The sequence below is a fragment of the Melanotaenia boesemani genome, chromosome 4 (assembly GCF_017639745.1).
Source record: "Melanotaenia boesemani isolate fMelBoe1 chromosome 4, fMelBoe1.pri, whole genome shotgun sequence".
In the NCBI taxonomy this organism is placed as follows: domain Eukaryota; kingdom Metazoa; phylum Chordata; class Actinopteri; order Atheriniformes; family Melanotaeniidae; genus Melanotaenia; species Melanotaenia boesemani.
This window is the reverse complement of record NC_055685.1, coordinates 16,130,941-16,187,209: the sequence shown is the minus strand read 5'-3', so window position 1 is coordinate 16,187,209 and position 56,269 is coordinate 16,130,941. Positions and strand designations below refer to the sequence as shown.

Genomic DNA, 56,269 nt, shown 5'->3' with positions numbered 1-56,269 from the left:
CCACCGCCAACAACAGGAGGACGAAATCATTTCGCCTTCTATCTACATAATAACTGTGTCCCAATTCAGGGTCTACTCACTTGGAAGTGCAGATTCGTCAGCTACATACATAACAGTCGGGCGCCAAGCACTGTCCCATTTGGCCTCTGAATCCATCCTAAAGACCCACACTCCATTTGGCTTGCAGCGGAGGCTGCTGGTGGTGCATCCTTCACTGCCTCTTTTCTCCCAGAAATTTTTGCACACAAGATGGCAACGAATGAGCAACAAAGCTTTGAAGAGTACGATTTTTGTTTGCCTCACTTTAGTAGAAATGTGACAAAACCAAATGCATTAAAAACCTGTTTGTTAAATGGTGACATTAAAATTCTGTGATATTTGATATTGGTGGATTTTTAAGGGGTTAATGAAGAGTTTCTACCAGCTGGAAATAAACAGATAGCGTCAAATAGCCCTTTTTTTAAAAAAAATATTTAATTAAAAAAGTGAGCTAGAACCAATTTGGTCAGTGTTAATGTTCACTAAAGTTTCCTATGATATGCAAAACTTAATATTAATATTATGTTTAATATTATGGTATAATTATACTAAAATTAATTCAATTTAATATAAAAATATGAATAAATCTGAATTAAATTTAAATTTGTATAAAATTACAACATTCTATAATGGTATATTTTATAATAATTTTATATAAAATTGTTATTATAGCATTATTTATTATTATTATTATTCATTTTTAATTATTTTAATTATTAGTTTAACATTATTTATAACAGCATGATTAACATTGGCTGTCAGTTAGGTAGGCCGTCTCATTTCACGAACAGTAAACGGCTTCGGAGTGCACAGACTATGCACAAAGAACTCTGGAAAGAAAAAAATTAAAACATGATCAAGTTTAAAAATTAAAACTTAAAAGAAACAGTTCAGATTTGGAATTTTAAATAGAAACTATTCAAATGCAGCAGAGAACAGGTAGTTCTAATTCGTATACCAGCCTGTAGTATGTTATTGCATTAGGAATAAAAATTCCACAAAGGCAGGTTGCCTTTTGGGGAGCTCAACGTGCTCTATAACGCTCAGACCAAATCCACAGACTGAGCGTGGCCTATTCAAAGAAATAATATGCATTATGCTTTAAAACACTGAATAAAACAAGCCAAACAAACTAGCTGTAGTTATATCTTCAAGAAACAGGCCAAATTCAGATATTAATTCAGTTTTAAAAACAAACATCTATACTCTAAGCTCCCAACTTTTAATCATGCTACCTACATGAAGAATTTTCTATCTACAGGTTACTTCTGTGGAAGTCTGCCTGTAGATCATCTGGAGCAGACTGTGCCAAGAATTGGTTCTCTTTTAGCAAAGCAACTAACAAGATAATTAAGGGTGCTCTCTACACTCCAATTAGCAGGCAATAGCAAAAGGAGGGGTGGAGGTAGGGGGAGGGGGAGAGAATCACAACACATCCAAGGCAACCAAGTAAAAGTGGGTGATACACGTCAAATCACAGCAAAAGGCTAATGCAGGCAAGGTGAGGGCGTCATAGATTATAGGCAGTAAGGGGAAATGAGGCTTTTTTTTTTTTAAGAAATGCTGCCAAGGCTGCTTCTAAAAGGTGGTACATCACTGCCAAAGCCATAAGCTCATAGTATTTATTTTCCCAAGCTCTCCCTCTGTTTCCCTACACTGTCTTTCTGTCTGTTTCTTCCTCTTCATGCTTTAAAGGCCTTAGAGGAGTGTTGTTTACTACAACAGTGTGTGAACCCTTTTGAAACACCCTCAGCAAAAAACTCTTAGTAGACTCCTTCTTATTTCTGGACATTTTTTAAAATTCCTCCAAAATCCTGCAAGTATTTGAAGCCTCCCAAGAAATGTAGGAAATACATAATATCTTGACTTAACAAACTGAGACACTAGTCAAATCCTTCAGTTGGATTTCCATCAACATTTGCAGGGAACAACAGACTCAGTGTAAGAATGATTTCTCCATTTTCACTGTCTTGTCTAACAGATTTGAGAAAACTGCTCAGATCAAGTCGAGACAGCTGAAGTAATGGATTCACACCATCAGACGTTAGAGACTCACGTCTTACGACTTCACTTCTTGTGATTCTGTTGCTATTGACCAAATCCAAGCTAGATTTAAAATAGCGGGTTATAGTTATTAATTACTTCTCTGAGTTTACTTGAAAGCATCTGGAGACAAGGGACAAGTAGCTGCGCAGGGACCGGCACTGGAGCACAGATAGGAACAAAGACCTGCCACAAAGGTTCCTGCCTCCCACTGCGAGAGACCCACACACTGCAGTGTCTGTGCAGACAGAGGTTAGGACCACCTTGGCAGATTTCCCCTGGGGGCTATTATCGCCCGGAAGATAAAATGATTTTCAGACAGAGGAGCTGCCACGTACAGACGCACAGGGTCGGATTACCAGTACACTGATTAAAATAAAGCTTCAAGGGTGCTCTTTCATTATTTTGTTTTGGATGTTTTTATATATATATATATATGTGTGTGTGTGTGTCAATCATGACTCAACAAATGTTCTGAATGATCATTAATTTAGGGAAATGCTTTAATAGTACTATTCATAATCATATATTTATCAAAGAGTGTTGTGTACTATGCTTTTTTGGTCAAAAAAGTGTATTTAAAATTTGTTTAAAAATGTGACACTCTAACGCTCTATAGGCTAGCATGTTTTTTATGTAGCCTACATACAATGCTGTTGGCAGTGTTTTAGTATTGTGTAACCACTTGTTGGTAAGACACAGGTAAGTTTGTCTTGTTCAGGAAGAGATAGAAAATTAAATGTCCTGCCAAAAGGTGTAATTACATTAGTTTGTATAGGAAGACATTGGCAGACAATGGTGGTAATTAGGGGTGGGGAAAAAAGAGACTTTTAGGTGGAGGATTTAGAATGAATACACAAATGTTACAGAAACTATTTTAACTGTTAACTGATAACACAATAATGAGGAACTCGAAACTGCAGCTCCCGGACAGTGAGTGGCGTGCACATAACAGACAAGATGGCTCAGTGTGGAGTCCAGTTAGCAACCTTTACATTAAAAGCTAGCGTATAGAAGTACTTCAGCTAATTTGGGTGTCCTCACTTGCTAGGAAAATCCACTTTGATTGGGGAGGTGTGAATGTGCAACCCTGATGTGGATCAAAGAAGTAAACTCTGATCGGCCTACAAATGTAGCTCTCGATTAGCTTCAAGAGAGCTTACAGGACGTGGACTACAATGCAGGGCATTATGGCTAAACATACACACGTGTAGGATGATAGGCAGCTCTGGCTGGGAGAAATGGCTTGTAGCCAGACGTGGAATAAGAACATGGTAAAGGTTCTGATAAATGATCAACCCAAGACTGTTAAGATCTGCTGCAGCTCCATTTGTTGCTCTTATGGAAACAGAGGTTGCTCTGCATCAACCAATAGATGAGTGAGTTTTCTTCTTCATCATTTGTCACAATAAATATAACAAACCCCATTTTTACTCCAAAAGCAAAAATATGGACCAAGATGGATCAATAATGACTTTATAACTGAACTGCAACTATCTAACCAAATTGTGATGTGCCTAAAAATGCTCTGGATCATGGCAGTATATTGTGAGGTGCCTTAACAGACACTAGAGGCTTTATTACTCCAAACCAATCACCTCATTCTTTGCCACACACTTCTTCTGATGAACCAGACAGTTTTTCTTAACCTTTCAGTAAGCAACTGTTGACTGCTGGTGTCCCTCCACCTCATTCACTTCCAGTTTTCATCAACAAGCAGTCATTGTTCCTTCAGTCCTGCTTTACATCACACTCACCTCAGCGTTGCACTGCGACCTCGATGCCACTCGTGCCGATAGACTTTATCCATAGGATATTCCCCTTTAAATACTCAAATTATCATCAACCTTTCCTTGCTATTTTCACCATGTCAAATAAAATAGCTTATTAGTCTTTAAGCCTTACTCTCATGTTACTGTTTCCTGACAAAAAAAAATCATCTTATAACATGTTCCAGTTGTTTCAAGCACATTGAGTCAACACAAGCTATTGCCCGGCTGAACAAATAGCTATGTTTCTGTTTTTATTTATTCATCATTGTCCTTTTAGATATTTATTGTTGCTTCGGTGGGATTGTACACTGACTGATTGTTGCAAATTACCCCTTGGGGATAATAAAGACTCCTTAAACTTTTACTTGAGCTTGAACTTGTATATAATGACTGACAGCCACTGAAGGAATGATGATTTCACAGAAGTTATTGGGTTCAGTATCAGTCCAGTTGGGCTATTTATTGGTGTGCACAAGTTGCGTGTGAGAAGATTCAAAACTTTCAGTGATTGTGAACAGTCGATTTGTGCATTTAAGGTTATGGTCTCAGTAGCTTTATAAATTTGGTGCTTAAAGAACAAGACATAGAGCAAATATTAAATGATTGTTAAACCTAAAGAAATATTTATTTAGAATTCAAAACAAAGTTTAAATTAAATGAAAGTTACATCTCATTTTACATCATTTTGCATGCAAGTCCTAGTTTCTCCCTCCATCATATCTGTTGCCAACTCTAAATACAGTCATCAAAGTGCAGCCTTTAGCAGCCTATAGGCCTTTGTCACACAACTTACCTGGAAGGCTTCATGACTTAGAAATCTGTCAGTAAATCTGTCAGTTTGTTTACTCGCACATAAGTTTGTTTTAAAGTAAACGCAGTGCAGAGATTGTTTATTCCTTTGTGAGATGCTACCGCTATAAAGAAAATCTCACACAGAATTAAAGTGCCCAACTCATCATTTTGTCAATTTACAGAATATCGTTTTTACACAAAGCACAAAATATGTCCCTGTTTTAGTTTTTTTTTCTTTTTTTTTACTTGAATATGAGCAAAATAAATAGTTCAGACATTACATTTATTTATTTATTTGTTTATTTATTTAACCAGAAAATAGAACCTCTTGAAGCTTTAAAATTTTAAATGCAGCAGCAGCAGTACATAAAACAATGCATGTACACTGAACACATTTCATTAAATACACGAAAATGTCATAAGAAGAAAGTATAAAACATCATATATTAAAACATCAAAAGCTTAAAACCCCAAATTCTTAGGAATATTTGATCACCACAGGAATTATGAGCCATAAGGGAGCCAAAATGTCAGTTGTAGCATTTACAACATTTATCTGTTTCTGAGTCTAAAATTTAATCACATTCCTTTAAGGAAACCATCTTATTATTCAGATTATTTTGGTACAGAAACATACATAAACAGATCAATGATGTGTATTGATGAGGAGTGTTAGTAAAGTTAATTAATGATGCCTTTTCTGTGCAGGTCAATTTTGGTCTGCTAAGACTTATGAAACAGGGTGGGGAGTTGCAATAAGGTTGAAACGAATCAGATACGTGTTGTAGTCAGTTCCAGTTTAAGAACAATGTATTTAAAATCCAGCACAGAAAAAAGCTTAATTAAAGATGGTATAGCATTAATATCAAACAACAGTGATACATTGAGTTTTGGAAATCTCAAGATCAAGAGTCAAAAGTTTAAATAACTTACTCATTTCCTAAATAACCATCTAATCTATCATAAATCCTATTATATATAACCAGTGATGCTGATGTATTTGTTACAAACAGCTTCACAAGCATGAACATGGATGTGCTGGACCCCAACTCAGCTCCTTGGACAGGTTTTTCTTTTTTGGGTAAGAAGACACGGTGTCAGAGTTTATTAAAACACACCATCATCACTTTCCATCCCTAGGCAAAAAGATTTGTTCAACTAGGCTGGGAAGAGTTGAGACATTTGAGACAAAAACCTCACCTTTGCTAGCTTTGATAGCAGCAGAGCTGTGACAGAGGCTCAAGCTTCTCCTCCACTGCCAGGTGGTGGTAATGCTGCTGCTGCTGCTAGGATGTAGCTTCACATCTTTGCTATTTTAGCAAGACTCTATAGGAGGGCAACTGTATTTAACCAAGACAGAGAGTGAAGTTGTGAAGCGTCAGATGACCTGCCCTCCATGATCACCCAAATGCAGCCAAGAGGTGCTCAACTGTCTGGGAAATCCTTCAAGAGTGTTCAAAGACCATTTCAGCTGATTAACTTTTGAACACATGTATAGAATATGCTCCAGTTATGTTGAAATGGAAATAAAAAAAAAGGAGGATAATTATTTAATAACTTTTCACAAATGACTTCACAACTTACTATCAAGACATTTGACAACATCCTACTGTCTTTCCTGTTACAATATGTACTCTTTAACATGCTGGACTGACAGTATTTTAAACACAGGAGTTAAAGCCACACTGCTGGACAATTATGAGGACACCATCACCTCACACATTTTCTTTTTCTTTTCCTTTTTTTTAATGACAGACAAGTCCAGAGTGTAGATGTTTGGTCATATTGTACAGTACCGGGTTTGGTGAAAACCAAACACAGCATATCAGCACAAACACCTCACACTAACTATTAAGCATGATGGCTGAAAGAACATGATTTGACCTAACTTTGCAGGCACAAGGCATGGACACCTTGCAGGCACTGAGTTGACCAGGAGCTTGGTATACCAAAGTATTCTACAAAGTCTAATGTGAGGCCATCTGTCTGACTGCTAAAGCTTAGATGAATTTGAGTCATACTGCAGGACAGTGATCTCAAACACAACAACAAATCTTCAACAAATAAACTATTAAGAAAACTATTTAGTCACAAACTATTCTTACTCAAATTTGACCTAGTTTTGACAGAGTCACAGGCAAATGTTACAATATGATCTGTTCATCTTACGTTGTATTTACTTCATTTTAAAACATGATAAGGTTAGTGTGATTTAACACACACACACACACACATATATATATATATATATATGACAATTAAAAAAATTACACCTTTTTGGTCTAACCTAGTTAAAGGTTACAGCTTTTTTTTAGAGTTTTGGTGATTTTATGACAGTGTCTTTTTATTTTCATACTTTGATGCTTTAAAGTTAATTCGCGTGTTAAAAAGTGTTAAAACATGGATTAAAAACCCAATATCAACACTCCTCTTGACTAGAAAAAAAGAAAGTGTTGGGCTAACGAACAGCTGGAAAGCTGCCTTCCCTAAACTGTACACAGAGACTCAGGATAAATGCTGAGTGGGGGAAAATCGGGGATGCTGATTGGAGTCATGATTTAACCCAAAGCTAATAAGCATCAACATGAGGGAACGTGCTGTGTCTCACAGGGGAACTCGAGGAATAAATGTGCCTCGCGCGTCCCTGTTGTCAGCTGGAGCTGAAGGCATGGGTGGCCAGCAGGCGGGATTTATAACGTGATAAATCCCGGAGGTCTTAGTAATTATGGCTGTCGCTGGACGGAGATAGGAGGGGGGGAGGAACCCGGCAGAGGCATTTTATCTTAATCACAGCTCAGCTCCATTCAAATTAATTTGACAAGTTTTCCCAATCCTTATTAAAAGGCGCGTCTGGTAAATGACAGCCTCCTCCTCCTCTCTAAATGTCTTGTCCTGGAACAAATGTGTTTAAAAAATTTGATATCAACGACTGGGATAGCGAGGCCACCGTGAGGGTACAAGACGTATATTTCCCGTGGATATTTCTCTCCCAGGGCGCCCTGAGCCATCCATCCCTCCCACCTCTCGAGTGTTTCTATAGTAATTTCCAGCCAATGATCAGTAGGTGTCCACATCCCTGCTTCCTCACCTCAGCACCAATCAGCCACACACAGCGACAGGAGACGCGGACTGAGCAGAGACCAGGCAGACACACAATACAGCCCCCGGATCAAGAAGAGAGGAAACACCTAACCACCTCCACGATTTCCCTTCCCTGTTTTTTTTCTTTTCTTTTTTTCTACGACACCTTTTGGCTTATTCACGCACTTTCCAATATTTTTCTCGCCTGACAGGAAACTCGATAACATGATCCTTTTGTTTTTAGCGCTCTGAGCACACACACAAACACACGGTCGCCCTGCTCTCCTCAGGCTGCGAGTCTGTGCGTCTTCTCGCATCTTTGAATTTTATCCCCCCACGTATCGCTTCGCCGTAATGTGCCGTTTCATGGTCACAGGCTGGTAACATCTTGGGAGCTCTTCTCAACAGGAACCTGGTAGGTGATGCTCTCTTTCTCTCTCACGCTCTCTCTCTCTCTCTGTATTCCCTCTCTTCTGTATTTGTGTGCGCGCTTGTGTCCATCCATAATTTGGTGTCCAGTTGCGTTTTTACCCCCTTTTTTTCTGTCCTGATTTGTGCTGCTGCCAGATTAATTTTAATGGGGTTTTGTGTGCACTGTTGCACCGCTCTTCGGATTATCTATGCATGACCTTTGATCTGAATGTCTACCACAGAACAGACTAAGTGTAATTAATGGCATCGCTGTGCAGCAACCACATGGTTCCTAATTGGACGTGTCTCCTTTATTTTCTTTTTACTTATCTTCCTTTCAGTTTCCTCCTGGCACTCTCAACCTTTACTGTCTCACTCCTTTCCAACCTCTGTCTGTCTCCCTCCAGCTCCAAGTATTGAACATTTCTGTCTCTCTAAACTTTGTTTACAGGCTGAAAATCAATGTCCGTGACTTGATTGCCTTTGGGCTGCGTATTTCGCTCCAGGGGTGAATTGATTAAGTAATAATGACCCTGAGGAGGGCTGATCATTAAGCCAAGGAGGTTTTGTTTACGGGTGGCTGCTGGTTGTTTTGGATGTCACATGACATTGAACCTCCAAATCTGGAAGGGGTGGAGGGACTCTTGGTTTCACATTGTTCCAAAGAAGTCATGTTACAATATGTTCCAGTCTATAACTTTGGGTAAATACTGTAGATAAGTGCAGTAATTGTGACAATGTAAGGAATGTAGCCTGTAGCCAGAGTCACTTGAAAGTTTTAGGTTGACGAGACAAAATTTTCCTTACTTGGGCATGTAAAGGGGATTCGCTAAGGATTTTAATAATGCCACCCAGGAGAAGCCTTCCAGTTCTACAAATGCATATTTGTAGTTCACTTTTTAAAACATGGATGTGATTTGAAATGCTTTAGTGTTGCAGCAGTGGATGGACTATGGCAATTAAGAGAGAAAGCCCAGAAAAAAGGTAATGGAAGTAGGGAGAGATGTGTCTAATGGGCTTTTATCTGTGGAAACCAAATCCAGACACACTGGTGGAGAGACAGAGAGAGGAAACGGAGCACCCCTCCACTCCCACCAACACATGCACACTCATGGACACACACAAACACAAGTCCTATCCTGAGGCAGCTGACACTGTGGTTGGTCTGGTCCATGATCTGGTTGTAAATTCACCAGTGGCTATCACTGAGTGCTGTCACAGTAATAGAGGCTATGAATGAATACCAGGAGCTCTTAAGAGACAGAGCAGCGTTGTTTACATGGATGGACCACCTCTACCTATTTTGTTAAGGCAGATAGAATCAATAAATTTGAAATATTTAACAGCTTTCTTCTTCATGTCCAAAATCAGATCATTTTTAAGTGCCTATGTTTAGGAATAAGGAAAATTATTTTGTGTTTGGGACCTCTGGCTTTATTAACAAATTAAGTTAACAAGATTTTCTTGATAATTCATAAGAATACTTGCCAGGAGATCTGAAGTAGACAAAATTTAAAAATGTTTCTATTTTCCAAGCATGCTAATTTATTTTCCATTATGATAAAAACCAAGTTGGTCTGTCACAGCTCATCTTGGCACCAGATATGATGACCAGTTGTGATTGTTTTTGGTATCTTATAAAATGATAAATTGATGGTTATAAAATCATCATGCCTAAACAGTTTGCCAGAGAAATCTTCATATGTTGAGCTGTTACCTTCACAGAAAAGTTAAAGTTGACTAAGGAGAACCGATCTAAATGAAAACATTTTTCTTGTGTTTATTTAACTGTTCTCTTTTTTTCTTGTTTTTCTGTTTGTAGCACTGGGGAAGATAAACCAGGATGGTAACACATTGTTCGTAAGCAGCTTCACTTTGACAAAGGCCGCTGTAACCTCACCCTCTTCTATTTAACACTGACGAGCATTCCTCAGCCATGTCTAACATAAACAATGCGCTTTGCATTGAAAATGGACAGAACGCAGATGTGTCTCTTCTACAAAAGGATAACCTTCAGGATGGTGGATTAAGCCAGCTTTTGGATTATAATGCAGAAATGGAAAGGTACAGGTCTTTTGCAAACTTTTATAAAACCAACGGGGCATTTCCGCAGACTGCTAAAATTGCCCGTATCACAACTCCCATTTTTCCCAGTGCCCGAATTGGTATGTCCCCTTGGAACTGTGATAACGCCATGCTCTGGGGAAGGAAATCAGCAGCAATAAACCCTAATAGGACCAGCATGCATAGAAATGACTCCCAGAGGCCGGGGAAACCTGGCGTGCCGCCAGAGACGCTGCAAATGGCAAATAATAATTTCCTCTCTACCTTATCCCCCGAACACTGCAGACCTTTAGCAGGAGAATGCATGAACAAGCTGAAATGCGGCGCTGCTGAAGCAGAGATAATGAATCTCCCAGAACGCGTTGGAACTTTTTCCGCTATTCCGGCTTTAGGGGGCATCTCATTACCTCCCGGGGTCATCGTCATGACAGCCCTTCACTCCCCCGCAGCCTCAGCAGCCGTTACAGACAGTGCGTTTCAAATTGCCAATCTGGCAGACTGCCCACAGAATAATTCCTCAGCATCCAGTGGAAACCCAGCAAAGAAGAAAAGGAAAAGGTGTGGGGTGTGTGCACCCTGCAGGCGGCTAATCAACTGTGGTGTGTGCAGCAGTTGTCGGAACCGCAAAACAGGCCACCAGATCTGCAAATTTAGGAAATGTGAGGAGCTGAAGAAGAAGCCAGGCTCATCGCTGGAGGTGAGAACAGAGCTTTGCTTCCCCATCTTTTGTTATTATCCCCTTGCACTCCAAAGCATTAACCTTTTCATCCAGTCACGTTCTAAGCCCTTGAAAATTGTTTCCATGCCCACCCATGCCTGAACATCCCCCCGTTTTCTCAAATCTGCCTACCCGCCTAGCCTAATTGGCAGTAATTAGGGGTGTTTGTGCGGAGCGCAAGCTGAGCTTGGCTCAGACACCCCTAATTGCTGCCAGTCAGGCTGGGGCTGGAACGCATCCGAACAACCCCGAGCTTGGCTCCGCTCCAAGCAGGGCTGGGAAATGGTTTTCAGCAGAGAGCCATCTCTCTCTGCACCCGGTCATTTTAACCAATTATGGAAACCGTCTCTGGATGGGGAGAATCAATATCCCACAAAGCCTCAACCTCCGACCACCAAGACACGATGAGAGTGATGGCAGAGCTGCTGACGGCGTTTCTTAAAACACCCCCTAAGTTTTGTGTGTACAGGCCATTTAAGCACACAGACTGATCTCTTCCCACAGATTGTGTATGAAGTGATTATGCATACTGGGGAAATAACCTAATTTCACATTAAATTTGAGTTATTATGGGTCAGTTTGGAGCACGAAGCACATCAAGAGGGATAAAAAGGCAAAAAAAAAAAAAAAAAGTTTGCATCTCATAGGAAAAAAGCAACATCAAACATTGGCTTTGCCTTCAATTATCAAGATGTTTTTTTAAGACACAAACAGTGGGAAGAAATGCTTTAAAAGGTTCATTTTAATTGATTTATTTACCAGTTGACATTTGGCTAACAAGGTCAAAGGCTGAATATAAAGCTAGAAATACGGCTCTCTTTAGTATTAGATTTTGAACTTGCTCACTGTTTAACATGAGCCTGTAAGGATGTGTTTCCAGCAAATGCAACCTGAGGCCCAGATAATTTGCTCATTAATTAAAAGATTACACAGAGAGGAAAACTGGGTTAATTATAAAGTATTACCCCATCCACTTCTGGATAAACTCTGTGTGGATTTATTTGTTAACTCTAAATTAAAGATGTCATTTTGTTTGATTCTTCTTTGCATCTGTGCTCAGATTTGTTTTTCTAAATGTTCTTTATGAAGATATATTTTCAGTACGTATAATGGATATTTTTGTTGTTGTTTTCAGCTTTATGAACTGCCTACTGTTCCAACTTCTTTTCAGAAATTAGATTTTAAAGTGAAGAGTCAAACTTGACCTAGAATGCCCATTTAGTTTAGTTTTGTGTAGTTTAGCATGACATAACATTATTATTTCGTTATGTCATTCTTATCATTTGTGTCCTTCAACAAATATACAGGTTGTGTGGCGGTGTGTTTGTTGGGTTCTCTATTATATCTATGCTTTTTGAACAGTATGTCAGTCATTTATTAATATTCTTGATTTAAATTTTAGTAATGTTTAATGATTTTATTTGGATGCCAAAACATCAAAAGCGATCCTAGAGACATTTGACCCATTATTACTCACTGTAGCACTGAAACATTGGCAAAGGATCAATCATTAGAAACAGAAGAATTGTAGACAAACCCACACAGCTTTGCCTAAATTGTAGAAAGGATAGATATAGATATATCTGTCAGAATGTATTAATTTGTTATAATAAACTGGTTTTGTTGATAATAAATCTGGGCATTTAAATATCTTCTTGGATACTAATAAGATATGTGACCTTTGGACAGTGTGGAAAAACACTATTGCTTTAATTCATCATAGAAGCTTTATTAGTTATGAACTGAAAGAGAATGCTGCAGATGAGTCAATGTCATGTACCAACAGTTGTCCCAAATAGGTGTCCAGGAAGCTGGACTCACATTCATAATTCGTAGATAGACTCACTTTTGGAAAACATCCATTTACAAAGAAGGGTAGAATTACCAAGGGTGTGAATCGCCCCAAACAAATCCACACTTGTTTTTAAAAGCTTCTTTACTGACTTCAGCAATCCATAGTATGGACTTCTCCTGCAATAATTGTTATTTTTGACTCTGCATGTGTAATTATAGGTGCACCTTGTGAGGCGGAAATGCTTGTAAGTTTAAAGGTTTGTTAGAGGTGTGAAGTTTCTGTGCAGACTTTGAGATATTCATGTGTTTATTAGCACAGAGTTAATGTACAAATGTCTCTATCACTGGGCAGATGATGCTTACAGTGTCTTAATTGTCACTGGAATTTGAATGAAAAGTATGAGTAATAAGGTGATGCAGGTAATCTGTAAGTAATACTTAATGAACCATCATCACATTTAGAAGTAAATTTTACAGCATATGTGCAGATCCACATGTGAACAGTATTGCATACGGTCTCCTACCTTTCCCACTCCCACACACAGAGACGTACACAAACACAAAGTCATAAACAGCTGCACCCACCACACATGAGCCGATCATACCTTTCGTCTTGGAGGAAATGATAAGCTGCTGGCAGCCAGTGAGATTTGGCTGTCAGTGTTTTCCACATGGGAATCACCCTGAACTAATTATATCTTAAGCAGCGGTGGAAAATGCAAATCAGAATTTTACTCACACCCCTGAAATCGGAGAGCCAATTTAATCTAATACCCCCTTTAATTTAGTGCGTTAATGCAAGGCCCTTGAGAATTGCCCCGTGTCACTGCTGTGCTGTTGTGCAGCAGATTCAGTTCTGCCGCTGTGCTGCTCTCAGGCTCCAGGATGGATTAGTCTGGCAGAGGAATCTCATCTAACCTAACATTTCCTGAGCAGTTACCTCTGCATAGCTTGAGCTTGAATGGCTCAAAGGTTCTCCATTAACATTCAAATACAGTACCCGTACGAGGGCAAGGTGTGTCTTCTTCTTTGTTTACTTCACTTGCTTACCACAAATGAAGCTTAATTTAGGCAAAAAGACTCATGGGAAGGGATTGTAGGAAAATTAAACAATAGAAATATGGTCAGTCAAAATGCAGTTATTGTTGCCAGCTTGTGTTTTATTAAATACAGAAAGGACAGAAAGTTACTGGCATCCTGAACAGGCTTTAACAATTTTCTAAAGCATTTGTGGAGGTTTGGACTCCATATAAGGAGCTGATATTTACTATTATCACATGTTCATTCATTAGAATAGAACAAACAAAAAATATTATTATATAACTGTAGAAAAATGATAGATTTTGTTGTTCATATTTGTAGTTTTTGTTTTTCCTTTTGGTTTCTTATTCACTCTTCTTCCTTTCTTGGGAGCAGTCATTAATTTCAGTGTTCACTGCTCACCCAGTGGCTCAGTGCATATTATTGTTGGTGCAGTTTGTTAAGAAAACTCAATATAGCTTTTATTTCCCCCCTTATTTTTATGTGCTCAAGCTGTGGACAGTTTAAAAGTGTGAACTCTGTACATCTGAGCACCACTGTCATTGCAGGTAGCGGTGAAAATTATTTATAGTATGGTTCTTAAATATGATTAAAACAAAAGAAACAGGCTAAGATTATTTCATAAAAAAGAGCTAATAGTATTTGACTGTATAATTACAAATGATACTGGAAATGATACTGGACAGAGCAGGCAGTAGAGTTGAGTGTATCATTTGTAATTATCAGATTTTCATTGTACTGCACTGCTGGACATTTCCTGTGATTAATGCAACAAATTTGCAGGTCAAATTTAAGTTTTATTTAAAAAAAAACATGCTTGTGAATGACTCTCAGCAGTGACATCTTTGCATAAAAAATCAAATGCCTACAGACAGATGTCGAAAACAACATCCTCCTCTATAATACAGCTGAATAAGGACATGACATCTCCATGATTTCAAGTGCCTGTTCACTGAGTTATTGAGTATATTGATAGAAACTTGAACATCGCTTCTGATATTGCACTCAGAATACTGCAAAGACAAAAGCAAATTCTTAAAAAAAAAAACATCAAATAAAGCTTCTGTTTGCATATCAGCATAAGACTGTAGATAAAGCAGGAAAAGGGCAAAGGAAAATCCAGTTGAACAGATTCCTCTTTCAATTAACAAATGTCAAAGTCCAGCTTCAAGTCATGAGTAGGAAATTCCCATCCCAGTGTAAGGGGGGGGATTTGTGAGAGAATTTGTGCTTTCTGGTCTTTGTTTAGTGTTGATACGACTACATGAAATGGCTGTGATTAAAAGGTGGCGTGGCTGTCTAGAAACCTTTGCTATAGTGATAAAAGACAAGGCCCCAAATGGTAGAGATGCAGGACCTTGAGGAAAATAGCCTGGATTCAGTCCCCCTAATGAGAGTGGGAGAGCCAAATAAGCAACGGCAGCCAGGTCTAATTTGTTTTAGGTGTGCTCAGAATAGATAAGGACAAATCTGTGGCCTTCACCCCCTCCCCCAAACCTTTGCCTCCCTGGAGATAACACTGAGTGCTCCCAGTCAATCTGCAGGCTAAGGAGAGGGGGTAAGGAATAAATACAGAAAATAGAGAAGAAACGCCTGAGGGACATGTGGCCTTTAGATCTGCAGATCTCCAACTTTCTGGATTTATTCAAGCTTAAAAATTGCAGATTAATTTGGTTGCAGAGGTCTGGGCGAGCGTGAAAAAAAGAAAGGAAAAAATGAAGGCATAAACTGCCACGCAGCTCAACCTAAAGGGCAACGGTAAGCTCCTGTCAAGACAATGGGATTTTGCCATCTGAACCACAATGCAGACCGCTTAATTATACACATCTTCCCTGCAAGCTGCCCTCAGATACTTAAGAGTCTAGGCCCCCTTAGTCACTGTCATGCCCTTTTCCCCCTAGACTGGTCGTGCCATGTAGATTTTCTGTCAGCTTCCATTTGAACTGAATAGCTGTCCTCCTTAGGCTGCTGCTGTGCTCAGGAAGGCACAGCTGCACGCCACTGTTAAAGAATTCATCGTCTTTGCCACCGCTGCCAATTAAGGCCAAAGCGTAATTGGAGGCGTCTGGACGATGCCCTTACATTATGTGGTCTGTCGCCTCCTCTGCCCCTGTTTGATTTAACATCCGTGGTTCAGTGGTAAGAGAGAACGCATTGTCAATGTCTTCATTGTAGCACAAGGAGGGGCAGAGAGAGAGCCAGGGATGGGGGTAGAACGCAGCCCAGTGGAAGGTGGACAGCGTGAAAGAGCAGGTGCGGCAGGACGTTAATGTGTGGCACTTTAAATTTTAAAGAGATGAGAATACATTATTGATGCTGACTCTGGATGAGAAGTTAAAAGGTATCTCGTCATTACTGAGATCCTGCATGAAAAAGTGTGAGAGAAAAGTCTTTGGTAATTGCAAAAGGTTTTGTTCAAGTCTGATGGTGAATTTTTGAGATATTTTCCATTCTGCACTTGTTTAATCTTTAAAAAAATGATTGAGCTAATCTAAAATTAGTAGCAATGTTCTTGACATATTCCCCTCCTCCCAATATCCCTTTTATTAGGAAGTTTTTGCAGAAGTAAGTTGTCCCTTTTCTTTTGGATGGCTAGATGATTGGTACAACTATACTAAAAAGAGTCACTTTTCCTGCCAAGAGGCAGAATTAAGATTAGGTACAAATATATCTAATTAAATACTTTAAGAAAAGCTGTATTTTCCAGTTCTTCGCCTTGACCTTGACCAAATTTAACGAGTTGCAGCATTATTAACATGTTAACATCCATCTGTTGTGTGAGAGATTAGCTATTAGAGGACTTAAATGGGAAACAGAAGCATATAGATAAACACATTTTAGTGTTACTTATTACAAAAAGTGCTGTAGTTCCTTTTTGGAGGCCTTTGGACAATGCCTTTACTTTATGGTCTATCTGAGAAGTTTCCAAAAAGGAATAAGTCATGAATCCAAACCAATATACAACAAGGCTGATACAATAGGATGTAGAATCAAAGGAGAGCACATTGTAAGGGAACAATCTAAACTGTCAGAAAAATAGAAAGAAAGTAAAAAGAAGCTGCAGTATACAGGGATGAGTAATCAACTGATTAAACACAGGTGTGAAGGAATTAGACAAGTGAACACAGGCGTGAGCTGAAAGCAGAAAGTAATCCTAGTAAAACTGGTCAAAACTGGAAGGATTCCCAATACACCAGAAAATAAATAGAAATGCAAAACATCTAATAAAGAAAGCAACCAGAAACCAAAAAAAAAAAAGGCCAGGTAAGAGTAAGGAACAAAGCCAAAACCACGGCCATGTTGGACGACATTAGCCAAAAACCTTCAGGAAACCAACATTAGAAATATGTTTGAATTTAGTTTCTGGTTTAAATGACACAGTTATAAGAATATTCATAGGAGAGAGCATATTGTGTTGGAATTTTTTTTGCACTTAAAGTGATGCTTCTACAGAAGATGCATCTAGTTGCAGATCAGCAGTACTGGGGTTCTGCCTGTGTCTATATAGCACACATTAAAGCATATTGTTGAGATGTACAACACCTGCCTTTTGGCCTAAAACATCATAACTGTTGTTACATGTACTTTAATTTGGAGGAAAGAACCTTGAAAACACATTGTATGTTTTGTGTTTACTCCTTACAGCAGAGCAAGAGTATATGGTCTGTTTGAACAGTATAGAATTAAGCATACTGGTACAGTAAGAATACTGTAAGATGGTCGACTGAGAAACAGCTCATATACAGTTTGTGTATACTTATGTCACAATGTGATGTATAAAAAGTCCATGTGACTTTGGGACAATGAAAGTTGTGGAAGGATATCTAGGAGACAGCAGAATTCTTCCCTCATTTACAGGGATTGGTTACCAGTCATTAGTTTTACAGCTTTACTTGGTAAACTCCTGTGTTAACTGTCAACTACTAAAACAGTGGATCTGGAAATGCTACTTTTATTTATTAGGTCTTCTATCAAAAAGTGGAGCATTGTTCAGAATATCAGTTTTCAGCTGACATACCTGTCAATCTAACTTCCCTGCAAAATGAAAAAGGACAGTGGGATAGCAACAAAATATACAAATGCTCTGAGCCCATGTGCTATACTTTGATTTCACTACACCCACAGCTGCAGCAACGACTTAAGCTTTACTTAAGTTTGCTCTGCAACCAAATTTAAGAATAGATGTAATAGCTCCCATTTGTCACTCCTTTACGTAAATGTTTGCATCCATTTGAAAACTAGCTTGAATGTCAGTTGTTCAGGACAAAATTTAAGCCACATGTCTGCAGGGAACAGGGTAAAGAAAGGACTGTTACAGCATTTTGCTAACTGTACTAATCTTTACCTCATCTATGAATATGATTTCGTCCATCCTTCCGTCTTCTAGACCCATTTAGTCCAATTCAGGGTTGCTGATGGGGTGGAGTCTATCCTAGCTACTATCAGATTTATGACGGGGTATGCCAGTCCAACATTTGCACCATGAGTCATTAAATGAAAAACAAGTGTTTGCTTGTGTGGACCTTTAGTGCACTAAAACTGAACTTTAATTCTTTTCTAACGTGCTTGTTAAATGGTGTTTTGGGGGAATTTCCATGGTGTAGTTACCTTTTTGTTTTCATTTGTGAAGACAAAGTCATCTCAAGCCACTTTCAGTTGGATAGACAGAGAAAAATGTCTACAAGTTAAAATGCAGCAAATAACTGATGGCTTTGTGCCATCCAAGGAATAGTGATGTGAAAGTGAATTTGTGACTGACAATTTGTGAGAGAAATCGGTCAATGTGGTTTAAGCATCTCAGTTTCTGCAAGTCAAATCCTCACACGCTGCCACCCCCTCTATTGTGGCTCTGCTCACAGATATATGAATATTTCATGGCAAGCATCTGACACCATGCCCAAAAAGATATATATTTTTTTTTTCTGTCAGAGACCGTTGGGTTAGAGAGTGTCACAGAGGTGTGAAGTCAGCCTGTGGTCCCCAGGCAGTGGATGGGATTCATAATGCATCAGCTGATGACATCAGGTGGATTTTTTCACATCTCCTTTGCTCCAACCTCCCCCCCAAACTGATAAGCCATTGAGCTTGTCACAGTTTGTTGTCATTCCTTGAAAGATCCGTCTGAGGCATTCTGTTGAGGAGAGAAATTATTTCAATCTGTTTAGAGCAAAAGCTGTGTTTTGAGAAATAATCCAGGAGTCTGCCTGGATTAACCCTGTTTTAAATGCTGCCTTTAACAGGTAATATTTTAACAATAGAATTTTTTGTTTTCATCTGTGTTCTACTTCAAGTGAAGCCTATATTTCCTTCCTTTGCATCAGGGGTAATATTGTCTTCTTTTTATTTTTTTATTTATTTTTTTTTGCCAGGAAGAGATGTTTCTCTACATTGTTAGAATACCTGACCTGACAATGTTGTCCCTCAGTTGAATTTAATAAAACAATTTAAACATTTCATACATTTGCATCTTTAGATTTTACTTATTTAATTTGTATGGTGGTTTTAAGTTGCTTTTTCCCCCTTGCTGGCTTGTAACTCCCTAAACTCAAATTATGTGGGCTGATTAAAATAGATGTAAATCAACACCTAAATCTCAACCAACTTCCTGCAGACTTGCACACTGAACATACTGAATGATAAGTTTAACTCTAATTAGGAAGGAAGTTTGAAACAGAGAAGGAAATGGAAATAAATGGCCTAAAACAATGCAAGAAGCATTTCTCCGTAATACTAATGCATGCTCAAAAGTTGTAAATGTCGAGTTATGGTAAAAAAAAAAAAAAAAAAACATGGGAGGGGGTTTCTGGTGTAAATGCAATTACATTTTTGCAGCTCCTGTCTTGTCATCTCTAGATGTATTATCTAACTAATAATGAAATTACAAAATTAAAAGGGACACCAGTACTTTCAGTATTGTCAAAACTTTTAAATTCCCGTCTTCCATTTTTCCAACTTATATTCATTTAGTCAGATGCATTTGGTTTATGTTTTTTTGTATGAATAAAAAAAAGGTGCAATAAATAAAAATCAACTCCCAAATCTCAACTAACTTCCTACAGACTTGCATGTTGAACACTGGTTAGTTTTAACTCCAATCAGGAGGGAAGTTTAAAAGAGAGAATGTATTAGACATAAATGACCTGAAATAAACACAAAAAATCACAAAGATGCTGCCTGTATAGGCTTCATGATGGGTTAAACCCCTTTTTAAACATTCTGTAATGGCTAGCTTCTTAGATTTAAGCTTGAAACACTATGTATAAATTTGTTTGGCAGCTACATACAGCAGGGATGACATTTAATTTGACATATGGTCGGCTGTTTAGAGGAATCCATCCGAAAAGCTATTCTCAGACTGAAAACTAAATTTGCTACTATACATATAATTAATACCTCCCTAAGATACTGGTTCTTTACATCACTGATGGTTTAAGCTGCTTCCATCTACCAGTAGTTTGTTCACACAACCAGAGTAAGTGTGAGTCTATAAAAACTACTTTGATACATACATCTCAGTTGGTGTACTTTTTATTCTCAATGGCAAATATCACATGGTGGCTACCCCCATCACTGTCACAGGTATGTCTGACAGAAGCCACAAGGAACATTAAGTAACATTAGTCTGAATGACTGAATGCCTTTAACAGATTTATTAAACCACTAATCTAGTGCAGGACTGTAGTGTTTTTTTCTCACACCGTCATTCACATCAGTGTCAGCAGTTTTGTGGTCAGCTGATGGTTCTGGGCTGCTCTTGAGTTAGGCCTGCAACCCTCTCCAAAAAAAAATACGTAGGCAGCATCAGCATATATTATATTTAAAGCAGACACTGAGACAGGCTCACAATCACAAGACAATTCATTTGACCATGTTCCCAGCTTTTAATTTGTCATTAAAATGTAAACGTTTGGACTAATCTGCACCCTGCATTGACAGCTACAGATGGGTTTTATGTGCTGAAGTAGTGAAAAATGGCTACACCATATACAGGTTTGTTGATCTGATTGGTTGAGGTTAGTTCACATTATATGTAGAAAAATGGTTGTACATGATAGAGTGAATGTTTCCCCACACACTGACATGCAAGACAACCAAGTTCAAGTCCACTCTGAAACCATTGTCCGACGTTTTTTTTCTTTTATATTTTTCTTTTAGATCAATTATAGTTAGGGATAAAGGAGTACATATATTTAGCATTGAATATTAATAGTGGAATGTTGGCATCACATCTGCTTAACAATGATAGTGAAAGACTTCACCTTCACACAATTTCTAAACATTTATCGTGACGCCAGTCAAACTTAGCCATTGCAAGTTTTATTGTGAGACTGGGCTCAGATGGGCTTCTCATCCTCTACGGGTGCCAAGCCAAGACAATGAGGAGGGAAAGTCACCCACACTTTCTCTGGAGTTTTGCACAAACACCAAGTTACTCTGGCCTTTCTGCAATGTTTGCACTGTGGCTGCCTCCTCTCCTTCTCTCGCCTTTTGCTCCTTAAAACAGAGCTGATGATAATAAGCAAGTGTGGGGGGTGAAACAATGCAAATCCAATGTAAACTTTTGTGAGGCTGAGATCAGAGCAAAAATCCTGGACGATTGTGAAACTCTGGCCAGATGCATTTTTAGTTCTTGAAAAGAGGACATGTCCAGGTAAAAGAGTACATATGCTCACTCTATATTAAACCTTTGGTTTGTATTGGTTAGTTATGATCACAATTTAACATAACAGTAACTTTGATTATGTCATATCTAATACATACTGTATGTCAGAGAAGCACAAAGGTAAAGGTAGAGACAAGAAGAACAAATATATTTTAAAAATGAAAACGGTATATCTCTACATTCAAAAGTTTTATTTTCTAAGGTGAAGCTTCTGTCAATCTGAATTTTAAAAACAGATTGGTTGGACTCCCAGTTACCTGAGTAAAATCAAACATTCAGCTTCAGCCATGTGTTTTTTCTAATCCTAACCTAAATATGATGCTGATTTACTGTAAATATGCAGAGCTTTGGGTATGGGCCTCCTAAGTTTAAGGGCTCCCACACAGATGCTGAAAAATCTGCTCAATACAGGAAGGCCCACTCCTACTTTGCATTTCAATTTAACATTTCAGAGGACTGGCACCATGTTTCCTCTCGTAGCCCTCGCTTCGTTACACCCACATGGCTTCTTGTTGAGCTAGCTGACGCCTTATGCTGTTCAAAGGGCTGCAGCTTGGCTGAGAAATTTGAGATTTCCATACCAGATCCCTAGGGTATCCCCACACTCAAACGCATGTCCTGTCCCCACCACCCTCCTTCTCCTCCCTGTGCTACCCATCCTGAAACACCTGCCCTTTCTCCCTGCACACACTGCCCTAATTTCATGTCTTGAAGCTTTGTTGACCTTGCTTTGGTATCTCTTTGTTTTCCTGAAACTCAAACAATGACACTCAAACATTCCTGCAAGCATCTGTATTGTTTCCCATTCAGGAGAGTTGGCCTTTTAGCAGCCTTGTTCAAAACTTCATAACTTGAACACAAGTACTAAGGTGGAGCTTATTGAAATGGAGGCCAGCCTTGTCACACTTAGTAACTGGCATGCAATACCAGCACCTTTTCATCTCTGGGTGATACCTTAGCTTGTGGCCATGATTGTCAGCTCAGCCTCCATCTGTGTAGGCTGGGCTTATCTGTAAATGATAAATGGAAGCTTCATGGCGTCTGAGTGGTTTTAACTCTCTTTTCAACCTGGATATCTCTCACAATAAACAGGTCAATAGTGTGAAGTTTTGTCCTATGTTGTATGGTAAGACAGTTCTAAACACATAGGGAGCAGTAGTATTTAACTCCATTAACCCTTCACTCAATTTTAAAATTCCACTTGAAAAATTCCACAAATTCAGTCAGTAAGAGCTTCACAACTGGGATGCTCAATTGAACAACCTTGGACTCTATAAATAAGGGAGCCTTGGAAGAAATCTAAAACAGAGTAATTCTTCACACTTGGTAAGAGAACCAGATTAGGTAAGAGAAACAACTGAAAAAAAAAGTTCTTTAGCCAACACAGGGGTGCATAAATTTGGACCTTGTGTCAACAGCAACACAAGAGTATTGAAATCAATTCTTTACTGTTAATGCTGTTATCTTAGATGTATGATTATTTTGACTTATTGAACAAAAATGCCATTACCATAATTAGTAACTATTTTAATAAAGATGCTTATACAGATTCAACAATTGTTAAAGAATGTCATTAGTAACACAAAATGTGGTACATTACTAATTAACACATTGTAATGCTTCCTAGGCAGCAATTTAGGACGTACAACATTCTTGTTGTGCACAGAAATGATGGGAAGGGGTCAGAATTGTGCAAATAAATCAGTTTTTTGACACAAGAGTTTAGAGTTTGCATGCTGCCTCTCATATGTTTTTAGATTTTAACTTTGTGTCTCCACAGAAGGTGGAGCATCAAGAGGAATGTTAGTAGAGCTTCTACTTTGTTGAATCCGAGACTGAGATTTTTTCTGGTTAAATATTGAAAGATAACACATCCCATCTGCTGTTTTGCTGCTGACTGACAAGAACAGATTTTAAAGTGAAAACAACCAAAATACCAAAAGTTGGAAGTGAAGATTTTACAAATATGATTTGTATTAACGTGCTGCACTGAGAACAATTTGTATGATTAAAAATCATTTTAAAATGTTTTTTGTTACACTGATTAAGTAAAAAAAAAATATGGGCCCACAGATTGATCTGTTATTCAAATTATTTTCATTGCAGAATCATTTTTAGATAACATGACTCAAATTATTTTTCTATACTAATAGTTGTTTACATGTAACGTGTGTAATAGATCTTTCATTTATAGATTGTAGTGTAACACTGGTTATAAATGCTAAAAGGTGACTAAAAAAGATAACAAAGCATAATATTGTGCAAAAGTCTTAAGCCATCCCCTTTTCTTTATATTTTGTTTCAGATTGGCCAGATCTTTACTTAAAGTGGTTTTATTAATTACTTATGAAGGTCTCCCAAAGTTTTGTTTTTGGACGTTGGATAGCTTTTTAGTCCAATCTTTGGACCTGAACCAGTGTTGTGTCTACATACAGCAGGGGACTTAACAAAGTAAGATCATAAATATTATCTTTAGGCTTTTAGTTATGAGCAGACTTTTTAGAAAAAATACATAACTTGTTTAATTTTTTTTTGTTGGACCTATGAAATGTACCAAAAAAACACAGACTAAAAGACATGAAATTATAATTTTGCACCAGAAAAATCCTTCGCAAACAGCTGTTAGCTGAAAGCTTGACTGATTGTGACGTGGTGTGTAGTGTGCCCTAAAAATAATTAAGAAAAGTGGACATGAGGAAAACACAGTCACGTGCCTTAACAGCTATCTAATTATTTACTATCTTAAGTTGCGTTCTTAAGATGCATGACAAAATCCAGCAAAGACCTGAAACAGGACCTGAGAAATGCATCTAGATCTTCAGTTAATCCACCTGTTAATCCTTATCCGAAATGGTCTCCGGTGGTGTTCTGGTGTCAAGAAAGACATTTTTAAAGAAGGAAAACAGGGAGAAAAGGCTCAGCTATGCCAATCATACTGAAAATCTGTGGTAACAGGTCCTGTGGAATGATGGGCCTCTTCAGGTCTTGGACCTGAATATTACTGAAGCAGCGAGGGATCGTCTTTGCGGAGAATGAATCAAATAGGCAGCAACATCCAAAGATTAGATTTAAATGTCCTTGAAGAAGCCTGGAGAATGATTTCTAAAGACTACTTACATAAATTACAAAGAAAGGTGATCATATAAAATATTGACTTTTAAGCTAGTTAGAACTACAAATCCTGTTATCGTATTATACGAAGGAAGCAGGTGGGGGGGCTGTAGCTCAAGAGAAAGAGGGGTCCTCTGCCAATTGGAAGGTCAGTGGTTCAATCGCTGGCTTCCCTAGTGCAAGTCAAAGTGGCCTTGGCAAGTCACTTAACCCCACTTTTATTCTAATTCATTCATCAGTGTGTGTGCGTGTGTGTGTGCATGCCAGAGAAAAAGCACTGCACAGTCTGAAAGACTATGAATGGGGTAAATGTACTTTGTAGTATAAAAGTGCTTTAAGCAGTCTACAAGACTAGAAAAGCTCCAAATGCCAATGCTGCCTGTTGATATCCTGTTTTTTTTTTTTTGTTTGTTTGTTTGTTTGTTTGTTTTTTTTTTTTTTTTGTTTTTTTTTTTTTTTTTATGTTTATTCATGTTAAAATGCCAATACATGGCCATTGTCTTAGCAATATATAAAGAAATGATTACTCAGATTATATCCAGGGATCTTGCATCTTTATATTACCCATACAACAAAAGGGCATACCTGTGCATTTAAAAAAATCTGGGTTTAATTATTTTAATGCAAAAAACACATATTTAGAAAAGCTTAAAAGAGCTATTTTTTTACTAGAATCTTGTGTGTCCTTTTCCTCCTGTGATTTCCATCAGTATCCAGCTGTTAATATAGACAAGATACATTTAATAAAATGTTAAATAAAATGCTAAACAAGTCAAGATCTCATGCACTGCTTACAGTTCTTTGCTTTCCTGGCTATAAATGAATATTAATCCTTAAGATATTGTTTAGAAAGTTTCATTTCTTACTCTTCTAATATCTAAAAATTCAAAGATACTGTGTTACATGAAGCAGAGATCTGATACCTGATTACGTCTCTGGCTTGCTCATCTCTGCATCTCACCCCTATTAGTGACATCACTGACTCAGCAGGTGTTTGGCTGTTGGCAGCTAATGAGAAATATCTGTTGTGACATCAGTGACTGAGGATCAGCAGCTTTTTTCAACACAAGATTGAGAGTATTTATTTTTGGTATTATATATTTTTGGCTTATCATGAGAAGTTCATCAGGCATTATGCTCTGCAGCCTCAGGACCATTGGGCTCATTCCATTTCACTGTCATCTTAAAGGCTCCCTTATTGTTTCATCAGAAGGATTATATATATATATATATATATATATATATATATATATATATATATATATATATATATATATATATATTATTATTTTTTTTTGTTGGTTTGTTTTTGTGAAACAACACAAGCCTTCTCCCTGTAAATCCACTCCTATGGAGGACTAGTGAAATATACGTCCTGCAGGAATACTGCACTGTAATTACATTCCCTCATTAGCATACTGAGGCTTGGAGTCACACCGCACTCAGCCTCCAGCAGCACTTCACCATATGGTCCGTCTGTGCTTCTCAGGCGATATTTGGCAAGACTCTTACTAAAGGTCAAATATCAAGTCAGAGGACTGTGCCAGAATTGCATCTATGCTAATTGCTCCCTCTTTCTCTGCTTCCTCATCCATCTCTGGCTCCACTGCTCCTCTCCTTTTCCCTCTTTTTCTTTCCCTCTGTCATCCCTCTCTTCCTCTGCCGCTGAAGTAAGTAATCTGCTTTAGGATGTTTCCGAGATGGAGATGGATTTGGTTTTCCTCCACTGCCCCTCAGCCTAATCTCCCCCCTGTGACCACCCCCTCCTCTTCCAGGCAAAGCTCTTGAACACACCATCACACCCTCCCCCCCCCCCCCCCCCCCCCCCACCACCACCACACACACACACAGGCACATGCACATGCACGCCCCAACACCATCCAATACATGCCTTGTCAGCAAAAAACTCCCAAATTCCTCATTACTCACAAACATCCGCAATACACTTAGCTTGATTTGCTTGAATGTGGGGCTACCGCAAGGCTGGACCTAGGTAGATGTGTTTCACCACACCAGTGGGCTTAGGTTCATTTCTTTGCATTTGTACCATGAGGAAAAAGTAGCAGAATATATGTGGTATTTGCAGGAAAGATATTCTGAAAGAAACAGACTATGGCAGTTTTTTTTTTACTATTTTTATCACTATTGTAAGCATAATTGTTCATATACTTCCCCGTGTATTAGTCTTGTTACTGGAGGATAGAGTACTCAGATTTGATAGTTACTAAATTTGTACGGTGTAAAAAAAGATAAAGATGTTGATGTTATGGTGGTTTATTTTAAGATAATGGCAGAAAAAACATCAGTATCATAGATGGTATGTAACCACACCATGCATTTTCTTTGAAACTTTCCATTGTTTTTACCGCTCTTGATCCTGTTACCTTCCATCTGGTCAAACTGGTCTCTACACTGCCCCTACCTGTTACTCGCATATTGCGGCTTGCAAACATGTAGCGTTAATTTCTGAGGAAATGCTCAAAGGACGTTTTTAAACATACACAAAATACATGAGGCCATGAAAAATGAAAATCCTATGTATGTGTAAATATTTTTAAAACTAAAAAGCACATGTGACAGATTTGTAAAAGTGCAGTAGTTATTTAATTTCTACCTTTACTTATTAATCTCGGCATAACTGCTACTTTTGAATATCAATATTTCATATATAATAAAATTTTTCAGTTTTAATCTGTGATTGGGTAGAGTGTGTTTGCGTTTTCTTGTGATGCAGCATTTTGTGCAGCAGTGTGTGGATGCTTAGATGAGTTGGTCCTTGATAGCGGCCTTGGAGAAGTATCTTTTATAAATGGCACCGAGCAGCTAGGATACCATTTACAAGCTTCGAGATGAGATTTCAACCCCCACCCACCAACATGGGTAGCTCTGCAGGTGATGGATTGCCATACCTTCCATGTTTGAGCTTGGCAACGCCCCAATATTTCTGCAGAATAAAGTGACAGGCAATATATAACATATCAGTTAAGGCGGTCTTCACCCTGAAACCGCCCCACCCCCCACCACCATCATCAACACTGGCATCACCACTGGAGATTGGTTCTAAATGTTTAGTCGGCTATAAAAAGTTTTTCCTCCATAATGTCAGAAAGTATGTCCTCACTTAACATAGTTTGCCTGTTTAAAGACCAAGTCGAAAATATTAGGTCACACTGTCATTGCAAAGTAAAATGATCACAGATTTAAATGTCTGTCAAGATAAATTAGAAACATTGATAAGTCGAATTTATTTTGTTTGCAGTATGTCAGTCTAATACCTGTAGATTTTGGTCATAAGAAGTGGCTTTGTTTCTGGTCTGTAACTAAATAAATAATGTGCATTGTCAGGGTAACATATGGACCATGTGTTATAATGAGCATTTGGAAAAACATCAGCACACTCCCACAGGCTGCTGTTAAACCTGCATTAAAATGTCTGCCCTTCCTTCAGCCCATCTCCTTTATCATCATGCTTTTTTTTCTGCCAAAACACACCTTTTTTCTTGATCCTTTCCTCTGTAATAGGTTTTTTATTATTATTATTCTGAATAAGCAGGTTTTTTAAGAGTTCCTAGAGAGAAAAGTAAAGAGGGAGATGGGATAAATTGTACCCAGCTGAAAAAGAAAAAAAAAAAACCTCCTGCAGTTATGGTGAATTAAAAGTTTCATGATGTTGTGCATGCTTGTGCGTGAGCCTTGTGAGTATGTAAAGGAGGGGAGGGAAGGGGCCTCTGTGACAAGGCTGGCTGGGAGCAGAGAGCTGAGGGTTAGTGCCAGACATGTCTCAAGAGAAACCGGGGCACATTTGCAATCACCCTGAGTTCAAAAGGGTAATTTATTCACAGTCTGTGGTTAAAGTAGGGCTGCTCAGAATGCCAGTGGGATTGTGCTGGAAAACCGAGCAGCAGAGAGACATTATTTTCTTTTTTTCTTTTCTCTGCTGCTTTCTCCCGTCCTTTTTCCTCTTCTTGTTTTTTCTCTTATCGTCTTCTTCATCTCCCGTTGTTGTTTCTGCGAGCCCAGTGTGGCGTCTTTTAACACACGCCAGCGAGCATATTTCACTTTTACACTCATCCGCATTGACGTCCGGGTGCTGATTGAATTTTGAGGCGCTGCGGCGTCTGCCATTATCATCCTCATCGTCTTGAGTGGTTTATCTCTGGCCCCAGCTCAGTGTGACGCCAAGGCTGCAGGGAATTGAAAGGGCAGGGGTGGGCTGTGGGGGTTGAAGACTTTTCATGCTTTTTCATTATTTCCGTGGAAAATATGGGGAGGATTGGACTTAACCTGGATCTTAAAGATTGCAGTTGGAGGTTTAAGTTAACTGTGTATGAGCCTGGAGTCCTTTTGCTTTGATAATGATTCACCCTCCTGCTCTAGCTGATGCTGTCTTTCTACCACCTCTTCTCAATCAGCTGACAACGTGGCTTCAACATTAACTGCACCTGCCAGGCTCTGTTAGAATCACAGGGTGTGCTGGCAGCCCTGAGACCTCACACTGCTTCACCAGAATCAGCGGAGAATTATTCCACCACATGTCAGTTTTACTGTGCCATTACCACTGAAAGAGACCAGCAGACATTTAGAATATCCTGCCTACTGTAATGGTGTGTTGGGGTTAATTTGAGGTCTAGCAAAATTCTCCTTCCAACAGTCAGCTCAGTATTTCGTTGTGTGCATTCATTGCCAGTGCAGGAAATGGTCTTTTCCTTGTGTGTCATTGCAGCTGGGTTGTTATGTGTGCTCTGCTGCAGAAGCACAGACGTTAATGCGAGGCTGAGCTGCTGCTACAGAGTCTTGACTTGAGGTAAAACCTTGGCATTGCTCCTGTATCCCTGGTGTGATACTGTCAGCACTTGCTGTCTCCCTACTCCTTGTGTGTCTCTCTCTTTTTGTTTTTCTGCTCTTGTTTCTACTTTTCTCCCACACCCTCTAGCAGTCCTGCCAGATGATGGAGTGATGTTGAAGGTGCATGCAGGTGGGAAAGTGGACAACGCAAAGCTAATGCTAATTGAGCTTTCTTTGTGCTTGGTCACTGCTGTGTGCTGAGGCTATAGGGTCCAGGAGTGAATCCAAGCAGCACTCAAGAGCCCCACTAGATCGATAACATGGGAACTTAACAAAACAGACATGCCGAGTGCCCTGAGCAGGGTCATTACTGTCTCTGGTGAGCCGCACTTCCACCAGGGACTGATCAATTGAGGAATATGGATCAAGTTAAACATTCTCAACTCCACTTTTTCTCTTCTTTGCTTCAGCTCCCTGAGCATTGCATAAGACAGATAGAGACTTAAGCCTGAAAGTGCACAGGTAGATGTGCCATATCCAAGTGCTAATGTGTGTCTACAACATTAGACATACACACATTATTTGCGCTTTGTCTCTTAGTAAAAATAGTTGTTATAAAAACTGACAGACATGTTTAGCTCACACAGAAAGCAGTGGTCATTTTTTAAGAATTGTATGGCTGAGGTTTAATGATAAGCAATCTGTTGTGGAACTTCATTTTATATCAGGACCTGATCTACTAAAGATGTGCATGTGTAAAAAAAAATGTGCAAACTTGATAGTACATGCAAAAACATGTTGCAGTTGATTTACTAACTTGCATCTATTAAATGGGCAAGACAATGCAAGCAATCTGTTTAGCACATTTGCACCTGATGTACATGCATTATGGGCGTTTCTAAATATTGGGAGGAGCAGATGCAAATAGATTAAAGTAGCACATGCAATGTGATTTACCAAACAAAACTGATGGCGCTTGCTAATTTTGCAGCTATATTTAACACGTGTGAAAGGCAGGTATTAATTGGCACAAAGTTAAACAATGGCTGCAATTATTGTTGCAAGATGGAGGCATAGACACCTCAGAGGCAACACAGGGACCATATCTTTTCTGGTCGTGTAAATATTTTTATAATGCCAGCGGGAAAAAATTTTGAAACATATGGCTGTGTTGTTGTGTTGAATGCTATGTTACATAGGATGGGCTGCTGCAGTGTTCTGGGTCTGCTGGCATTGAGAGCCCTCAACACCGCCTGTACCTCATCTTCGATACTGCTCTTAAGTGCATTCATGACCTTTGTTAGCTCAGATAAAGCACTGACCAGATGCAGAGTGTGTGCTGCAATGCACCCCCATTAGCGTACGTAATAAAAAGTGCCACAGGAGGCACATTTTTTGATCTATATGTTTTAATTCATCAACTAAAACTATTGTGTTGTCCCAAACCTTGCTTTGCAATCAGCTCTAGAGTGTCATACCCAGTATTCTCGTCATCTACTCCTCACAGTAAGCGAGCTGCACCAGTTGCTAAACATTGGTCAGAGGCATCTCCTGTGCCGGCCCTCACCTGTCTTATTTGCAGAGGTTTATCCATCCATTCATTGTTTATACTGCTTTGTCCATCAAGGGTTGCGGGAAGCTGGAGTCTACCCCAGCATTTAGCAGGTCAGAGGCAGGGTACACCCTGGACTGGTCACCAATCCATCACAGGGCCTGCAGAGGTTTAATAATAAGCAGTTTGTTTTGGAACTTTGTCTTATGTCATGTCACATCCTCTTAAACTCACCTGGTGTTCCTGTGGTTTTGCCAACTGCATTTACTGTTCAGCAAATACTGTTCCATACTGAAGTTGTTCTGGTAACATTTAGATTTCTTAGCTATATTTTTATTTGTCTCATCCACTAATAGCTGTATCTCCATCAGGTCACAACTCGCGCAATCTATTTGCGTGCGCATGCCATTTTGCAGTCTTTATCAGGGATCTTAGTGAATCAGGGCCTTATTGTTTACATGTTTATTTTTTTTTCTTTCCTTTACATTTTTATCACTTATTTTAGCATCTGCCACCACCATGTGACTCTGTCTGTTTTCTGTTTACTTTCTACATTTATTCCAAATACCAAAATTAAAGTTATTGTTTTCCAAATGAAATCATCCGTGTGATGACCTCATACAACCAATGAGTGCATCAGAAGCAAAGTGGTTTTCAGTGTCTTGCCCAAGGACACTTAGGCAAGGGCACTAGAGACGTCTCAAACCTCTGATCCTCCATCTGTTGCTAGTACCCCATACGGTTACTAGGGGAAAAAAAAAAACAAAAAAAAAACCAGGAAGGACCTGAGTCTAATTGTTCTTTATGTGGTCCACTGCAGCTGCAGGAGGCTGCTACTACTGGGAAGAACTGTTGCCACATGGGACGATGGTACAAAAACGATTTAGGCGGTAGCATGTGTCAATTTAATGTTCAGATGAATGACAGGATGCAGGTTTTCCCAGCAGAATCTTGCATTATAACATGATGAGCAGAGTTACTCACATTTCTTGCTAGTAGTTTTAATGTTCTGGCTGATCAGCTGATTTGTGAAATTGCAACAAAGTCGTGCTCTATATTTGCATGTTCACTGCACTGACAAATGTTAGAACCATAGACTGTATATAAAAGATGGATGGAGCCTCCATTATGTCACCTGTAGGTTTCTGAGGAGCTGAATTGAAGCTCATTGGGCATTCCCACTGTCGTCATCTTGGCAGCGTCACGCATGTAGTCATTTCCAGAAAATCTAAGAATGGGGAAAGAGATAAAGCTGAGAGGGAGACTGTAAAGGTGGGGGTGGATGATTGACACCCATCAAACTCCGAGCTGCCTGTAGCTATGAGCTAACCAAGCTAAACCGGAGAAAATGGTAGCTAACCTGCTAATAGAGGTAGGTGGGCTAATGCTAAGGTGAGCTGATTGGCAGCTAAAAACCGCGGTTGTGCTGCATTCTCACTTGCCGCAGATATTGGATACCTGTCAATCAAAAGAACATGCTAATTTTGTTGAATTTCAAGATTAAATAATTCATAAAAAATTCACCCCCCTCACAGTTGTCATGAAGGTAAACTTAATCCTAAAATGGATTTTTGTACCAGGCTTTAAACATGTTTATTCCTGCTGTGAAGTTGGCCTTTTTAACATTGGAGTCTATGGGGATTTGCTCTGTTTTGGAGCCAGCCCCTAGCGGATGAGGGGTGAACTGCAATTTTTTTCCACTTCAGCATAGGCTTCACATTTTACCAGCAGAGGTTGCCTCTTCGTTGGAATGCAAACTGCAGTTAAATGTGTTAGGTTTTTATAGTTACCCTTACTCACATGATAAAATCAGTTTATGAGCAAAAAGCTGATAAAACTATATTTTAATTGTATAAATTATAGAGCAAAATCAATGAAGCTACAGTGACATAATCAACTCATTGCTATTTAGAAAGAAAGAAAGAAAGAAAGAAAGAAAGAAAGAAAGAAAGAAAGAAAGAAAGAAAGAAAGAAAGAAAGAAAGAAAGAAAACATCAAATGTGTGAGAGCATCTTGACATTTTAAGGCAGGATAATATTTCATATCATCTATGGTTTTAAATTGGTGATGATGGTATCCTGCTGCTCTGGACTCCTCCATTACTCACATGGAAGGATAATGGTAATTGCTTAATGTGGTGTGAAAATATGGTAAATGGTTCATACAGACACAGAAAGAATGTATGCATCCAAAATAGGTGTGAGGATGAGCCTGTGTATGTACAGCTGGTGGCTTCAGACTGTTTAGGAAGACTATCTTAAAGCCCCAGTAACTGTGCTATACAATAAACTCACTCAGATCTAGTTGAAGTACTTGTTCCAAGGCAGGTTTTTCCATCACAAGAACAAGTCAAATGTGTCAAATAATGGCTAGTGGGTGCCACATGAAGTTTATTACCTTTGAATAATATTTGATCGGGTACAATTATCTTTTAAATATTAGTATTAGTATAGTATTAAAGATAATTTTAATACTGTTTTCGTATGTTTTGTATTAAAATTTTGCTATATGCTGTTATATAAAAGTTGAATTGTCACAGCTACAACTGCTAGTTAACAAACATACATCAACAAGACATCACAATTTAAACATGCATTAACTGAAAGAATAAAATCTACAAGTTCATTTAAAAACCTTAGAATAATAATAATAACCTTCACGTGAGGTCAACTATCTATTCATGAGGTCAACAGCCTGCATAAGCTCGTTGGGTCTGTCTGATGTTAAATAACTTATTAGCATGATTTTAAGGAGCCACCAGTGACAGCTGATATTAAAATGTCAAATTACGCTCCACTAATTTTAATTGTGATTTTGCACCATTTCACCTCTGTCAACAGCTAGCAAAAAAATAAATCAAAAGGAGAAAAACAGTGCTAATTGGTCATGGGGATTGGCGGGAGACTCCAATATTTAATGTTTCTGACTTCCAAATGAGACCGTCACTCGTGTTGAGGTTTTGGGGAGAAGGAGGAGGAGCAGCTGTTGGCGCAGGCTCAAATTGAAATGATGTACTGTTCCCCCTCACTGCAGCTCCAGCTCACAGTAATTAAATGCCTCATTGTTGCTTCTTGGGAATTTGTATTGAATATTTCATCCGGCATAATGATTATTTGGGTGTGGGTGGGACATGGATGTAATCACCTTGGCTGGCTTTTTAATGAAATACTTGGTGGCTGTACAGATTTTTTTAAGTGTCCGTCTAGGTTTTTACTTCATTTTCATAAACTTTATAACTGCTGTTATCCACCAATCCTCTTTTTATGCGCTTGCCATTTTTTTGAATACACAAGTTTTTTGTAATTTCCTTGAGAGCATAGCATGACAATGACATGAAATCAAAATGTGATCTTATATATATATATATATATATAAAGATTTATTTATATTATTTATTTATTTATTTATTCTCCTGCAGAGGACACCGGTCAACAATGGCGAGGCTTTTCGATGGTTCTTCTAGAAAGCTCTACCATGTCCATCCACCCAGCAGTCAGAGAGCAGGTGGGACTCTCTGTCTGGAGCACTTGAACAGCTCACAGGAACTAACGCGCCCAACAATTTTGGAGAGGACACAAGAAGAACATACAAAAATATAAAGAAAAACATAATAGTGCTGTTTTAACTCTGTAATTTTCTTTTCTGTGTAATTATTGTACCTTTTGACAGTATCATTATGTATATTTTTGGTGTCTATGAATGTGTTTTTAGTGTTGTGGCTGTATGTTTACAGCCATTCCTGTGTAAAGGACTCCAACAGACAATCATACAATCACACTGAACCTGTAAAACAAGAGGCCACACGGATCAATGATTTAACAAACACAGAGTCACTCTGGAGCAATAATCTATTCTGTTGATTATTTTTCAAACTTTTTTTATTTTAGTTGACTTCAATCATTTCTTTCTAAGTTATATTCTGTTCTTATCTCCTAACTCTGCTAAAAGCTACATGCTCATATTACAACTGTTGCTGACAGGGTGATGTGTCTCATTGAAGGATGGCGGCACTGGGTCTGTGATGTGTTTCCTCATTTAAGCAGACTCACAGTAGAACAGGGCACATTGTCTTGTATGGTGAGCTGCACTCCTCTAATTGGGCTAAGTAGCAGATGTTTACATGCTGCCTGGAGTTCAGACTCACAGATGATCCAACTAAATCTTTTTAACAGAACTACACTGGTCATTAAACTTTTAATCTTTTTTTTTCTTTTTGCATCACTAAAGGTTGTCAAAAAGACAAGAAGAAATGCCACTCAAAAATGCTGCATTAAAAACACGGAAATCTATCGCTGAACACGAGACATATTTGACAAGTCAGATGTTGTTCTGAGGTTAACGGATACTCTGGACTTCTCTTTAGTGGAGTAAACAGCAGTCTTTTCTCCTGTCAACAACAATACATTCCAAAAACAAAATTATTCAATAAGTTACTCATTGTCTTAAACCCTATTGTTGCATGTGTAAATGTGTTTTGGTTTTGAAGATTACTAAGAATTTGTAAATTGTTGTTGTGATGCTTTTATGTGTTAAAATAAAAAAAAGTGACTTCAGTAAAAGTTATCTGGACAGAAAATGTTTCATCTAGAAAATCAAATGTAAAAAATTGAAATAAATTAAGAAAGTGGATATATACATAAATGTATATATATATATATATATACATAAATGTGTATATATATATATATATATATATATATATATATATATATATGTGTGTGTGTAAGGGCTGTGAAATTATTAAAATTTTTAATCAGGTTAATTACAACTTAAAAATTAATCAGTCATGATTAATCACCATTCAAGACTATGCCTGAAATCGACCCATTTTTACTGTATTGTATCAACAGAATGAACCAATGCTTACACATATTTAGTGTTAACCGACCTTTAGATATCCAGTGGTGAGTAAATGCAGCATGTAATGTACTTCTATATGTTGATCTAAAACATCTCTACCATGTTCTAGATCACTGATCAAACCAACATGAATGAAGAAACTCTGATGATCTGGCCAAAACCAACTTTTTCCTTTCATCATTGAATTGTAAGTGTTTGTGCAGCAGTGATAAGTCCTACAGCAGCATCACCCAAAGTAAACACCTGTTGATAAATTAGATCATTGGCTCTGGGCCCCAATCAAAATTTTTCTAGACCCGCTTTTGTATATCTGAAGCAAAAACCCTGGCTACCACCAGCCAAATACTATGTTAAAGAAGGTCCTGCCAAAAACAATACTTAGGGGTAAATATGTGAGGGTGTGAACGATGAACCCCTAGTTTCCTCCTTCTCAGCTGAAGAATAAACAAACGCAACAAAAGAGAAAAAAATACAAGTAAAGTGCAAATATAGAACCTTCTCAATGGGAAAGGAGTGAATGTTAAAACACCCCCAATTTCCATGAGGACAACGTCAATGGGTTGCTCCATTAATGCTGTGTTTATTCTCAAATATATCCATAGTGCCACCCGGCTCATCTTGTCCATATTGCCTCTCCATGTCCCGTTTGTAACAGAGCAATGACGGATGTATGGGGCTTGTCATGCCGTGCATGCGTTAATTTGCTTTAAAAATATTCATGCATTTAATTACATCATTTAGTTACCACCTATAATGAGTTAGTATATATATATATATATATGTATATGGCTGTTAAATGATTACATCTTTTAGTCAGATTAATCACAGTTTACAAATTAATAAATCATTATTAATCACCATTTGTGAACATCCCTGGAAAATGTCCATTTTTACTGTTTACAAGCCAGTGCCTACAAATATTTAATGTTAACTGACCTTCCCTTTGGGGATCACTTTAGTTGTAATATCCAAGTCATCCCTCCATAAAATCAAGTACTTAAAAAAAATCTTCCCCATTTTCCTGCCTGACTCCCAACCAAAACTTTTCTAGTGTTTTGACACCCACACTCTTTCCGCAGTTTTTTTTAACTTTGCGCAGTTTTGTGCAAACGTTGCTGCTCCAGTTGCTCTTTGCCTCTGCACTGCACATCTGCCTCCTCTCCTCCTTGTCTTCCTCCTCTCCCCTTTCCTCTTTTGTTGCTCCTTAAATCATGATGTGACTGTCGGTAAATCAGCTGATGGGCTTTTCTGCCACAACCTGTGGCAGAAAAGCCTGTTTGTTTCTTGTTGACTCGTGTTGAAGAGGAGGAAACTAGCAGGATGTTGACATGAAACAGTAGCCCATTTTAATTAGAAAGCCCATTGTTTGCATTTATTTTGTGATACTTTTTTCATTATTAGTTGAGGTTTTGCAGGAGCCACAGCTGTGAAATCTGCTGGTTATAATACAGCCAGATGGATCAGATTCAGATATCTAATGAGAGTGAAACATCAAGATGAATCAGGGGCATGTCTTCTCTAAATCATTGGTTTATCATTTAGAAGCCATGAATGTGGCGAAGGGAAATTCTGAATAGGTTCTGAAATGCAAATCAAAGCAGGACCCTTCTCTAACCAGATAGTTAATAGAAAGGATTTATATGCGAGGGCAGGTCTAAAAATCTAGAAAGTTTTTTTTTATTCTATTTTAAAGGTCTAGACTTTAGTAAATCATTAACTGATTATTACATTATTATAATTTGTAAAAAAAAAAAAAAAAAAAAAACAGCCAATGATCAGCTGATTTCTCTCTCATTGCGTTTATCATTCAGTTGAAAAGGAGGAAACTAGCAGTTCATGGTTCACACAGTTGCATATTCACCCCAAAGTCTTGCTTTTGGCAGGACCTTCTCTAACAAAATAACTGATGAAAGGATGTATATATATATTTCAGCTATGCAGGAGCAGGTCTAGTAAAGTTCTGATGGGGGGCCAAGCAGGAGCACTGACCAGGAAAAGGGGGGGACACAAATGAGACCTTTTTTTTAGGTCTAGATTTTATGAAATATTGAGCTGATTATTTTAACAAAAGTGATCATGTAGTGTAACAAGTGATAAAAAACTTTGGTGAGATGCTGTATGAATTCTGAATTATGATCTATGATGTAGAACAACATATAGAAGTACATTACATGCAGCGTTTACTGACCATTGGACATCTGACCGTCACCCAAGGGAAGGTCATTTAACACAAAATATTTCTAAGCATTGGTACTTTCTGTTGATACAATACAGTAAAAATGGGCAAATTTCAGGAATATAAAAACTTGCGAATGGTGATTAATCATAAGTAATTCATTTGAATTTATATATATATATATATATATACATATATACACACACACACACACAGTGGGGCAAAGTATTTGGTCACCTACAAACAAGCATGATTTCTGGCTCTCATAGACCTGTAACTTCTTCTTTAAGAGGCTCATCTGTCCTCCACTTATTACCTGTATTAATGACACCTGTTTGAACTCGTTATCAGTATAATAGACACATGCCCACAACCTCAAACAGTCAGACTCCAAACTCCACTATGGCCAAGACCAAAGAGTTGTCAAAGAGCACCAGAAACAAAATCATAGAGCTGTACCAGGCTGGGAAAACTGAATCTGCAATAGGTAAGCAGCTTGGTGTGAAAAAGTCAAATGTGGGAGCAATTATTAGAAAATAGAAGACATTTTATTTTTATTTTTTATTTAACCTTTATTTAACCAGGAAAGTCCCATTGAGACTCGAAAGGTCTCTTTTTCAAGGGAGTCCTGGCCAAGAGGCTCCAACACACACATTTCATACAATTTCATACATTTCATACAGTGCAGAAACCTGGTTAAAAACAGCGACATACCATTGACTGCATTTCCAGGTCATCAAGAAAAGAATTAAAATGAGGCATTGACACAAGTGTTTGAATTTTAAGAGCTCTCTGTAAAAAATTCCAATCTGTTGGTGCACAATATTGGAAAGACATTTTTCCCGTCTTTGTTCTAACACTAGGAACAGTTAGTGTGTAGACCTCCTGAGAGCACAGATGATAATGACCTTCAGTCCTGTGAAGATACACGCTCAAATAAGAAGGAAGGAGACCAATAAGTCCTTTGTAGATAAACCTGTACCAGTGTGTGAGGCGCAGAGTCTCTAAAGCAGGCCAACCAACACGAGAGTACAGTTCACAATGGTGGGTTCGTGCGCTACAATTTGTTATGAAGCGCAAAGAGGCGTGGAACACTGAATCCAAGGAGCGTAAAGCTTGCGCTGTAGCCTGCATATACAACAGGTCTCCGTAGTCCAACACAGGGAGAAATGTTGCGGCAACAAGTCTCTTCCTGGCATTGAAAGAGAAAGACAACTTATTTCTGAAATAAAAACTTAACTTCAGACGCAACTTTTTCACAAGAGAATCAATATGGGCTTTGAAACATAATCCATCGTCAATTGTAACACCCAAGTATTTAAAAGTATTTACAACTTCTATAACTGAGCCATCTGGTGTAACTACTGGGGGGGCATTCTGTTTAGTCTTACTTCTACAGAACAACATCAATTTGGTTTTGTTTACGTTAAGAGAGAGCTTCAGTTCAAAAAAACTATTGCAAACGACATTAAATGCTTTTTGCAGATTGACAGTGGCTTCAGTTAGTGAAGATGCACAAGAATAAATAATCATATCATCAGCATAAAAATGACAGTCTGCATCTATTACATTCTGTCCCACATCATTTATATAAATAGTGAACAGAAGTGGGCCTAGTATAGACCCCTGTGGCACACCTCGAATGATAGGCAGATCATCTGAACACTGGTTGTCACATTTAACCTTTTGAGATCTATCGCTAAGATAATTTGAGATCCAATTGGTTGCTTGTTCTGAAAGACCTATATTCACAAGTCTTTGCTTTAGTATTTGATGATCTACTGAGTCAAACGCCTTTGATAGATCAATGAAGATGGAAGCACAATTTTGCTTTCTATCAAGCGAAAAGGAGATATCATTCACGACCTTCAGTGCCGCTGTCATAGTACTATGCTTTTTCCTGTATCCTGACTGAAATTTGGAGAGAATTTCATGATCCTCCAAATATGATTTTAATTGTCTGTTTATCAGCCTTTCTAAAACCTTAGAAAGAGTCGACAGTATTGAAATTGGTCTATAATTACTCAAGACACTTTGATCACCTCCTTTGAAAAGTGGAAAAACAAAGGCAGATTTCAAAATTTTAGGAATTTCTGATGTTGACAAGGTCAAATTAAAGATGTGAGTGAGCGGCTCTGCTATAAAATCAGCTGCCGTTTTCAAGAAATAGGGATCCAGAAGATCTGGGCCGTGTGACTTTTTCGTATCAAGGCATCTGAGCTCTCTATATACCTCCTCAGATGTAAAAGGCTGAAAATTAAAAGACAAAGGCCTGGGGCTTTATCACTTTTTATCTCTTTATCAATTAAATTTAAATTTTTTTATGTCCCAGAAGCGATAAAGTATTCGTTAAAAACATTTAGCATTTCCTGCTTGTCTCGAACAATAGTTGATTCGTTTACAACAAACGTGGGCAAAGATTGGCTTTTGTCGCTTGCAGAAAGAGATTTGATTGTTTTCCAAAAACGTTTTGGATCATTTAGGCTATCAGTAGTATTTGATAAATAAAATTCTGCCTTGGCTCTCTTTATTAGGTAAGAACATTTGTTTCTCAACCTTCTGAAGGCAAGCCAGTCATCACCAAGACTAGACTTTCTTGCTTTTGCCCAGGCTTTGTTGCGTTGATTAATGATGTTTGAATGTTCAGAAGAGAACCATGGATTATCTCTTCCTTTTATTCTAAATTTCTTGAAAGGAGCATGCAAGTTTACAACATTTCTAAACATTTCATAAAAGTAGTTCCAAGCTAATTCAACATCTGGAATTAGACGAACACGGTCCCAAGTGCAGTTTCGTAAATCGAAAAAGAAACCTTGCTCCGTGAAATGCTTGAAATCTCTCTTTATAATAACGCGAGATTTTCTTTTAATGAATTTTGTATTTCTAACTGTTCCCACAATACAGTGATCACTTAAGTCATTGCAAAACACTCCTGTTACAGTATATTTATGAGGAGTGTTGGTCAAGATGAGATCAATCAAAGTAGATTTATCATAGCATTTTGGATTTGGACGAGTAGGGGAAATTATAAGCTGAGTCAAGTTAAGACAATCACATACAATTTTAAATTCATCAGATATTGGGCTAAGCCAATCCCAGTTTAAGTCACCCACCACAACCAGTTCATTATTATTTAGCTTAAGCAAGAGTTGTTTTAAAGATTCTAATGTACTAGTGGGCGCAGATGGTGGCCTATAGCACCCTGCTACATTTAAACAAATACCATTGGAAATCTCAATTTTTAGTGCTAAGAAATCTAGTTGTTTAGAAAGAGATGTAGAATTGCATACTTCCACATGTAAAGATGATATAACATAAGCTGCTACCCCACCTCCTCTCCCAGATGCTTGATCACAACGATATACATTAAAGCCGCTGATAGAGATATCCTTGTCAGTTACAGATTTCTTAAGCCATGTTTCGGAGATAATAATAATGTCGGCTGCTGTTGAACGAACCCAAATTTTAACAAAATCCATTTTGGGTAGTAAGCTGCGCACATTAAGATGAATAATTTTAAGCCCTGAAGTTGATTTAAATTCTGATGGCAACTGGAATTCAGGGCCTGGATTTGGCTGTATATTTCCAGATATTAATAAAAGTAAAAGAATCAAAAATCTTTGCTTTTGAATGTTTTGCTTCTGGGCCAAGTCATTCTTAGTCAAAAATTTTGATATATAAAACACATGTTCACCTAATATAAAATAGTTTTTTAAAGTAAACAAGCACAAAAGATTTTCCATCCTAAATCTGAAGACCTGGGAATGCAGTTGTGCATTAGTGCACAAATTTGAACCATGTTCAAGGGGATTTAGGTTACCAATCATGTAAAAGCTTAAAGTAGATTTTGAGTTAATATTATATGAAAATGTACTCATAATTGTGCCTCTTTCACATGGTTCATGGTTAATAACAAGTATTAAAAACAGAATCATCAAAGACTTTGTAATCATTTTTACAGTAGAACAAACAGTTAAAATCAAAAAGTTAACCTTGTTTAGTCAAGGTCCAAATCCGAGCTGATGGTGAAGGTGAAGGCTAGCAGAGCAAGCTTAGCCAAGGGCCAAGTCCAGGCCAATGGTGGAGCCTAGCAGAGCGAACTTTGCCAAGGCCCAAAATGCAGGCTGATGGGAGCCAGCAAGGCAGACTTAGCCAAGGCCCAATTCCAGGTTGATGGTGGAAGCTAGCAGAGCAGGCTGATGGTGCAGGCCAGCAGGGCAGGCTGATGGTGGAGGCTAGCAACCAAACTGATGTACAAGTTAACAGAACAGGCTTTTGAAAAAGGCTAGCAAAGCAAGCTGGTGGTGAAGGCTAGCAGAGTAGGCTGATGGTGCAGGCTAGCAAAGCAGACTGATGGTGCAGGCTAGCAGAGCAGGCCGATGGTGCAGGCTAGCAAAGCAGGCTGATGGTGCAGGCCAGCAGGGCAGGCTGATGGTGCAGGCCAGCAGGGCAGGCTGATGGCAGGCCAGCAGAGCAGGCTGATGGTGGAGGCTAGCAGAGCAGGTTGATGGTGCCGGCCAGCAGAGCAGGCTGATGGTGAAGGCTAGCAGAGCAGGCTGATGGTGCAGGCCAGCAGGGCAGGCTGATGGTGGAGGCTAGCAGGGCAGGCTGATGGTGGTGATGGCTAGCAAGCAGACTTAGCCAAAGCTTCAGAATTAAAGGTCGATGGTACATGCAGCAGTTTGTCCGAAATACTAAAACCCAAAACATAAAACACTAAAAAAGAGGTTTGTATGTCAAACAAAACATATATAAGCTCTTAAACAACTAAAACAGTTTTAAAATCTTGCGTGGCTCTGACCAAACAAGCAAAAGAGTGTGTGTGCGGCCATCTTGGAGACCACTGATAATCTCCCTCGATCTGGGGCTCCACGCAAGATCTCACCCCGTGGAGTCAAAATGATCACAAGAACGATGAGCAAAAATCCCAGAACCACACGGGGGGGGGGACCTAGTGAATGACCTGCAGAGAGCTGGGACCGAAGTAAGTAAAGTAACAAAGGCTACCATCTGTAACACACTACGCCGCCAGGGACTCAAATCCTGCAATGCCAGACGTGTCCCCCTGCTTAAGCCAGTACATGTCCAGACCTGTCTGAAGTTTGCTAGAGAGCATTTGGATGATCCAAAGGAGGATTGGGAGAATGTCATATGGTCAGACTAAACCAAAATAGAACTTTTTGGTAAAATCTCAACCTGTTGTGTTTGGAGGAGAAAGAATGCTGAGTTGTATCCAAAGAACACCATACCTACTGTGAAGCATGGAGGTGGAATTGCTCAGTATATATATATATATATATATATATATATTAAAAGTACTGTAACATGTTACAGTACTTTTAACTTTTTAAATGTTTTCGTCCACACTCTTCAGGCATTAATATCTGACAGTTAGCCAGGGTGGAATCACTCAGCAGCAACTTTACGCGTTTCATTTTCAGTCTGATCGTAAAACAGCGAACGTCTCTTGCTCCGACTGCAGCTGTGAGCATTAATGAACGGGGGAGGGGCGGAAGCGCTGTTCATTGAGAAGAAGTAAAAGTTCTTTCAGTTTCCAAAAGTCTCCAATAACACCAGAAAAAAAAAAAAATTGGCCAGATTTCTTAGCAGTCACTTCTTTGAAATAGAGTCACTAAATGGATCTGATAACTCACTAAATATAGCATCTAAGTAGTTAAATTGGCAACACTGATTTAACAGAACTCTGGCATGTGTCTCAATTTAATCGGTGTACCGGAATCCATGCACTAACAAACGTTCTGTGTTGTTTGGAATGCAAACTGTGATTAAATGTGTTTAATGTTTTTTTTTTTTTTTTTTTTTTGTAATTAATTTATTGTTATTAATGTGTTAAAGTCCCACCTCTAATATATATATATATATATATATATATATATATATATATATATATATATGCGTGTGTGTGTGTATTTCTTTTTCTGCTGGAAAGCAAAAGCATCAACAGAAATAACAACCAGGAGGAGACAGCAGAGATATAACAGCATTGGTTGCCTCCCCAGTCACGTATTCCCTCGAATACTAAAATGTTGCATGAAGCGGAGTGGTTCCCAGAGGCAGCAGACTTTAAAGGACTCGTGAAATCCCGTGTGGTTTGTCATGCTGGAATGCACTTGGGGTGTGGGGAGGTTGGGGTACATAGGGGTGTGGTGGGGGGGTTGTGTGGCTCTTGGATAGAGGGATGTGTAGAAGCAAAAGAGAGCGGGATGGCTGGTGAGGTGGGAAGGGGTGGGGTGGATGAAGCAAGACAGGCTCCTGAGATTACGTGAGCAACTGAGTGATTGCTGGGTATCTGAGTTATAGAGGAAGAGGGTGGGTGTAATAATGCTAAGGGGGGAATTGGGGAGTGGAAGGGGGATGCAGCAGTAGGGGGAAAGGGAGGACAGAACCATATTTGGACGATGGTTGAGGTTTGGGGTGTCAATGCTGAGGAACGCAAGCAGAGAAGGAGGAAATCATCCGGGACCAACTTCTCCCCTGAATGAGCACGCCTGCCATCAGCCAAATTGAGCTGCAGACTGGTTAGGGCTGGCTGGAAAGATGACTTAGAGAGCTCTGCAGCAACAGTATTGGCAGCAATGTGGCATCTGAAGCACCCAATCCCCCTTGCTGGTCAGCAGAGGTTGATAATGTAGATCATGAGTGGACTGGTTGGTTCCATCCCTGGCTGGTGAGATTAAATAACATCACAGACAGCTCCTCTAATCCTTTCCCACCTCCCACTTCTTGCTCTGGAACTGGGATTTTAAAGTCCTCAGGCCTCAGTGGTAATGTTCAGTTTTCAGCTTTGACAGGGAGAGGAAGAGATTCAAAGGGTAGTAGGAGCATGTTAGCAAGCTGGCAGGGATGTAAGATCATAAGACAAGCACTCAGCCCTCAGAGCTGTCCTGGCTAATTGTATAATGGCTAATTAGAATGTAATAAACATCACAAAGAGGTGGCCGTCATCTGAACCTATTGTTAACTAAATCATCTCTCCCATGATAAAAATCTTATCTTCATTTTATTTTAATAATTTATAAAGAAAATGTCAAAATGTTTAAAACATTTTAAAAGAAAAGAGTGCATAGTGAAAGCAGGTTACATGAGCCACTCAGTACTTGACAGCTCTTGAGTGGTTAAGGCATATAAATGTTCATACATTCTGAACCCATTCATCCATCTATCCATCCATCCATCCATCCATCCATCCATCCATTTTCTGCCGCTTATTCGGAGTCGGGTCACAGGGGCAGCTGCCTAAGCAGGGAAACCCAGACTTCCCTCTCCCCGGCCACATTCACCAGCTCATCCGGAGGGATCCCAAGATGTTCCCAGGCCAGCCGAGAGATGTAGTCCATCCAGCGTGTTGTAGGTCTTCCTTGCGGCCTCTTTCCGGTGGGACGTGCCCGGAACACCTCACCAGGGAGGCATCCAGGAGGCATCCTAACCAGATGCCCAAGCCACCTCATCTGGCTCCTCTCGATGTGGAGGAGCAGCGGCTCTACTCTGAGCCCCTCCTGGATCACCGAGCTTCTCACCCTATCTCTAAGGGAGAGCCCGGCCACCCTGTGGAGAAAACTCATTTTGGTCGCATGTAATCGCAATCTTGTTCTTTCAGTCACTACCCACAGCTCGTGACCATAGGTGAGGATAGGAACGTAGATTGACCGGTAAATCGAGAGCTTTGCCTTTTGGCTCAGCTCCCTCTTCACCACGACAGACCGATGCAGAGTCCACATCACTGCAGACGCTGCACCGATCCACCTGTCGATCTCCCGCTCCATCCTTCCCTCACTCGTGAACAAGACCCCGAGATACATGAACTCCTCCACTTGGGGCAGGACCCTATTGCAGACCCGGAGAGAGCACTCCACCCTTTTCCGGCTGAGGACCATGGTCTCGGACTTGGAGCCGCTTCACACTTGGCTGTGAATCGCTCCAGTGAGAGCTGAAGATCACGGCCCAATGAAGCCAACAGAACCACATCATCCGCAAAGAGCAGAGACCCAATCCTGAGGCCACCAAACCGGATCCCCTCAGCACCTCGGCTACACCTAGAAATTCTGTCCATAAAAGTTATGAACAGAATAGGTGACAAAGGGCAGTCTTGTTGGAGTTCAACCCGCACTGGAAATGATTCTGATTTACTGCCGGCAATGCGGACCAAGCTCTGACAATGGTCGTACAGGGACCGGACAGCTCGTACAAACGGGTCCGGCACTCCATACTCCCAGAGTACCCCCTACAAAAGTCCCCGGAGGACATGGTCGAATGCCTTCTCCAAGTCCACAAAGCACATGTAGATTGGTTGGGCAAACTCCCATACCCCTCAAAGACCCTGAGGGTGTAGAGCTGGTCCACTGTTCCACGACAAGGACGAAAACCACACTGCTCCTCCTCAATCCAAGGATCGCGTATCCGACGGACCCTCCTGTCCAGCACCCCTGAATAGACCTTACCGGGGAGGCTGAGGAGTATGATCCCCCTGTAGTTGGAGCACACCCTCCGGTCCCCCTTTTTGAAGAGAGGGACAACCACCCCAGTCTGCCAGTCCTGTCCCCGATGTCCACGCGATGCTGCAGAGGCGTGTCAGCCAAGACAGCCCTACAGCATCTAGAGCCCTAAGGAACTCTGGGCGGACCTCATCCACTGCCGGGGCCTTGCCACCGAGGAGCTTTTTAACCACCTCAGGGACCTCAGCCCCAGAGATGGGAGAGCCAGCACCAGCTACCCCAGACTCTGCTTCCTCATCGGAAGACGTGTTGGTGGGATTGAGAAAGTCTTCGAAGCATTCCCTCCACCCTTTCGGGCTGAGCCTGACCGGGCCCCATGGGCAAAGGCCTGGCCACCAAGCGCTCACGTCCGTGCCCCACCTCCAGGCCTGGCTCCAGAGGGGGGGCCCCAGTGACCCACATCCAGGCAAGGGAAACCTTGGTCTTTGCTTTCTCCTTATCATGGGGGTGATTTGAGCTGCACTTCGTCTGGTCCCTCCCCTAGACACCTGTTTGCCATGGGTGACCCTACCAGGGGCATGAGCCCCCGACAACATAGCCGCTAGGATCGTCAGGACGCACAAACTCCTCCACCACGATAAGGTGGCGGCTCAGGGGGGAGCATTCTGAACCCCAATCTGGATGTAATGCTGGTACACAATAATGCACCAAATATTAGAAATTAGGTTTCTAATTATGTTTTTATAAAATTCCATAAAATTTACATACCTAGTCAAGCACATTATGTTGCCCTTGCAAAGTGTTACTGAGCAGAGCTAGACAGCTAGCTAACAACTTAAGTATCTCAAATAATCAAAAGAGCTTAGTGTTTCTTATGAACTTTATTGAGAAACATGTTTTCAGTTGTGAAACTGTAACACAATACAGAAATAAAAATACAGTGTGTGTGTGTGTCTGGGTTAGCAGGTAGGGTGGAGCAGGTTGCCATGGGGACTTGGGGCGGAGTCTGGAGCTTCAATTGACACCACCTGCAGCTCATCATCCGGCTCGTTATCCTGCTCAACTCCCTGCTATTTAGGGACAAGCAGGAGCTCCAGTCTTTGCCAGATTGTCTCTCTTTACTGCGTGGTAATCAGGCTAGCCTCAGTAATTTCCTTGTACCTCTTGCATATAACCTGACCTTGATATCGCTACTCCTCAGCACCTTGATATTCTCACCTTGGAACTAACAAGCAATTCTGGATCAGGACTTCTCTTTCTGCCAGTTCATCACCTGCCGTTTGCGCCTGCCTGCTCATCCTGCCTGCCACCAACTCATTCATCACAACTAGAGCTCATTCCCCAGCTTTACCCTACCACCATCATACCACCACTGGATCATAGTAAGCCGTAGATCTTGTTCTCATTTCCAAAACCTCTTGTCAAGACCCACGCTAACCCTCTGCCCTTTCCTAGGAAGAGTTTCCCAGACCTGGACCAAGCCTTCCACTTGTTATTAATAAACACTGTTCATTCCCTCCCGCAACTATGTGTGTTCTGCATTTGGGTTCCCTTCTGTACTACAGTCCCAGACCGTGATATGTAATTTCTAAGGAAACAAAGTATATGATATGAGGTGCACACCAGATTTCTCACAATGCAAATGCAAATAACGAGCTGGCATGGCAAAATAAAATCTACACACAAAATAATAAAAAAAAAGACTCAAAAGTAGATAAAAATGAGAAAATAAGTAATTTCTGACAAAACATGTACTTACAAACAAATAATGTCCAAGACATAAACACTGAAAGAAGCAGTTTTAGACACCATGCGTTCAGCTGCCGTTAATGACTCACTTAAAAAAATTATGTAAAGCTCCCAGTTACTCCACACCTGCAGTTGCAAAAATGTTTTCTAGGTGACCACTTACATAATACATATTAAAGCAAATTCAAAACAATGGTTACTCTGGCCCGTTGTTGTTATTATTGCTATATAGGAAAGGATTTCTCATAATGCTGATAATGTGTACAGTTTGGACTGTGCAAGTGTGATCTCAAATAATCATATTATTACTAACTTTTATTCTTGCTAAAAAGGAGAAAAGGGGTTAAGACACTTGGGGGGGGGGGGGGGGGGGGGGGGGGGGGGGGGTTGTGTTCACCAAGTATTCTCAGCAGTTTGGAAAAACCTTGCTGGCCATACTGTTAGCATCTCACCCGTCATGTCAGAATAAAGCAGCTGCAACATGGTTTACAATGATTTATATTGTGCACAGTTTTTAAATTCACTATGTTTCTCTGCAGGTTTAGTACTGACATATAAAAACTAAAGAAAATAAGATTACAATAAAAATAATAAAAATATAGAGGGCAGCCATGTATATATCATGTCTCCCTTGGTAGAGTAAATCTGTCAAGCAAAATATGGCACACAGACCAACATCCTGTATGTTAGGATGCTGGACAGGACAGGGTTAAAAAAAAAAATAATAATAATAATAATAAAAATTCACTACATCTGGTGTGCTTCATGGTTATTTTGATGAGCAAATAAGTCACTAGTGTAGATGTTCCAGACAACGCCATGGTCAGCATTCAAGTCCCCCATGAAGATGATAGGGTATTTTGGATTGTTTGGATGCATTAAGGATGATAAGTCACTGTGGTTTAAACTACTTGGTAAACCAGTTTAAGTTGTAAGAACATAATAACCAGATACAGACAACATGCTGTGGGTCTGGCTGTATCATCTAAAACTGTTCAAGGTTTAAAAGCAATGCCAATAGAAATATTTCAAGGTAAATAAATTTTGCAAGTCTGAACATACAGAGGAAGACCAGATGTGTCTGAAAAAAAAAGACAAAAAGTAAAGTATTTGACTTTTTATTGCTCTTACGAAGAGCTGTTGTGGTGCTTATTTAAGCTTAGGAATCTTTTTTTATTTAAAAAGTGAAATTTAGATAAAGATCTTTTTGCACAAAAGTGTGAAAATAAAACAAAAATGCACACTGACCAAAACAATTAAAAATCTTTCAAACCAAAGAAATGATCACACATGCACTAAGAACACAAAATTTTTATTTTTTTATTTTTATTTATTTATTTATTTTTTTTTAACTTGTCCTCTCCAGCCTCATAGCAAGCAAAATGATAATCTGGTTGCTGTATCATGCTGAACAAAAATTTGCTCTGCAAGTGGAGGCCTATGGGTAAGGCTCCTCTTGATAATCTGATTCATTTATTTATTTATTTACTTAGAACCATGGAATCTATGTAATCTTGCTGGACCTGACCGGAGGGGACAGAAAAAGATGGAAAATAGCAAAAAGATGCAAAAGGGAAAGAAGGAGACAAAAACATCACAGACAGAAGGAAACGACCCTTCAATCCACACCATCACCAGACAACAAACTGTTACACCTGTACATGAACACACCAGAAAATCTCCTACAACTTTTACAAAAAACAAAAACAGGAACAGAAACAAACACACAAAAAACCCAGAGCTGCTAGTCATTAAGAGTTTTTAAATAATAACCAAATCAAAATGACATATCATGAAAGTAGCATAACAGCGACCAGATACTAACTCACAGGAAAAATAAAAAAAATAATTATCTTTTAGTAAATAAACCCACTGGACAACTCAGTGACTGTGTCAGCATGCAGAGCATGAGAAATAAGGAGTGATCAGTGATGAAGAGTGGTGAGTGAGATCGTGCAAATGCGACCACGCCTCTACGGAGGTCAGAGGCAGACCAGGGCAGCCCAGAGACCCGGGCCCTCAGCAGCAGCCCTGGAGCACTAACCCAAGCTACCCCACCACGAAGACGACTCCAGCCCCACCCGAAGGGCGGCAGAGGAGAGCCCCAGCAAGAGCCCCCCGCGGTCTTGGGGCACATTCATTCAAATGTTCAATTTAGCATTAAGATATTAAAAAATAAAAAATAAAAAGTTTGGAGAGTCTGTTTCAGGGGCTGAAGTTTCAGTGACAGTTCTGTCTTATCAATATCACAGCAATGAGACTAATCTATTAAACCACGATGCATCTGTACTGTCAGACTGTGAAAATAACAAAAAGTCTACAAAAACAACCAATATTCTAAATTCTTGTGATTTCTGTGCATGTGATGAATTGTTTCTGGTTTCATATTATTAGAGGCTTCTACTGTGTGATAATGTTCAAATCGTAATGCTTGGAAGTTACCATAGTGAAAAGAAAATTTAAGTGGAATCAATTCCAGTTTTTTAGATGGAAAAAATGAAAAATGACCATAAGAATGAGAAGAGAAATTAAGAAGAAAGAATGGTAGAGAAACCAGGAGGGTCAGATTTAAATAAGGCCACTGCAAGGTGTCAAACAAAAAAATAATTCATTTCAGGTAATCTACAGGTGTGTTATAAGGTCAGATCTGTGAAGCTTTTTAATGTGTTTTTCTGGATCTTTCTTTGACTGCATTTACATATTGTGCATACTGCACTGAGGATGTCTCATGCCACCCTTCCACTTCTTCTTGCCACTGGTTACCGCAGGCATCCCAACTGGCACACCCCTACCCACACACGCGTGCAACTTCACTTGACAGAGAGACAGTGCCCCTAAGGAAAATACAAAACTAAAACATTAAAACATTCAAATAATCATCTGGTCTGACTTAAATAAATTAGTGCTGAGATACTGATTTATCTTTGAGTTTGTATTATATTTCGTACAAAACTAGTAAAGTTATTAGAATCATGGCTCTGCTGATCCTGGCAGTGGTGTGTGGGCATGTCTCCTTTTGGTGGAGCTTCTGGTTTCTGGCAGCAGGTTTCCAACACAGCTGACAGCGATTATGTCATTACTGCCTCAGTATCTACTCTGGTCTGATCACAAGCCCTGCCAGATCATTGCTTTCACTCCTGTGGTAACATCAGGTCTCTACAGCATTTTATTTATTTATTTATTTATTTATTTTTGTCCCTGCGTTGAGTTCAGTATAATCGTATCCATTTCGTTCCTCTCTTTCCAGAATCTCCAGTGTCCCAGCTGTTTCCTTCCTGCTCGCCTGCTAACCTGCCCTGCCTCTTGTCCATTTTCAGTCCTCAATGATGAGACTCATTTTTGTTTTGGGTGAAGTTTTACTTTTGTTTAGGCTATATTGTTTGCTACTGCTACAGTGGAGAGGAGGCAGAGTCACATGTTTGAGTCAGAAGTTTTCCCCAAATTATTTTTATGACCCAATCTCAGTCAACACTGAAGACACAGATAGCGTTACACTATAGTCCTGCACACTTATGCTGTCTTTATCTGACTGGGGGCTTATTATAACAACCACTTAGCCTAATTGATGATGACTGACTAATGAAAAGTAAAGCATCACGGTAGACTTGGGTAAGTCTTTGTGCGCGTAGCCACATGCACAAACAACCAGGAGACACAGCAGTGGTGAGTCCAGAGAAAACAGAGGAAGAGTTTTAATCCAGAACCACAGACATCACTTTTTCCTCAGAGATAAAAGGCAAGAACATTATGTTCATTATGACCAGAAACAGAGTTTCTTCATGGTGGCTGGAAGTACTTCTCCTGAGGAGACAGAGACACAACATCCAGCAGCCTGAGATTAGTGTTGATTATTTTTCTGTTAGTAATGTATTTCTTTGAGTTTCTGTTTCATTTATTAGTCAGATCTAATATTCATTTTTATTATGAATAAATGAACATGCAGATGATTTTGAAGTTCCATTAAAGGGAAAATATTTGAACATTTAAAAAAATAACAGAATAATTGCTTTTCCTAGTAATTAATAATTAATCATTTCTCTGGATTACAGGAGCTTCTCAAAGAGAACATTTAGCATTTTTTTTTAAAAAATTCTGTTAACACACCCAAATCAGAAAAAAAACAACACTCATTCACTACACGGTTGCAGCCTATTCCAGCTGCCAGAGTAAGAAACAGGATGCATACTAAAGCTTATTGCAACTCCAACAATCGGGTCCATATATATTTGGACAGTGACACAAGTTTTGTTATTTTAGCTGTTTACCCAAACATATTAAAAATGCAGTTATGTAATCAAAATTTGCTTAAAGTGCAGACTCTCAGTTTTAATTTGAGAGTATTCCCATCCAAACTGGAGGGAAAGTTTAGGAATTACAGCCCTTTAACATAGCTGTCTCTTTTTTCAAAGATTCATAAAAAAATTGGACAGTTAAATCTGCAGCTATTTTAATGGACTTCATGCTAATGGCTATTCCCTCATTAATCCATCATCAATCAAGCAGGTCAAAAGTCTGGAGTTGTTTCTAGGTGTGACATTTGCATTTGGAAATTGTTGCTGTGAACCCACAACTTGCAGTCAAAGGAGTTCTCAATGAATGTGAAAGAGATCATGCTTAGGTTGGAAAAAAGAAGAAATCTGTCAGAAAGATCAAAGTAGAAATGTTTGGAGTCAGCAAATCAACAGTGTTTGAGAGAAAAAAAAGTGCACTGGAAAGCTTGGGAGCCTCAGAAATGTCTGGACATCCATGGGAGACAACAGAGGTGCTTCTTTGCAGGATTCTTTCCATAGTGATAAAGTACAGTGTAGGTGTATCAGTATCTAAATCTACCATAAAGATAAGACTGCATGAGGACAAATACAAAGGGTTCACCACAAGGTGCAAACCATTAATCAGCCTCAGGAATAGAAAGTCCTGCTTTCACCAAATACCACTGAAAATAAGCTCAGTTCTGGAGCAGCATTCTATGGACAGAAGAAACTAGCAACCAGTACCAGAATGATAGAAAGATAAAACTATGGAGAAGGTTTGGAACGGCTCATGGTCCAACATACACTACATCGTCTGTAAAACATGGTGGAAGCAGTTAGATGGTATGGGCATCCATGGCTTCCAGCAGCTCTGGATCACTGGTGTTTATTGATGATGTGATAGCAGACGGAAGTAGCCAGTTGGAATCTAACGTTATAGGGATTAACTTTCTGCTCACATTCAGCAAAGTTGATTGGATGTCACGTCAGAGTACAGGTGAACAATGATCCAAAACATACGGCGAAAGAAACCAAGGAGTCTTTTTTAAGGGAAAGAAGTGGGATATTCTGCCATAGCTGAGTCAGCCATCAGATCTCAACACAATTGACCATGAATTTCACTTGCTTAAGACAAAACTTAAGGCTGAAAGACCAACAAACAGGCAACGACTGAAGACAGCTGCAGTAAAGGTCAGACAATAAATCACAGAGGAGGAAAGTTTGATCATGTACATGGGTTCCAGACTTCAGGCAGTCATTGTCTGTAAATGATTCTCAACAAAGTATTAAAGATGAACATTTTATTTACAGTAATGTTAATTATCGGTTTACTTTTGAGTCCCTGGAATGAGGACATTTCACATAAAAATGGTTGCAATTCCTAAATGCTTCACAGGATATCCGATTTTTTCCCAACTACTTGAATTAAACCTGAAAGTCTACACTTCAGTTACATCTCAGTTGTTTCATTTTAAACCCAATGTGGTGACATGCAGAGCCCAAATTATGAAAATTGTTTTACTGTACAAATATTTCTGGGCCTAACTGTATGTTCAACTTATTGCCATCAAATGGTATAAAGATTCAAATTAGTTTACATGGAGTCTAGACCTCTGCTGCTTAATGAAACACCCATATCTTTTAGCAGTGAGTTGACTCCAACCAATGCACAAACCTCGTATGCAAATACACATACACACAAAGTGTCACAGAACTACAGTAGCAAGGGAAGAAATAGGACATTTCGGGAGATGAAATTATATTAGAAACTGAATGAAATTGACGTGATTTTGCTGAAAATCTAAACAGTTATATTTGCGTGGTGGTGCAGCATCAATAGGGCAGTAATAAATATTAACTTGTCCTCATGACTTGAAGATGGAGGGTTTCTCACTAGGACCTGATGGATTACAGATTCTCAATACCATAGCAGCCACATAGCAGCCATAGTACCCATAGCAGCCACTGAACATCCTTACTTTAGAAAGAATAGTGGTTAAATGTAGCTGCCACACAGTTTAATACTAAAATGAATACTAAAATGAAAAGGTTGCTACCATCAGTAACCAATTCTCTGAGCCTAATCAACTGAGCCTACCTGAACCAGCTACTGGTGCCTCACTCTGCTCTTTCCACTCTCTAAATGAAGATGAAGACTCTAAACTTCTAGTCAACCCAAAACCTACAACCTGTCCTCTTGATCCTGTCCCTACCGACATCCTGCAGAGAATTCTACCTACAATCAAATCTGCTGTAACCCATATTTTCAATTATTTTTCCGTCTGCCTTCAAGCAAGCTTGGGTTACCCCACTGCTGAAGAAACCCACACTCAACTCTGCCCAGGTTGAAAACTACTGACCAGTCTCACTGCTTAAGTTCATGTCAATCAGCTCTTACAGTTCCTCCAAGACAACAACCTGTTCGATCCATATCAATCTGGCTATAGGCAAGGCCACTCTACTGAAACTGCTCTCCTGTCAGTTACTGATTCCCTACAGGTTGCCAGATCCGCTGGGCAATCTTTAATCCTTATACTGCTGGACATGTTTACTACATTTGACACGGTCAACCATCAGATCCTCCTCTCCACACTCTTGGAGCTTGGCATTTCAGAATCTGTGCTGTCGTGGTTTACCTCACAGGAAGATCCTTCAGTGTATCTTGGCGAGTGGGAGTGTCCAGATCACATGGGCTGACAACGGGGGTGCTTCAGGGTTCTGTGCTTGGCCCTCTTCTCTTTTAACTACACACCACCTCACTCAGCTCTCATGGCTTCTCCTACCACTGCTATGCAGATGACACTCAGCTTTTCCTTTCTTTCCCACCTGACGACACAACCGTCTCAATGTCAATATCAGCATGCCTTGCTGATATCTCCGCATGGATGAAGGATCACCACCTTCAGCTAAATCTGTCCAAGACTGAGCTCATTGTCTTTCCAGCCAATCCTTCCTGGCCTCCACATATAAACATGCAGCTTGACTCTATCACACTTGTGCCTATGTCTTCTACCAGCAATCTTGGTGTTATGGTAGACAACCAGCTGACCTTTAAGGACCATGTTGCCTCAATTGCCCAGTCTTGTTGTTTGCTCTCTACAACATCAGGAGAATCAGACCCTACCTGACTGAACACATGGCACAGCTCTTGGTCCAGGCTCTGGTAATTTTATGCAACTTTTACTGCAACTCCTTATTGGCAGGCCTGCTTGCATGCTCAGTTAAACCTCTGGAGATGAGTCAGAATGCAGCAGCGCATCTGGTCTTCAACCAGCGCAAAAGAGCTCATGTCACTCCACTGCTAATCGCTCTTCACTGGCTTCCAGTTGCAGTGCATCAAATTCAAAGCTCTGCTTCTGGCTCACAAAACAATAACCCAAACAACTCCTAATCCAGAGCTTCACCCCCTCTCGACAGTTACGCTCTGCCAGTGAAAGACGCCTAGTGCTTCCACCACAACATGGTGAAAAATCAGTAGCTAGACTCTCCTCCTCTGTTGTTCCCCAGTGGTGGAACGAGCTACCAAACTCTGTCCAATCCGCAGAATCCTTTTCCACTTTTAAGACCATGCTAAAGACTCAACTGTTTAAGGAGCATTTCCACACTTAGTTTAACTCTTCTACTCGTCAGAATGAGTTAGAAAGACTTGCCCAGCTCTTTGGCACTGAATAAGCTACCCAAGATGATGTTGTGTGATTAAACCTTGATCTCATAAATAAACAAAGGACTACTATACAGAGAATAAATGAATGAATTAATTAATTAATTACTAAATAAAAGCACTGCCTCTAGCACTACACAACAGCATCTGGGTCCAACTGGACCCACAGCAGTTTGACTACCACTTAATTATGATGTCCCATCCTGTTTAAAATTTTCCTTGTGTTGTTCTTACGTTCAGATGTAAGTCGCTTC

General features: G+C 39.5%; 1 protein-coding gene across 1 annotated transcript; it reads left to right on the top strand.

Moving 5' to 3' along the window:
• Positions 1–7,765: 7,765 nt before the first annotated feature.
• Positions 7,766–35,404, top strand: cxxc4 (CXXC finger 4). The gene is made up of 3 exons (XM_041981960.1): positions 7,766–8,142; positions 9,961–10,899; positions 34,285–35,404. The coding sequence occupies exons 2-3, from the start codon at positions 10,075–10,077 to the stop codon at positions 34,327–34,329; spliced, it is 870 nt and encodes a 289-aa protein (XP_041837894.1). The 5' UTR covers positions 7,766–8,142; positions 9,961–10,074; the 3' UTR covers positions 34,330–35,404.
• The last annotated feature ends 20,865 nt before the right edge of the window (positions 35,405–56,269 follow it).

Coding starts and splice junctions, on each gene's coding strand:
- cxxc4 (XM_041981960.1), top strand. CDS start 10,075: ATGTCTAACATAAACAATGCGCTTTGCATTGAAAATGGACAGAACGCA. Junction 10,900..34,284: donor AGCCAGGCTCATCGCTGGAG/GTGAGAACAGAG, acceptor ATTCTCCTGCAG/AGGACACCGGTCAACAATGG.